This window comes from Phalacrocorax carbo, chromosome 1 (genome assembly GCF_963921805.1).
Source record: "Phalacrocorax carbo chromosome 1, bPhaCar2.1, whole genome shotgun sequence".
NCBI lineage: Eukaryota > Metazoa > Chordata > Aves > Suliformes > Phalacrocoracidae > Phalacrocorax > Phalacrocorax carbo.
Window position 1 is genome coordinate 218,448,793 of NC_087513.1, and position 60,948 is coordinate 218,509,740.

The 60,948-nt window shown below is 52.5% G+C and overlaps 2 protein-coding genes and 1 pseudogene across 2 annotated transcripts; all 3 read right to left on the minus strand.

Moving 5' to 3' along the window:
* Nucleotides 1-28,185: 28,185 nt before the first annotated feature.
* Nucleotides 28,186-30,960, minus strand: LOC104045125 (ubiquilin-1-like). Its single transcript, XM_064452036.1, has 3 exons — nt 30,657-30,960; nt 29,240-30,509; nt 28,186-28,240 (listed from the first exon to the last, which is right to left on the minus strand). The coding sequence occupies exons 1-3, from the start codon at nt 30,958-30,960 to the stop codon at nt 28,186-28,188; spliced, it is 1,629 nt and encodes a 542-aa protein (XP_064308106.1).
* A 3,438-nt stretch (nt 30,961-34,398) lies between these two features.
* Nucleotides 34,399-36,024, minus strand: LOC104052227 (olfactory receptor 52B2-like; annotated as a pseudogene).
* A 17,612-nt stretch (nt 36,025-53,636) lies between these two features.
* On the minus strand, nt 53,637-56,640 carry LOC104053755 (olfactory receptor 52B2-like). The gene is made up of 2 exons (XM_009515228.2): nt 56,542-56,640; nt 53,637-54,728 (listed from the first exon to the last, which is right to left on the minus strand). The coding sequence occupies exon 2, from the start codon at nt 54,691-54,693 to the stop codon at nt 53,719-53,721; it is 975 nt and encodes a 324-aa protein (XP_009513523.2). The 5' UTR covers nt 54,694-54,728; nt 56,542-56,640; the 3' UTR covers nt 53,637-53,718.
* Nucleotides 56,641-60,948: the final 4,308 nt, after the last annotated feature.

Consider the following 60,948-nt stretch of genomic DNA (forward strand, 5'->3'; position numbering starts at 1 on the left):
TGGAAAACGTTTTTGATATCACTATTTTTTCCCACATTTCACTGTGCTACATACCAGTCACTATACAAGTAATGTTAATCAATACAGAGCAATCAATGCAAGGACCTTTTAAAAAGCTGGCATAATGAACAAGGACTAGCCAAATCTGGTCTGAAAAGTCAGAGTGCCACTTTGATCTTAAACTTCAGCAAACTGCTGCTGGGGGCTCCAGATCCAGAGGTCTTTTGGGGCACTGATGATTAGGCTTGTCACGGTCCTAATGACCACTAATGTGTGATGATGGAAGTGACACTCTTGGCCATGGTGGAGTTAATTGTTTCCATAACAGCACTGTGCCATAGTGGTCAGGTTGTAGACCCTTGTTAAAATCCTGCCATTGAATTGGTAGAAAGTTTGGGGTTATTTCCAGCATTGTGTGGAGTTCACTGGTATTCTGGATACAGAATCACAGGAAGACTGAGGTTGGAAAGGGCCTCTGGAGGTCTTCTGGTCCAAATCCTCTGCTCAAGCATGGCCACCTACAGGTGGTTTCCCAGGAATGTGTCCAGACAGCCTTTGAGTATCTCCAAGGAGGGAGATTCCACAAACCCCTGAGCAACCTGTGCCAGTCCTTAGCCACCCCCACAATAAAAAAGTGTTTCCTGATGTTCTGACAGAGCCTCGTGCGTTTCGGTGTGCCAAGGACAAGTTTCACACACTGCTTAGTTACATCTGTCAAACCCCTCAATATTTAAGTTACCCGCAAGTGTATGCAGCCCAGGGACATTACCACTGTAGGTGGTAAACCTCAAATAGAGACCCTTTTACTAATTGCACTAGATCACCACCTCGCAGGTAGGCCAGTGAATCAGGACATTTCATGGCCCCTGCCATGACAAAACTCAAGGGCCTGGCCTATTTCTATCCCAGACCTTGTGTCTGCATGCACTTTAGATAAATCAAGGGGGGGGTCCCACACTCAGGTTTCATGCTTTAGCATGTCTCTCTACTTTAAAATTTGTGGCATGATCATAAGGCTTCCAGTGTTTCTTATCTATAGCCTTTAGGAAGATGAGCAGTATGGAGGGTCTGTATGTGCTGTGACGTTTTCTGGAAGTGATCCACCTCTGACACCTATTTGAACAATTAAAAGATTTACGTAATCTGCCTAGATAAGTTTTGAGAAACCATCTATGGATACTTATGGAACATTATTTTCTAGACAGACATTCTAGCATTTGTGGTCAAATGCAGATCCAGAATTAGGCAAGGGAGGGTGCCTGCAGTTGCTGGGCCAGGCACCACAGTGGTCAAGGCTCAGGGACCGTGAGGGTATGGGTATGAAATGCTGGGGCTAGCACTGGGGCTGGGGGAACTCCTTCCCCACAGAGCCCAAATTGCCAGCAAAAAGTACAGCACCCACTCCAGTGCTTAACCAGGGTGGAGAGGAGGTGGGGCCTGGAGGCAGGGCCACAGACCATCTCTCAGCAGGAATCATTTGTATCAGCAGTAGTGTGGCCAGCAGGAGCCACTAAAACTAACCCAGACCCCTAAGGACAAGCTGGAACATCCAAAAGCACACCAAAACCCCATGAGAAACAGGGGCCAACTGCAACCAGTCCACCCTCTGCTGACATTTCACGCGTGACAGGCTCGAGCTGTCGGTCGGGGTATTGTCACTCCACGTTTCCAGCCAAGGACGATGGCCCACAGCGCGCCCCCCCCGTCCCTCCCCAAGGGGAGCTCTCTCCCTCTCCCGGGGACCCCGAAGGTCCAGGCGCTCGCGGGGGTCCGAGGGCTCCCTCGAGGGTGTTTCCAGGAGGAATCGCTCACCCAAAGGAAGGCGAGGGCTCTCAGTCCCGGGGAGGTTCCTCAGGCGCCGGCCCAGCCCCGGGCAGAGGCTGCCCGCGCAGCCCCCGCTCCGAGGGGGGCTCTGGCGGCGCCCGCCCCCCCGTTGCTCCCCCGGGCCGGACCTGGGCTGCGCCATCCCTGGCCATGATCCAGAAGCCCCTCTGAGCCCCGGTGCCGCCCTGGCTGCGGAGCCTGCGTGGGCCGAGCGGGGCCGCCTCTCCCCGCCCTCCCAGGGCTGGACGTGCCCGGGGCCCGGCGGAGCTCGGAGGGCGCGCAGGCGGGGCGCCGAAAGCCGGCCGAAAGCCCGACTATGCGGGGGGTGCGGGGGGCGCGGGGGGCGTCCCTGCCCCAGCCGCAGCCCGGGCTGCAGCCGGCCTGCACCAGAGCCGGGCCCGGCCCTCCCGCAGCACCGTCCGGCCCGGCCCGGCCCGGGGAGCCGGTACCGTGCGGCCTCGGGGGCTGCTCCCGCCCGGCTCCGTGGGGCTGCTGAGAGAGCCCAGAGAGCTGTGGTGAGCGGAGCTAGATCCAGTTGGCCGCCGGTCACGAGCGGGGCTCCCCAGGGCTCAGAGTTGGGGCCAGTCTTGTTTAATACCTTTATCAATGATCTGGATGAGGGGATCGAGGGCACCCTCAGTGACTTTGCAGATGACACCAAGCTGGGCGGGAGTGTTGATCTGCTCGAGGGCAGGAAGGCTCTGCAGAGGGACCTGGGCAGGCTGGATCGATGGGCCGAGGCCAACTGTATGAGGTTTAACAAGGCCAAGTGCCGGGTCCTGCCCTTGGCTCACCCCAACCCCAGGCAGCGCCCCAGGCCCGGGGCAGAGGGGCTGGGAAGTGCCCGGCGGAGAAGGCCCTGGGGGTGCTGGCTGACAGCCGGCTGGGCATGAGCCAGCAGTGCCCGGGTGGCCAAGGAGGCCACCAGCCCCCGGGCTTGTGTCAGCACTGGTGTGGCCAGCAGGAGCCGGGCAGGGATGGGGCCCCTGTGCTCGGCCCTGGGGAGGCCCCACCTCGAGTGCTGGGCTCAGGTTTGGGCCCCTCGGGACAAGAAGGGCCTGGAGGGGCTGGAGCGTGTCCAGAGAAGGGCAGTGGGGCTGGGGCAGGGTCTGGAGCACAAGTGTGCTGGGGGGCGGCTGGGGGAGCTGGGGGGGGTTTAGCCTGGAGAAGAGGGGGCTGAGGGGAGCCCTTCTCGCTCTCTGCAGCTGCCTGAGAGGGGCTGGAGTGAGAGGGGGGTTGGTCTCTGCTCCCAAGTAACAAGTGATAAAAGTGTAAAATGTGTTCATCTGAATCGTGTCAATATGGAACAATGCTAGAGTCACATGGTGAAGTGTGACCTTCTATCATTTGACCGTTCTGTTTGTGCTTGTGTAACCAAGGGCCGTTCAATTGACTTGTTAACTGTCTTAATGGTTGGAATGTTGATTGGCGATTTGGGTTGATGGTGAAGACAAAAGTGTGACCCAAAATTGATCAGATAACTGGGGGGGCTGGCGCCTGAGAATTTTAACAAGATAATGGATGGTGCTTGGGCCAGTCGGGAGGGCGTCCTCCTAAAAAGATACAATTCAGTTGACCTTCAGGGACTAACAGTGGAGGCACCGTGCTGCAAAGGGGAGTGACCAAAAAGACTTGCCCCCCACACCCGTAAAGAGCATGCGGGCTAATCTACATGGCAAGCGTGACTAATTTAACTACGGCTGACCAATGGCAAGTGGGATGCTTATCACTGACCAATGAGTGTAAACTTAGCCGTCTTTTTACTAATTGTTATTAATTAAGTAACTGAATATAAACCCTGTAATTTTGTATGACGGTATGCACGTTAGGCGGAAGGATCCCCCGTGCATCCAGCGCTGCTTGCTTGTCTCTATTCAATAAATTGTCAACTTTGATTGAAATTCCGTTGAAGGCTAAATTAATTATAACAAAAGTCTATCTGGTTTTGCTGGAAACAGCTTTAGAAAAACAGTTGGAAAACTTCAGATCCACTAAGCTGTGTCTCCTATCATTTCTATCAGCATAATCCCTTAATGGAGAAAAAACATTTTGTAATGCCACTTCTGGGTTACCATGGGGGCTTCACATACCCTTGCAGTGGACATTATTTACACCTGGTTGTAACTATAGGTGTGTATGATATAAATCAGAATTACAGCCTGACTCTGGATCTCATACTGATACTGAGTGTTTTCTACTTCCTTTCCGTATTAGTCTGCGCTAAATTCAGCTAACACAACCATGATAAAATATTCCTATGGTGAAACTTAGAGAAATAACAGGAATGCAGTAGAATTTACTTTAGGAGTATTAACAAGGAAAATCCGTGTTATGCCTATGGCTGCTGGCTGCGGTGCTGGTGGCCATTAACTTAGCAATGGGGACGTTTTCAAGGAGCAGCCCTGTGCTTTTCTGAAGGCTCTGAGAGCTGGGGGCAGCGCAGTGCTCGGGGCTCAGATCTTGATGTGGCCCGGGCAGCCGCTCCGAGGGAGAGTGCCGTCCCCGCCAGCGCCTCTGCTCTCTCGCCCGCCATCCCCGCTGGGCTCTCGTGTCCCGGTCGCAAAGGGGTGGTGTTTCCCTTTTGGCTGCGGTGCGTTCTTCACGGAGGAGAGCGGAAGGAAGAGGCAAGTGTAGGCCTGTACACCTTGGGCACCTTCCCGAGGGGCTTCTGCTGGGCCATAGCGCCGGGCGGCCATGTGTGCGTGGCCCAGCATGGGCAGGGGCTGGCACCTGCTGCTGCTCCCCGCCGAGAGGGAGAGCTCTGCCCCTGTGCGGGTGTCACGCGGTGAGGTGGCTGCTTGTCCCTTGCTGCAGGGCCACAAGCGGTGGGTCTCCCCGCCCCGTGGAAAGGGCATGCGTCTCAGCATTGCTGAAGAGAGAGACAAGAGACTGGCGGCCAAGCAGAGCAGCGGGTGAACTCCAGCTGGATCCAGCAGCGGTCCTTTCAGCGTATTAATTAAACTGTTTACCAAACGACTGTGCGACTGGCTGGGGAGCCTGGCGGGGCTGGGGGCAGCCGCGGCGTGCCAGCGCAAAGCCCCGCTCTGCTCCGCGGCAGGGCGTGCTGATCTGGGGAGACTCCTGGTGATTGGAGCAACTGTGGCAGAGCCATCTTCCAGAAGGGCGAGGAGGAGCGGTGGGGGAACGTCCAGGCTGCCCTGTCGCTGGGAAGGTGTTGTCACAAACGCTGCTGGACGTGGTTCCCATGGCCCTGCCGGAGGAGCAGGGGAGTGGGAAGAGCCAGCTGGGCTCTCCCCGGGCCCAACGGTGCCAGGCAGGCTGGAGGTCCTCTGGGGTTGCCCCCGGCCGTGGGACTGAGCAAAGAGGGGAGGCTCTGTGACCAGCGCCAGGGGTGGGTGGCGCATTGTGCGGTCGGCTGGGCTCTGGGGACGGCGGCGCTCGGCATCCCGAGCCTGGCTGGTGGCTGCTTACTGGGGAGGTCCCTCCCGGGCTGCCCTTCTTCAGCACCTCTCCTGCAGAGGTGGAGCGTGGGAGAGATGACACCGACAGCCAGGACAGGGCAGGCGCCCATGCTGGGGGTGGCAGTGGGCGGTGCTGGGTGGGTACCAGGCAGTTCTTTGGAGGGACTTGGCCGTGGCAGAGGAATGGGCTGCCGGGGACCCCAGGGAATGCAGCAAAGGCAAGCGCCAAGCACCATCCCAAGGATGGGCTGGCTGCCCACGGGAGGTGGGGCTGGGGCTGGGGCTGGGTGGCTGCTGAGCAGCAGCGGCTGTGGGAAAGGCCCTGGAGGCCAAGGTGGGCAGGGGTGGGCAGCGAGCCTGTGGAGCGAGGCCAGCGGAGGCCCCAGCTGGTGTGCCGGAGCTGGAGTGCCAGGGGCACGTGCAGGGGCCGAGGGCATGGGCTGTGCTCGGCCTGGAGAAGAGGCAGCCGAGGGGCTGTCCAGCTCTGCCTGCCGGAATGGTTCTTGCCTCCACCCGTCTTTCTCCCGAGGTGCAGCAGGCACAGTCAAGCACTGCGGGAAAACGCTCATCATTTATTGGCCTCGGAAAGCATCCACATCCGAGCAGAGGCGGGCAGCACGATGTCCTCAGAGCAGCTGAATGCCTGAGGTGCCGTCCATGCAGCCATCGCTCACGTGCCTCTGCGTGCCGCTCCCTGTGGGCGCTGCGCAGGCTCAGGGCCAGACGCCGTGCCCGGGGACCCGCCGGGCGCTGGCAGCGGGGCGCTGCTTCTCTTGCTGTCCCGCGATGCAGCTGAAGCGGAAAGCCCTGCGCAGAGCCCTGAGCGCCCTCCTGAAGAGCGAGGGCCGTTGCTGTTGATGCAGGGGGTGCGGGAGAGCCGCGGTGCCTGCAGGGGAAGGAGAGCTGTAGGTGAGCGTGTGGGTGGGCAGCGGGCAAGCTCCTGCTTTCCCCAGGGCGGGGTGGCAGGGGCATGGCCAGCCCCCGTGCACACAGTGCTGCCGGCCTGACCTGGGTAGGCCTTGCCAGAATGGCTGGGCCAGGCCTGCCCTACTTGTGGCGCTGCTTGACTCGGGGACGTACCTGGGTCATCCTCGGGCATGTCCCTGCAGCCGCAGGAGGGCTGTGCGTCACCCCTGTGCTCTGAGGACACCTGCATGGGGAGAGCAAGAGCACAGGTAGCGGAGGGCGGGGATGTCAGCAGGCTGACAGGGGGACCACCAGGCACCTCCCTGACACACACACAACCGGTGCTGGCCATGGGTGCCTGGCTCACCTGGAGCCGAGGGTCCCAAGGCAAGGGAGAAGATGCTGCGTCTCCATCGTTGTCTGGTCCTGATGAACCGTGGCATGTGTCAGCACCTGCCACAGGGCTCTGGGGCAATGCAGAAGCCACTTCATCCTCATTCGCTGCCGGGGACACAGGGGCTGTGCTGGCCTCTCCTTGATGGTCCCCAGGCATGGGAGAGGCAACATTATCTCCTTCCTCGCATGCCGCACCCATGCTTTGGGCCAGGGCCTGCTGTTCCACTGGCTGCTGGCTGAGCCCCAGGATCACAGCCACAGCCTTGCCCACGGCATCCTTCACGATGCGCTGGGCCGTGTCCAGCAGAGCCGCCTCGTAGTCTGTGTTGGTGAGTGGAGCAGGTGCCTGGCTCTCCACCTGGGCAGGCTCTGGTGCCTTTGCTTCGTCTTGTGCCATGGGAGCGAGGGGCGTGTGGTGCCCCTCTTGCTCAGCATCTCCGGCCAGAGCAGAAGGTGCTGGCTCAGCAGCCATGGCAGCCGCCGGGGCAGGAGTTGCGCTCTGCTGGTCACCGGCTGCCTCTCCTGCCGCCTCTGTGCCGACACTGCTGGGGCAGCCAGGCCGCTCCTGGGGACCAGAGTGGGTGTCCTCGAAGAGCTCTGGGAACAAGGGGTTGACCCAGATGTTGGAGGTGGTGATGTCCTCTCCTTGCAACAGCTCGTTGTCGCTGTCGTCTTCCCACGCCTCCTTCTCGGCCAAGGCCACTGGCTCCTCCTTTAAACACAGTAACAAGAAGAGGAGTGCTAAGGAGGATCTCCGTTCTGTATTCGATGTGGGGGGAAACGTAGTGGCAGAGGATGAGGGAACAGCTGAGGTACTTAATGCCTTCTTTGCCTCTGCCTTTAAGTGTAAGCCAATTGTTCCCAAGGTACCCAACCTGGTGAGCTGGAAGGCAGGGACGGGCAGCAGGACAGAGCCCCCAGAATCCAAGGGGAAATGGTTAGCGACCTGCTCCACCACTTTGACTCACACACAAGTCTACGGGGCCAGGCGGGATCCACCCAAGGGTGCTGCAGGAGCCAGCAGAAGGGCTCTTCAAAGCCACTTGCCATCACTTATCCGCAGCCCTGGCTAACCGGGGAGGGACATGCCAGTTGTCTGGAGGTGAGCAAGAACGGTTTGGGCTGCCCCTCCTGCCGTTGTCTCTCTGAGCCCCTGTGTGGGGCTGCAGAGGAGCTTTAGCACATCACCCAACGGTTCCCAAAGAGGGGCTCTTCAGGGAGAAGCTCTGCTTGGGGCAGTACCAGCAGAGCGTCCAAGAGTGCTGGTAACGCTGCTCTGAGCCAGGGGACTGGAAGAGGCTTCTTGTCCTGGGAAGCCCAACAAAATCCCTGGGAGCCATTCCCGTGGAAACCCCACGCGCAGCAGCACCATCAAGAACTAACAGCTGTCTCCAGCTCTGTCTGTCTCTGTCGGTGCTGGGCGTTAGTTGTCTGGGTCGCATGGTGTGGGGTGGCTTCTCCTTGTGGCTCTGTGACCAGTGCCAGGGATGGCTGGTGCTTTGGCCAGGCTGGGCCCAGAGCGGTGGCGCTCGGCGTCCCGAGCCCAGCTGTCAGCTGCCTACTGGGGAGGTCCCTCAGAGGCTGCGCTTCTTCAGTGCCTTTCCTCCCGAGGGGAGAGCAAGAGCACAGGTAGCGGAGGGCGGGGATGTCAGTGGGCTGACACGGGGACCACCAGGCACCTCCCTGACACACACACAACCGGTGCTGGCCATGTGCGCGTGGCTTACCTGGTGCCAAGTTTCCCAAGGCAAGGGAGAAGATGCTGCGTCTCCTTCGTCTTCTGCAGCTCTTGAAAGGTTGGGTGTGCCAGCATCTGCCACAGGGCTCTGAGGCAATGCAGAAGCCACTTCATGCTCGTACGCTGCCGGGGACACAGGGGCTGTGCTGGCCTCTCCTTGATGGTCCCCAGGCATGGGAGAGGCAACATTATCTCCTTCCTCGCATGCCGCACCCATGCTTTGGGCCAGGGCCTGCTGTTCCACTGGCTGCTGGCTGAGCCCCAGGATCACAGCCACAGCCTTGCCCACGGCATCCTTCACAATGCGCTGGGCCGTGTCCAGCAGAGCCGCCTCGTAGTCTGTGTTGGTGAGTGGGGCAGGTGCTTGGCTCTCCTCCTGTGCTGCTGTGGCCTGCTCATCAAAGACAGGGGCAGGCTCTGGTGCCTTTGCCTCCTCTTGTGCCATGGGAGCAAGGGGAGTGTGGTGACCCTCTTGCTCAGGGTCTCCGTCCAGAGCAGAAGGTGCTGGCTCAGCAGCCATGGCAGCCGCCGGGGCAGGAGTTGGTGCCTTTGCCTCCTCTTGTGCCGTGGGAGCGAGAGGTGTGTGGTGCCCCTCTTGCTCAGGGTCTCCAGCCAGAGCAGAAGGTGCCGGCTCAGCAGCCATGGCAGCCGCCGGGGCAGGCTCTGGTGCCTTTGCCTCCTCTTGTGCCGTGGGAGCGAGAGGTGTGTGGGTCCCCTCTTGCTCAGCATCTCCGGCCAGAGCAAAAGGTGCTGGCTCAGCAGCCATGGCAGCCGCCGGGGCAGGAGTTGGTGCCTTTGCCTCCTCTTGTGCCGTGGGAGCGAGGGGCGTGTGGTGCCCCTCTTGCTCAGCATCTCCGGCCAGAGCAAAAGGTGCTGGCTCAGCAGCCATGGCAGCCGCCGGGGCAGGAGTTGGTGCCTTTGCCTCCTCTTGTGCCGTGGGAGCGAGAGGTGTGTGGTGCCCCTCTTGCTCAGGGTCTCCGGCCAGAGCAGAAGGTGCCGGCTCAGCAGCCATGGCAGCCGCCGGGGCAGGAGTTGGTGCCTTTGCCTCCTCTTGTGCCGTGGGAGCGAGAGGTCTGTGGTGCCCCTCTTGCTCAGCATCTCCGGCCAGAGCAGAAGGTGCCGGCTCAGCAGCCATGGCAGCCGCCGGGGCAGGAGTTGCTCTCTGCTGGTCACCGGCTGCCTCTCCTGCTGCCTCTGTGCCGACACTGCTGGGGCAGCCAGGCCGCTCCTGGGGACCAGAGTGGGTGTCCTCGAAGAGCTCTGGGAACAAGGGGTTGACCCAAATGTTGGAGGTGGTGATGTCATTTTCCCACCCCAGCTTCCTGACCGCGAAGCTCCTTGGCCTGTTCTCTGGCACAGGCAGGACTGCCTTCCTTGCTGCCTTCAGCCGCTCCTTGCGGCGGGCATGGGCCTCCAATAGCTCTTTCTTTCTCGCAGCTTCCTTATCCAGCTCCACACAGGTCAGCTCTGGCTGTTGCCGTTTCAAGAATTTGTGCACCTTACAGATATGAAAGGAGAGAGGGGGATTTGTAAAGGTAGGCAGGTGCGTACCAGCACATGGCTGCTGGCGACTCCCCAGCAGCAGCTGCTGGCATATGATGGGGCCGCAGCTGTGCGGTGCAGCAGCTGGCCCCAGGCAGAGGGAGGCTTGTCCCCCTGTTCTGTCCCATGATATGCCGTCACATCCCTTCCTTGGCACTCACCTGCATGGGTGGGACATTGAGCCGCCCCGACCGCGTCAGGGGGAAATGCTGCCTCTCGCCCTCCTGCTGCTGGAACTCGCTTTCCTCCAGGCCATCCTGCTGCCGCTGCATGATAGTTTGGCTGAGCTGGGCCTGACCGTTCCTGCTGCGGCCCAGGCAGCACCCTTCCAGCTCAACAGACATGGTGGCCAGATACTCCGCAGCAGCCTCACGGTGCATCCGCGAGGCCCTGCTGTTGAGGTAGGATTTGATGTATGCTGCCGACGTTGATAGGTCATGCTCTGCCTCTCGTTGCCAGTGGCCTGTCCCTGTGCCACTGCCTGGCCATGCTGGCGCCGCGGCCCTGCCCGCAGCACTGGTGCTGCCATGTGCATGGCGATGAGGCGCGGGCTGATCTGCGCGGGCCTTGCTCCCGCTGCTCGGCCCGACCTTGTCTGTTCTCGCCGTCATCGCCGCGGCTCTGCTGTGTGCCCGGTCGCGCTGGGCTGCCGGCTGCTGGCTGGGTCCCTGGCTCACAGGCAAATCCTTGCTCTGGACCCTACCCAGCAGGCACTGCGCTGTGCCCTTCACAGCTGCGGCATCGGCTGCAGGGCTGTGCGGGGCAGGCCTCCAGCACTCCACCCTCGTGGCTGAGCGCTGGGCAGGGTAGGTGCCCCGAGCAGAGGCGACAAGCTGCTGGTGGCCGCCGGCTGTGGTGCTGACGGCCATTTCCCTGCCCCTGGCAGCAGATGCAGAGGGTGCTGCTGGCAAAGTGGGCAGCTTGCAGCAGGTGCTCGCAACTGCTGCTGGCCGAGCTGCGGGTGCGTGCCCGGGTGCCGCTGCCTGCCGGCGGAGAGGCAGCAAGGCTGGCAGAGGGGCTGTCTCCTTCCGCCTCACCGTGTTGCAGAGCGCCAGGCTGTCCATCTACAAGAGAAGGCAAGCAGAGAGGCCGTGTCACTGTGGCCCGTGCCCCCACGCCCTGGCTGGAAGAGCTGCTGCAGCTGGGCTCCCCTGCCAGCCCCCAGGGCAACGCTCTGCCCCGCAGGCGGCTGCTACCCTGCTCCAGAGTCGGCCGGGATGAGGGCTGGTCCCCCTGCGGATCACGGCAGTTCCCAGGAGCACCCCCGGCATGGCCGGGCACCCAGCCGGGAAGGGCTCTGCTCGCTACGGGCCCGCCTGTCCCATCCTGCCCCTCCCGTCCGCCCGTCGGCAGCTCCTGGGGTCGGGAAGACGTTCGGCCCCGTCTCCGTCGGGCTCCCTACCTGTGCGTGGCAGCTCCCAGTGGCCTGCAAGCTCTCTGAGCAGGGGAGGCGTGGCAGCCTGGCCCCATGGAGGGACGAGGCCTGGCTCTGTCTGCTCTGTGGTGCTGCCTGCGGCAGCCTGCGGCCCACCTGTGGGCAGGAGGAGGAGGAGGCGTGGGATGGAGGCGGCTGCCTTGGCACAACGGCCCCCACGGCGCCGGCAAGCCTGGCACCAGGGCAGCTCTGTGCGGCCGCGTCCCACCAGCGGCCTCTCCCTCCTGCCCCATCCCTCACCTGGCTGCTCTTCCGCAGGCTCAGCAGCCCGTTGTTGGGCTGGGAGTGGGCGTTCGCCTCCTTATCCATGGGCGTCTTGGGCATCGTCGCCGCCGACCTGCCACGGGCAGGCACCCAGGGAAGATGCTGCCTCCTGAGGGAGGTGCTCTCCTGGGAGTGGGTGTCCCCGGGCTCTCGCTCCTTATATGCCCCCACGGTCACCGTGGGGACCCCTGTCACAATGGCCGGTGGGCACCACGAGGCCCCCGCATCATAAAGCCCTGGGGCTCGCTATGGAGGCGCCCACGCCCGTGGCTGGCTGGAACTGGCTGGGACCGGCTGGGACCGGCTGGGACTGGCCCAGCCCCTGCTCTGCCCTGCGCGAGGCCCCGGCCCGGCCCAAGACAACACCTCCCCCATACGCGCTGTGCCAGCGGCCGCTGCAGAGCTCCGTCCTGCGTGCATTCAGCCGCTCCGGGTGCCACCGCCGCGGCCTTGTCCCCAGGCATTGCGGCCACACAGGGCCCCCAGGCCTGGGGGTGCTGCGGCGCCCGCGCGCGCAGAGGAACGCAGGGGAGCCCCGCAGGCCCCATCACGCAGGGAAGCTCCAGTGCTGGCCTCAGTGCCGGCTCCGCTCCCTGTGCTCCTGCCTGCTCCGGGCTGGCCGCTCGCGGAAGGGGAAGCCTCCGTGAAGTTGGCAACGGGGACGTTTTCGAGGAGCAGCCCTGTGCTTTTCTGAAGGCTCTGAGAGCTGGGGGCAGCGCAGTGCTCGGAGCTCAGATCTTGATGTGGCCCGGGCAGCCACTTCTGCCTGCTCTTGACTTACCCATAGGGTTCAGGTGGCGATGCTCTATGCTTCGGATAGCTCTTTCTCGCTGCCATCTTCCCACCCACCGCCTTAGCCAAGGACCCTAGCTCCTCCTCTAAGTACCTTTACAACAAAAGGAAGGCTAAATAGAATCTCTATCCGTTATTGGATGTGAGGGGAAATGTAGTGACAAAGGATGGGGAAAAGGCCAAGCTGCACTGTCCCTACCAATCTATTTGGTGCGTATCTCCTTTGCGAAGAAGCCCTTGGACCTGAGCTCACAGCCTGAAGAAGTGGCCAGAGACTGATCCATCCCATTTGAATTTATTCCGCAGCAGCATTTGCCCTTTTTGCTCTGTGCTTTTCTGACTGTGATTCTTTGATTTGACACACCTTCCCCCTTATCTAATTACAGGTTTACCTGTGTATATGTTTTGTTTTCACAAAGCAGTTTATGCAACCACTGTTCATTGTGACAGCCCTTAGCATCACCATCTTCCAGACTGCCAAGGTGCACCTCTGAGGGATTAGAATAATTAGACTGTTCATAATCAAATTGTTCTTAAAATTGCCAGTGGTTTCCACAGTCTCTTGATAACCTGTTAAAGTTCTTAAATGTCTTTATAAAGGTAAATATATCTATAACTGAAGATATCTTTACTTGGTATCTAACCAACAGAGGAGAGAGATATTGTAGTTCTCATTTATAACAGTCTGTTCAGGCAATAGTTTTGTACTGCTTGTGTCTGGGTGGGTAAGTGGAGAGCAGGTAAGGTCTATCCATCTTCATGCAGAGTTCATCTTACAAAGAAATAAAACCCACTGTGCAGTCCTGAATTGGGTTGGCCAGCCATGGAAGGGGCAGGAGGCATGTGGCCAAGCAGTGCAGGTCATCAGCCACAGACCAGTGTAAATCCAGCTCAGGAGCAGCCACCCAACTCATTGCATAGTGTAAGCAGCTGAATTAGAGGAGCTGGTCAAACATCCACAGGTGTCACCTGCCATAGAGACACTGCTGACCCGCGCACCCACCATGTGCTGCACCCAGCTGTAGCTGTGGGCACACAAGGTGTGCAAGGAGGGGCTGCACGATCCAGGGGCCGCAGGCACGCATCCTGCCGGGGGGTGGCAGCAACTGGAGGGGAGGCTGGACTCTCACCCTCTCTTCATCCTGCAGGGAGGAGTTTGCACCCCTAAGAGCAGACATGCTGCACCCACGACACTTGGATGACTTTACTGTGTTGCAGTTTGGAATCATCCCTCTAATTGGGCTTTTATTAAACCCATCAACCCACCTGCAAACTTCTCTTGGTCTTTAGACTCGGCCATCAGACAGTAGCATTACTTGTATTTCTTTCTGTGTTGCAGAGATTATTTTATTTTAATGTGGATTTTATCAATACTTTATATTCTTGAATACTGGGAGATGTGAAATGCTACAGCTGCCTTGTACATCAAATCAATGTCAACACAATGAGAATATGACAATAGAATATGACTTTTAGTAAGTTATTAAACAATATTTCTTGTATCATTTCTAGAGCCAGAACCTTTTTGTTTATTTATTTTTATTACATTACCTGAAAGGTTGCATTTAAAAAATCAGAGTGGTATGATACCTAGGAAATTGATATGTTGCACATCATTTTCTCCTTCTCAGTGGAAGAAATAGCATATTTTGTTGCCAAAGATGTTTACTCACATGGTTCTGTGATGCCAGCTTTTATGTCTTCCATTTACTCAGTGTAAATAAAATGTGTTAAATATTTAACATATAAAATGTGTTAAAAAAGAGAAAAGAAATAAAAATTAAATATATTGTTACATTGCCTGTTAAGTTGCAGCTCTGAAAGAAAAATTTTCTTTTCACAGAGCAGAATTTTGTAATTTGACAAAATGGAAATTGAAAGAGTTTTAACACAAAGCTTGTTTGGACTTCATTTTCTGAGAACAAGAACTCTGGAAGCATTTAAAGTGGCCCAAAATATTTTATTTCACTTGCAATGGTATAAATGGCACCATCACAAATAACGTAGACAGGAGAACTTCTTAAGAAAGTCTGTAGTAGGTGATTCCAGCCTTCTTTCCTTGATCATTTAATGTACTTTGAAGGATTCTTTGATTAACTTCCTATGATTCTGAGAGAATGTAGAGAAGTAAACTGATGCACAGTGTGCAGAACCATGCTCTTTATCAGAACCCTTTGCAAATTCTTTGGGACTTAAGTCCATGACTGATGGCCTCTAATCCAGTCTTCACAATGAGCAAGGCAGTTGTTGCTTTTACATGCTGCATACACAATATCCCACCTTCCAGAAACAGCAGGAAACCCTGTCCCTGCCCACCTCAGGCACTTACATCCTGGCATCAGCTTATACTAACACATGGTCTGTAGAAAGAAAACCAGCCCTTTACATTTGTGAGGAAATGTTCAAAATGTGCAGGACACCTTTGTGAGAAAATAGTCGAAACGCTGATGCTGCTCAGCCAGACTCCCTGCTGGAGGTCACCTGTCCCTCCAAAAGCACAGGACCAGAGGTAGCTGTTGTAAGTTATAAAAAGTCTTTACAATAAACAGTTTGCTTTACTTCTGCCTTAGACTCTGTCTCTTTTGTAGGCATCCAGGGTCTGACAGCTTGGGACAGTAAAGACCTAAATCACTCAAATCTTTTGTGCAACTGAAGCACTCCAGGAGCCACAAGTACCAAGGAAGGTGGCTCCAAGGACAGCCAGCACAGCCTGGACCACCTACCTACACTGCAAGGCCCACTGGATAGCATGTGCACTAACAAAAGCATTATTTCCCTGAAGTTTGAGTCACCAAACCTTTCTCCTCAGTTGGTTCAGTCCAGCTGCAAACAGCTTTCTGCAGTAGGTATTCATATTTGCAGCGATGACTGCATCAGATTCACACAAGGACACTGTGTTTAAAGAACATTCCTTGGGTGTACTCTGCCTCCCCATCGTTGCCCCACCAGAGCCTCATGTCTAGATAATCAGCTGCCAAGTTTTGCAGTGTGGTGTGTCACCATTCCATCTGCAGTCAAGCACAGATCACCAAGTACATTGCACTTTCCCTGCCAACTCTTGGAATTAAACAGTATAAAACTGTCTTATTTGCAATTAATTTCTCCAACTTTCTTTAGGTCAAGGGCTGGGAAACCTAAGGACTAAATGTCCCTGTGCCTAGTACAAAGTTCTGAAAAGTGCGATATCTTTTCCAATAAACTGCATGCAGGAAATTCCTCTTCCCTACAGCATTGCAAAAGACAGTCTGACCTTTTCTGTGTCCTTTAGCAGATAGTAAACTGGACCACCTCAAGATTATATGTTTGTGCAGCTGAGGTTGTGAGCACAGAGGTAAAGATGCAGACCCAGAAACATAGATGTGAGTCAAATTACTCACTTGCATACAAAGCAGCAGGCAACTCACTGAAAAGCAGACATTTCCAACTATGGCAAATTAAGTCCTATTGAGGCAGGCTTCACAGAATTACACTGTGCATTCAGCCTTCCTATAATCAGGAAAGCTTCTTTTGCAATGGGTTAATTCATTCACGTACCAGGCAACCTCTCCCAGGCAGGTTTGTGCACATGGGCAAAAGGGATGAGTTTTCAGGCACACACTTTCATCTCCAGACCTGAAGACAGGCAGTTAAGTTGGTATGTCTCTTACAAGCACATATTTTTTGTTGGTTTTCTAATCATGTTTCAATCTCAGTCTTGCAGCCCGTTGCACCTGAAGCTCTGAACTTCATGTCTTGCATTTGCCCTGTGCCCCTTTCATGCCCAACAATAATTGCTAACTCTGCATTCACAGTCACATTATCTTTTTGTCCCTCCGTTGCTAAACCCCATCACTTACATCAATGAAACAATGGAAATTTGTAAGGAAATCATCAGAATAATATCCCAAACCAACATCTGGGCTTGCCCCTGCCCAACCTGGGTCAGCTGCCACCCACTCATGGGGGCTGCAGGCCCCAGGACCTGTACATGGACAGCCGCTTGACAGTGAAGCTGCTCTCTTCTGGGTGCTCTGGAGATGTCAACAGTAGTTCACAGACCCACATGATCCCACTCAGTCCTTCACTCTTCTGACTTTCTCACTTTCTGATTTCAGTGGACATCTCTGCCCGTATTCCCTGTGCCAGAGACCCCATCCCTCCCTTCCCAACCAGAGGCTTTGTGCTTCTCTTTCCTCCAAGGGCTCAGTGATAGTCTGAAGTCTCCCATATTACCTGGGTCCGGACACCTAATGTTGGTGTAACACAAGATCTTGCCCTTTTGTCTCTGGGATCCCACTGCATTTAGGGTCTTGTTTGCAGTGAAGCACGGTGTTCCTTCCTCCTCCTTGAGTATTGGCACTAACACAATCTTCAGGGTTTGCAACGCTTGCATGTCCTTCCCTAAGTGTCAGCACACACGACCTGCTGGCTGGCACTGCCCTGTATGGCCCTTTGACAAAAGTACTCTCATCTTTGTGGTATAGGTCTGTTATCCCCAGTTCCACCATCATCAGCCAAGAGGAATTTGCACCCAGCAGAGCGACAACTAAAGACTGATTCCTGCTAAGAGGATTTGGATGAGAGAGGGGAGCTTTCTCAGGAGAAGGTTTGCCCAAGGGTCAGAGCTGCTAGCGCTGCCCAGTGCAATGTGTCCTCCAAGGTGCGGAACAAGTGCCACACGCTGCTTCTTGCAGGGACATCCACTGCCCTTGGGCAGCAGTCCCTGGGTTTGCTCTGCTGGCCCCCAGGCTTTCTGACCTCTTTCCATGCCTCTCAGATTTTCCTCGAGGGTTTTAAGTTTGCCCCATGGTGGTAGGGCCATTTCTGTCTGCAGTGTGCAGATGACATGCAGTGCAAAGTCACTGTTCTGTCCCTCTGGACCAAATGTCCACAGAAAGTTTTGTGGTGACCTGTGGTAGGCGAGTGGGATGGGATGGCAGCTGGGTGTGGTGAGCCAAGTGGTCCTTCCTGAGCTGTTTCCCAGAGAAGAGACTTGTTGGCTTCCCAGTGGGATACTGAATAGTTCAAAGCTGTGCCAGGGAAGTTTAGACTGGACATTAGGAAGCATTTCTTTAACAAGACGGTGGTCAAACACTGGAACAGGCTTCCTAGAGAGGTGGTCAATGTCCCAAGCCTGCAATGTTTAAGAGACATTTGGACAATGCCCTAAATAACATGCTTTAACTTTTGGTGAGCCCTGGATTGGTCAGGCTGTTGGACTAGACAGTTGTTGTAGGTCCCTTCCAACTGAAATACTCCATTCTATTCTATTCTAGTAGAACCCAGGAGACAGCAGAGTGGTCTAGTGGGACTATGACGATGAGAGCTCCACAGCTAAGCCAAGTACCAGCAGTCTTTAGAATCATAGAATAGTTTGGGTTGGAAGGGACCTTTAAAGGCCATCTAGTCCAACTCCCCTGCCCTGAGCAGCGACGTCTTCATCTAGGTCAGGTTTCTCAGAGCCCAATCCAACCTGACCTTGGATGTTTCCAGGCATGGGGCATCTACCACTTCTCAGGGCAACCCATGCCAGTGTATTACCACCTTTAGTGTAAAACATTTCTTCCTTATATCTAGTCTGAATCTACTCTCCTTTAGTTTAAAACCATTACCCCTTGGCCTAGCGCTACAGGTCCTGCTAAAAAGCCTGTCCCCAAAATAGGCCTCTGGCAATGAGCCTCTGTGATTGATGTATCCTGAGTCTTCCAAGTCCAAGACAAAACTAATGGAGATAACAAAACAAAATCATATGCTTCACCTTATAAGAACTTCCATTTGCAGCATCACTTTCTGAACTGCCTGTTCCAATGTTGCTTGCCCTCTGTGTGCCCTGGAAGATGAACTGAACCAGAGGCAGTCACTCCCAGGGCTAAAACGTCTGATTTCCACAGCCAAGCAAGCCTGATATAAACCCGGTTTTGGATAGACATGTCCCAGAGCTGTTCGCAGAAGTATGCTGCATGACACGTGTAAACTAAAAGGTATCTACAGCCTGGTAACTACTACAGAAGGTAATTATGGACTAAGTAAAATAGGATATCATTTGTTTTAGGGTTGGCTCAGGACCTATTCCAATTTATCAGGCATCTGGGTGAGCAAGACTGCTTTCCCACACACAGAGCTACACACCTCCCTGAGGGACCCAGGACTGGCATTTTCTGAGGTATCAATAGCATTGAAAATTAAGGCCTAGGATTTGATTTCACCTGAGTTCTGACCTCTATTGATTCAAACCACTAGCAGAGTTGAGATGGAAGTGGATTTGCATTCATTCCCTGAAGCAGTGATGGTGACCCAGGGATCCCAGTGACGTTTCATACAGTTGCTCTTTAGGTCCAGCCTTAGCGGGCTTCTGCTGGTGAGACCACCCCAGGTCATCCACTTCCCTTACTCAGAAAACAGAGGGAATCATTCCCCCTGAATATCTTTGCAGAGGCTGTTTGGTCAGTGACACGGCTGTATCTGCTGGCAATTAGACTGCTGCAGGTTCACCAGCTGAATTTAAAGGGTTTTATTGATCAGCAAAGTGGTGTTTATTCAGTTCTCCAGCCATCCAGGAAAACTGCTCCTTTATTATTCTCTAAAGGAGCAATGTTCAGGACATGACAAACATTCCTAAAACAGACCTACTGCAAAATACCAGCCCAAATTTGACACATACATGTGAAGAGCTTATTGTGTTTCATATGAAGATCACAGACATGCAGAATTTTCAGTATAAATTAAACCCAAATTAGTAGTTTGACCTAATGCAACTCAAACACTGGAAACCAAAGCCAAACTTAGATTCACTTTTTACCTCAAAACTTTTTCGAATCTGTGATGCCTGGCAAAAGAAGAAATGCATCATCTCTGTTTTGCGAGGGAACCAGTGACAATGCTGTAAATATGCCATTTGCTGAGTGTTGTGGCAGTAGTTTCCTTCTCTCTGGCAGCTTTTGTGACTGTGCTGGATCATCTGAATAGCAATTTTGAAAGGTTAGGAACCAAGCAAGACTGACTGGTTTTGGAACTGAGATAATTTCTTTTTAATTATTTGTTGAAATGTGGGATATGTAGCAAGACAAGGAATGTCAAGATCTGCACCAACAGAAAAGAAAGATATTAAGGGCTAAAACAAGAGTTTGAGGGCATTTTTCATTACGAGAGATCAGTCTTAAGGCAGAGAAGCGACTGGATTTACATGGTTTCTCAACTGCTTGTTTAGCACCGACTATTCCTTGTGCTGTAGAAAATTTTCAGAAAAAAAGCATTTCTGTGTAGTGAAGCAAGACCTAGGCAGCAGAACAGGGGCTGTTTAAAGACTCTCAGATATCTTTCTTCAACAGCCAAGATCTGAGGTGTCTTCAGAGACTTTTGAGGATCTAAGTCAGTCTACATTACCTGTGGTTTTGGTCTTTTCTATTTTGTATATGGCCACTGACAGCCAGTTGTCTGATCCACTCTGTGGGTGTCAGATGCAAATGCATCGCAGCTTCAGACTGGTTGAGGCTGGCAGGGACCTCTGGAGGTCATCAGAGCCAACCCCCTGCTCAAGCAGGACCACCCAAAGCAGTTGCCCAGGACCATGTCCAGACAACTTTTGAATATGTCCAAGGATGGAGACTCCACAAGCTGCCTGGGCAACCTGTCCTTGACAACCCCCACAGTAAAAAGGAGTTTATTTGTGTTTAAAAGGAATTTCCTGTATTTCAGTTTGTGCCCATTACCTCCCATTGTACCATTGGACACCACTGGAAAGAGTCCGGTGCCCTCATCTTCATTCCCTCCTATAATGTATTTATACACATTGATAAGATTGCCCCAGGCCTTTTCCTCTCCAGGCTGAACAGTCCCAGCTCTCTCAGCCTCTCCTCATAGAAGAGATGCTCATGTCCCTTCATCGTCTTGGTGGCCCTTTGCCAGGCTCGGTCCAGTATGTCCATATCTCTCTTGTACTGGGAAGCCCAGAACTGGACACAGTATTCCAGGTGTGGCCTCACCAGTGCTGAGCAGAGGGGAAGGATCCTCTCCACCACTGGTCTTCCTGGTCCCAACCCCAGCAACAGGGAAGAGCTGGCTGAAAGTGTTAACATTACAGCAAACTGCTCATTAATAATTTTGTACAAACAATATATACAGGTACCAATGTGAATAACAGGCGTAAAATTAAGATAAAGTGTGCAGCTAGGTCCCATCAAGGTTGAAGTAACATTTGCTTACCCAAAACTCAAGAAGCAGGCACAAAAGGGCTTATATGGAAAGAAGAACCATGTAAAGAACTTAAGCCCAATGGAAGAAGTAACTGCCAAGTATTACTGAGAAAAGACAGCCAAGACATGAGTTAAACTGAAGGAGTTGATGGAAGGAAAACGCTGGGAGGTACCATAACAGTGAAGCAAAGCTAAATCATCCACTGTTGTCTTTGTACTTTAACAATAGTTTATGCACCACAGGTGGTAGCAAAAAATTAACATCGTTATTCTCAAATAGAGGATAAAACTTTGGCTTATCCTGCAATAGAAATAAATATCATGCCTTTATGGATAGGAAGCCAGTATTAGCAGAAACTGACCATAAAAAATATCATTGGCGAGAGCAATGGAAGGAAACACTTCAAGCGTGTGATCTGCAAATCAAATAACTACTCAGGATGGAGTTGGTGTTTGCAGACATTCTGTCTAGACCTTCTGCAACAATGCAACGCCTCTACAGCCAGGATAAGGTCTGGTACCTGTCAAGCTGCTTGCTAATGGAGGACTCAGGAGATATTGTCCAGCACTTTCTCGTTCCAGGACCAGCATTCCTCCTGTGTCATCACTAACACTGTTGACGTGAGCATGACCCTTTAGGTTGTGACAGCTGCTCAGGCACCATTGGTCATGGTTTTCTATCCACACCTGAGCTGTGCCCCATCCTGGCCATGCCAGAGAGAACCAAAATGAGATTATCCATTCTGAGTGTTTCTGCTCCTGACCTGAAGCCAGAGTGGATGCTGTCCTGTGTGATCCACCACTCGTAAGGCAGCCTTGCAGATATCACCATGCTGGCCTGCACAAACACCTTCAAAGGATCTAAGAACCGTTTCTGAAGACAGGGCTCTCACTGTCCTGTGTTCCCATCCTCAGCCTCCTGCCCATGCCCTTCTACTTCAAGGCCATGTCTGAATCTTACTGGTATTTCATATTTTGCCTCCTTTTTCCTTTTCTGCAATTCCTTGAGCTACTTCATCCTTTAGGTCAGCCTGGGAGGGTTGCATTACACCAGGATACATATGCTAAAGATATCCAGAAGGGCAGCATTGCCCCATCTGTCAAAACTGAAGCCTGGCGTGTTTGTAACCAAGCTTTCCTTGGCAGTTTTGCTAGTGGCAGTCACAAACAGCTCTGGGTAGCTGCTCTCCACCCAAACCCCACTGAGGAGATGGGGATGCTCAGGGAGCAACACATCATCGTTCTCCTCCCCATTTCAGGTGAACCAGTGGCAGTAAAGGCTGAAAGATGGCCTGAAATGCCCAGCACCGAGCTCCCCAAGGTGCTGGTGGGGTTTGGGCATCAGCAAAAACATCTGGTTAGCAACAAACATCTGGAAAGGATCCTCTATTGGGACAAAGTTTTCACATTGCACATTTTTAGCCGCAGGGAGGGTTGATTGATTGTTAACTGCATTGAACCTCAGTGGCCTAACCTCCAACCATGCACACACCAGGGAGAGGAGGAAAGGAGGAGCCATTCCCCCCTGCCCTGGCTGCATTTCCTTCTTCCAACCCCACAGGAGGTGCTGCCACCCTCCTGCAGGTTCAGCTCCAGGGCCAAGGACCATCACAGTCCTGCACTTTCCCAGTGCAAGAAAGCAGCTTATCTTTCTTTGCAGCTGTGATCCCACCTCATCCTCTTTTTCTGTCTTGCTCTGACCCATCACTGAGCTCTCAGCTCCTCTTTAGGAAGGGCAGAGGTTGCAGCTTTCTCACAGGGGCAGCTTTTTGGGATCCATGAGGACAGGACACCCAGAGCACTGGGAGAGTTTGTCCAAGAGGAGACTGACACTTATCGAGCCAAAGGTACAGCTGGGATGCCTGATCTGATGCCTCTGAAGCACATTCTGTCCTTATGGCAAACTACCTGACACCATTTCCTAGCACGGCAGCCAGATACATGGAACAGAATGGGATCCAGATGTGCAACTTTATCCACGCCTGGGATGCCAGCCAGGATAAATGTTGCTGGCATCAAGATGGTCAGGTTGAATGGTAGCATTTTTCACCTGAAAGCAAAGGCAGAAGACACTGCAGAACGTTATTTTAGGTGCTTAAGCTCTTCCATCACTACCAAATGCCTTGTATCACCTTCTCTGATCTGCTAATAGCCACAACTGGAGGTATGAACCCAAATTATGAAGACCTGTGGTCTGCAGTCTATTGCAGCATGTACTCATACTCCTGTATGTGTAAACAGCAATGTCCAAATTCCCTCCTTGCTTGATTTTAACACGATGTAAGTGTATTTTTCTTCTAGGTACTTCCACTTAGACCAGAGTGAATGGAGACAGAATCAACCCTTATTGCACAAATACTTTACATTGGTGTTGTGTAAGTCCAGAGTAGAAGGAAGAAGTCAGGTAACAAGAGAGAAAAGGTCAAGTGTTTGCAGGGATGCCCAAGATATTCTCAGACATCAGGAACTGCAGAGGGGATAACTGGGAGTTTTAAGGTACCTGGACTCATACTAGGTTAGAGAACAAAATTAGCTCTAGGTTTGAAGTTGGCTGCCCATGTTCCTTCCTTATCTCCAAATTTCTCTTTCCCTTTCCTTTTGATTCTGCAACCCAGTTCAGCTTATTTTTCAACTTCTTTTTCAGTGCAAATCAAGCAGAAATAAAATTTAACCAGGCACTTGGAAAGACCTTTGTGTCAGGGGAAAACCTGTGTGAGATGGGGTTCCCCCACCAGCCAAAGAAAGGGGTGTACTTCTGCCCTGGAGAGATCTAAAGAGCACTGGAGGCTCAATCAGGCCCAGACTCACACAAGTTAAAATGGGGTGAGACTTTTTCAGCAGCTTCTGCAATAACAGTCAGCTCTTAAATATCAAAACTCAAAACAGGAGTTACCCGTAAGGCAGCTGAGATGAGAGAGTGAGGCAAGTACCTGAAAACAAAACTGTGAGGTTGATGCATACCAAAATATTGACTCCATGTATGAGAAAGCTTTTTTTTAAAAAACATTTAAACATTAAACATAAATATTTTAAACAACAGATCTGATTCCCTGTTCACACTCAGTGAGAGAGAGACGCATTTCACATCTAAAATATCCTGGACCAAGAAAGTCCAAGGAGCCTGCTCCATAGAAAAAAAAACATGACAGTAAACTGCCTTTAATAATAACTATCTAGTTCTGTAAATTAGTTTTTAAAAGTCAGTATAAATATTGCATGAAATTAAAGTATATGTGATGTATTAGCAGACAAACGATAATTAATGCAGATAGCATATATACTCTGTGCTGCCATACCAAAAGCTAATTGTCTCTTGCAAAATGCAAATGTTAAACTGCAAATAAAAAAGGATCCGCTGCACCTGAAAGTGGGAACTTCAGTGCAGCCAGGAGCTCTGCACCAGAGGAGACTCTCAGCATTAAACCCCTTCCTCCACAATCTAATGGCCACTGTAAAACTGTATTAGTGCAGATACAGCTCTAAAGATGCATCTCCTGCAGCTGCCCCTGAGCAGTCCCTTGGATTCTTCTTTCATAAAATCTTTAAATCCTAATTTAAACTAAAAGCTATAACCTAGAAAAAAATCCCATTCCTACAGAGCTGCCTAAGGATTACAAAAAGGTCTGCAGAAGTCTGTTGTCATCACTGCAGAAGGCTTTAGCTGCAAGCACCACTCGTTTGCCCTGCACGTCCCCAGCACCCCACACAATTGCTCTGGCTCAGGATGTGGCTTCCCGGTGCTGCGGAGGGAGAGGGGAGGGAGAGGGGAGGGAGAGGGGAGGGAGCCCCCCCTCACTGCCATCCATGGGGGCAGCCTCCCCAGAAATAATCAGCCTTCAGGAGGCAAGTTAGGGAAACAAAAAGGGGGTGGGAGAGAAAGGTTTCATTGGTGATTTATTGTCTCCTAACGAGAGAATGAAAATAAGAAAACTATTTCTCTTGCATGGTCTGGGCACATCGGCAGCTCTCCCATGGGAGCAAGGTGTGGGATGCTGCATCTGACCCAAGCGAGCTGCAGGCATCGGCTGGGGCAGCCCATGCTGGCATTGCTTTCATGTACATCACCCCGTTGGTGGGTTACTCCTGCCTGCTCGTGCTGCCCTGTCATCTTTAACTCAGCAACCCCAGATCTCGAAAACGCATAATCTCAGTTAGAGAGTGGCTGATCTCACAGGTGGGCAAGGGAAGGCTTTTCACATGTTTATTGTCCATCAGGAATTTGGCATCTCTGCACCAGGCTCTCGGCATCCTAGACTCTTCTGGCCCCAAATCCACTACCCAAACGGCTCACCAGGTCCCTGAGCTCAAGAGGAAACCAGGTGTGTTCTGGACAGGGGCTGCAGTGCTGGAGCCAGGGCGGCGGGGACACCTGTACCTCTCTGCAGGATCCCAGGGGACGGGGGAAGCACTGTGCCATGCTCTGGAGCTCCAAAAGTGCCCTCCAGCTGAGGAGACGAGCCCTGGGATGTTGTTCCCCCCACTCCTCCAGCCCCACTGCTGCACCACACCCATTATAACCGTGATGCTCTCTGCAGACACACTCGCAGGTCCCTAACGCATGGCTCTGTGTCTGCCCTGCCTCGCTTCTCACCAAGCACACGATTATACCGGCGCTGCTTTGCATCTCCTGTCCGCGGGGCCCTGGTGGGAGTGATGTGACGTAGCTGCAGGTTGCGGCAAGGCACAGTCAAGCATTGGAAAAACAGGCATGATGAGTCCTAAAAAAGTGGTCTGACTTACCAAAAGTGCCGAGCATCCAGACGTACAAACTCGATGGAATTACTTTTGCAAATATCTTAGCACATATAAATAGTAATCCGTGTTTGCAATAGATTATTGAGTGTGATACATAACACTTGGTGATTAATGCAGTAAAAGGCATTTGGAAGTTTCCCCATAGCACTGAGAGAGGCAAACTGTGGGCTGTGCTCGTCTTAGGGATGGGAGGAAGAGTTTGGGGCTTAGGGCCCCTCCTTGGATGAATGACTGGACACTGCCCCCAGTTCCCTGGGCAGTCGGTGACCGCCCCTCCCTTCAGCCCCTCCGGAGTCTCACCATACATAGGGTTAGAAACACATTAGTCTGCAGGAATGATTTTCTGCAGGCTGAATCATTTCAGTATAAATTAGCCTCCAAGCAGAGGCAGCTGTGGATGTCACAGGCTCAGCAGCACACCCACACCTGAAGAAACACACAAAGATTCTGACCATAAAATAAAATAATTCCACAAGAGCAATTGTGAAGCACAGCATTCAACACAGATAAAACCCCCAAGGCAGAAGTCCCGCCGTGCTGAGCCTTGTTGAGGATTGCAGGCATTGCAGGTATTTGGGATTGCTACACAAAATAAGATGTGATGCCTGGCTGTGTCAGAGGCCAGAGCCAGTACAGGTGGCTGAGAGAGCTGCAGGATGGCTGGAGCAACGCTGCAGTGGCATCACTGCTTCAGGGACCTAGAAAAGCATGGTTAGTGCTATCAAGGGTGACGCTGGGCAGATGATATTCATCGTCCTGGCCACACTGGAGATGTGTGCCTGCAATTGCCTGCCACTGCTGCCTGTGCCAGGGAAGGAGCCCGTGCCAGGAACGCGGGCGGGCACTGAAGCTCAGCCATCTGTACAAATAGGTGGTACAGCATTTCCCAGGCACAGGAGCTGGCAGTGCCCAGGGCTGAATCCGCCCCCTGATTCGGAAGGTGGTGAGCACCCCGGATGCAGGCCATTCTGTGCCTGCCAGGATCCCAGTGGTGCACCCATGTCTTCAGGCACCCTTTAAAAAAGGCCGTCTCCCAGGGATGAAGACCAGCTTGCTAATGAGATGATAGATAGGTAGGTAGGTAGATAGATAGATAGATAGATAGATAGATAGATAGATAGATAGATAGATAGATAGATAGATAGATAGATAGATAGATAGATAGATAGATAGATAGATAGATAGATGGACGGATGGATGGATTGATGGATGGATGGATGGATGGATGGATGGATGGATGGATGGATGGATGGATGGATGGATGGATGGATGGATGGATGGATGGATGGATGGATGGATGGATGGACGGACGGATGAAGTTTATCAGCCCAACTGCCTCCATGGGCAAGGAGAAGAGAGAAGGATGTGAAAGCAGTGGCAGAGCTCATGCTGTCCTGCAAGCACAAATGGTCCTTACGCTCCCCACTACACAGACTGCAAAGGACCACAGTCCTCCAGCAACTGCCAAATCATACCAAAAATACCATACAGAAGCTGAGCAAAGTCAGGATGTCATTTTTGTGGGAAAAAAATTCTATATTCGGTGATTTCTTCATGTGTCATGAGTTCCTCACAGTTTTACCAAAATATTTGTAAGAAAAAAAAGTAAAAAGGTGTTTAAAGTGGCAAATTATTATAGCACTTTTTTCATAACTGAAACCTTAAAACTGCTTGAATTTGAAACAGAAGCATTTTAAAGAGATACTTTGTTCCACCGACCTTTTGTGTGTAAATGCTCCATTGATTTTTAAAGCACTTTCTGAGATGCCCTATTCTATTCCTCCTCATCTCCAGCCACTGATCTAGAGGGACACAGGTGTCTTGTAGGTCCTGTGTCACATCTACCAGTCCCAGGTGGACATCTCAGATGTCCAAAGGCATCTCTGGTGGTGCAAAGATGCAAAGATGTCCACTGACTGCATCAGGAGGCTGGATGCACAACTCGCATCTAGATCCCTACGTTCTGGTGTCTACCAGCTACACCTACCTCACTCCAGCATCAGCCTTGGACAAACGGCCCAGCACAGGTCACATAGGCTCTGCACACATGTTCAACCTCTCATAATTTCAGGGGCAGCCGTTATCATCTGAGTTTTCAAGCATGGCCCCAAGCAGAGACACTTCACAGCAGCACGATCCTGAAGCATCAGTGGCAGTTTTAACCACTGGGGAAGTCTGCAAAGTCTTGACTTGGTGCAGCTAACACACTCCTCAGGTCATGGCTGCTGCGTGGAGATGCCAACAAACCTGTGGTCACCACCCCCACAATAAACTACACCCCTGTGGCCAAGGGGAGAGGGCAGGGCTGAAGATTTTGTCCATCAGTAAACAGGCCATGGCCAAGATCAGCTTGTTAATTGCTGCCACAGGCTAATGTCGTAGGGAATTAGCTTCATCCCAGCAGGTCTGACGAAGCACAGCTGCTGGCACATGCGTAGTCACACATGGGGTCTGCCATGAGAGAGGGGCATTTTCCAGCCACAGTTTATTGAGCACCAAGCCCATCTCCCCAGGTCCAATCTTCCAAACACCTCCAGAAAGGTGAAAAAAGAGGGTGTGGGGAGAAAGAAAGAACAAGACACAAAATGGCAAGGAGAGATAGGACACAAAAAGTCTTGAGTTTGGCATAAGAATGGCTGACGAACCATAAAAGGGGCACGTGGAGGAGGAGGTGAAAGAAACAGGTAGAAAAGCCTCTCACTGGACATACTGTAAGGAAAGGATGCTGGGACAGAAAATGCTTGCAGAAGAAATGGGTAGCAAACCCAGAGCAGGAAGAAGGACGCTCAGAGCTCAGGTGGCAGGGCAGAGGAGTGAGGAGCAGCAAAGGAGGGAGGTGATGGGGCTGGTGGAAAACTGGACAGAGGGGCCAAAGGGAAGGGGTCTGGGCTGATCCTCACCTTGTTCACATGAGGCAGGGCTGGAAGAAGGGAGGAAGGTTCAGAGGATCATGCCCAGCCCCAGCTGCTCCATGTCCTCTGCAGCAGCAGCAGGACTGGCCAGGACATTATGGGCAGGTCTGCAGCACCTAAAGCTCCTTGAACACCTAAAGCTCCCAATCAGTTATCTCAGCTTGTGTTACTGACAAGGCTTTGAAGACCATTATGGCTGCACATGACACAACCCGGTTCACAGCCTCAGACACACACAGAGCAAATGGGACAAGGCTTGCAAAGACACTCAGTTCTGGTCCTGAGGAAGGCCCTGGAGAAGATGCCTTAATCCCTGGTCCCCTGTGTGAGATTGAGCAAAGCACAAAGACTTTAGGGTTTCCTAGTGGGAGAAGCTCTGAACTGGTGCATGAAACTAAAACCTTCTGTGCAACCGCAGGTGGGTAAAAAACAATAGTGAACATATTTGGGATGAAAATCTGACTTACAGCCATCAGTGATGGCTACCATAACCCTCATGGACTTCAGTCCTGGAGGAGAAGCAGAGACAGAAATGACAGATTGACTTCCAAAACAGTGTTTGCTCAGTTGAGGAAAGGCTGATGACCGCAGTGACAGGAATGAGATGGCTCAGATACTCCCTGCCTCTCTTCTGTAGGGCCAGATTTAAAAAAAAAGCAGCTGTGCCACTGTTTGTTTTGGAGTCCAAATGGGAGCCAAGCTCATTTATCATCTGGCCTCAGCACCTCTGGATCTCAGTTCCTAACCTGTAAAAGAGCATATTTTCCCTGTCTGGTATCTTTTCTTGGCATGTCTTTTTCCCTGCATGCACACCTGGATCACAGACTCTATCAGCAAAGGGGTAGCACCTCATTCAGGTAGGGCCTGCCCTCCCACTTTCACAACACAGAAAGGTCCTTACGTCTATTGCTTTTGAATACAAGAAATCCTTGCAGCCAAGAGGTTAATTCTCATAGATGGAAGAATGCTACAGCACACAACCCCTGATTATGCACCCTGCTGCTTTTAGTGTGTGATGAGACTGAAACACAACCATCAACAAATAAGGTACTGCAAGTGGGTCGTTTGGACAAACCACTTACGGTATCTTCTTTGATGATGGTGCTTTTGTCATTTTCTCCACTGCTGCGCTGACGTCTCCTTCTGCATCAATCAGTGCCTGCAAGTTTGCACTTTGGTCCTGGAAGCCCATGGCGCTGAGCTCTTCCATTTGTCTCTTAAATCTGGTCTGTGGTGCTTCCTCATCCATCTCTGTCTGGTCATCTGCTTCATCCTCATCTGACTCCAGAACTGCATCATCCTCAGACGTACCGCTTTCTGCTGGGTCATCCCTGCTTTCCAGATCCATACGTGAATCCTCCAAACTAAGTAAAAAATCTGGTGCTTCTCTTGAGAGGGTCTGTAATCCCAGGTGGATCTGTAGCAACGCCTGCTGTGCTCTGGGGTTTCTCAGCAAGTAGGAAATTTCGGCGTTCTCCATCTCCGGTGGCAGCTGCTGGGCCTGTTGGTCTTGAGGTGGAGAATTTCCATCGCTTGATATATGAGCACTATTCAGCAGCATTTGTGCTGGGCTGCTGGGGTTTGTTAATGCACTCTCCAGGTTGTGCATGACTTCTGGGTTTCCTATTAGTTGCTGAACCATGTTCTGAGCCTCCCCCGAGTTGGGTACCACTGCACCTGCTGCAGGACCCAAACTCAGCAAGGCAAAGCTGTCACCGGTGCTGCTGTTGGCAAATTGGCCATCGTAGTCATCTGCATTATCACTGACTCCGTTGGACTGCGGAGCCCAAGGGTTGGGTAATGGCCTCCGGTTTTCGGTGTGGGCTGGTAGCCTGGCTCCACTCAGGGGTGGGTTACTGTCCAAGGAAGCAAAGGGGTTGTTGCCCAGCTGTGCCTGCACAGCATCCAAGATGGGCTCCTCAATTTCCCTGTACAGCCGCTCCAGAGCTCTGTACCCACCGGGGATGCTTTCAAGGTTGTTCATGGCCACGTCATGGTTCCTCATCATCTCTTGCATAACGGCAGAACTGCTGGAAGCCTCTAAGATTTCTCTGATAGTATGTGGGTTAGTGAGAGTCTGACCAATCTCAGGATTTTCTTCAGCCAGCCGCTGCATCTGAGGGTCCGACATGATGAGATCCCTGACAAGATCGGCGTTGCTAAAGGTGTTCTGCCCAAAGGTGCCCTGCATCATCTCACTTATCAGGCTGTGCATGGGCACATTTTGTTCTTGAATGCTATTCACCAAGTCCAGCATGTCTGCTGAGTGCAGGCCTAGGAGATATGCACCTGTCACCCCAAGGAGGAACCCAAGCAAAAAGGCATTGTTGTTGATGGTGTTCAGATCCAGGTCTGAACTTAAGATGCTAGACAAGAGGTCCTCCATGGTCTGGGCCACTATTTGTTGGCTGGAGGTCAACAGCTCAGGCAAGCTATGATGGTTCAAGCATGGGGGTTGCAGATTAGCTGTGTTTCCCAAGTAGGATAAATTGGAATTACTGTGGCTGGGAGGTTGCGTCAGGGTGGCTGCTCTTCCTTGACCTGTCAGGCCGTACTGTGGTCTCTTTTGGGACCTGATGACCACATGGATGCTGACTCCACTGTGAACGTTGTGCTGGCTCAAAGTGTCTTGATCCTTGAGGACTTTCCCAGCAAATATCAGGACCAGCAGATCAGGGCATGTTTTGAAACGTTTGGCAACTTCTTCCTTAAACTCCTGGATGGTGCTGCTCTGGGCAACCTCAAACTGCTCCTTCTGCTTGAGGGTCTTCACGGTCACTTTGATGATATTTGAGGAATCCATGGTGACAACCGGTTGACTAGTCTCTGCTGCCCCTTTGCCTTCGGGCACGGTGACTCTGAGACCAGGACTGCGCTTTGGTCTGTTGAGAAGCAGAAATGCTGGCAGAAGGTGGGGAGAAACAGGGCGCAGTGGCTGCCAGCTGAAACAGCAGGGTGGCTGTTGCCCCTGCTACGGTGACAGCTGCTGGGAGAGAGCAGTGACACAGGGACAAGGACCACCTCTCCCTGCAGTGCAGATTGAATGCACATACCAGCCAGATGTTGCACAGCTGCTCTGCTTGCTCACCAGCCACGCAGAGCACCCCCCATGTTCCTTGTCCCACTGCAGCCTCCTGCCTACATGGAACTGCCATGCAGCTGTCCCTGTGCTATGACATCACCGCTGATGTCAGAGTGAGAAGCAACGGCCTGGAGGGGGGCCGTTTCCCTTGGAGCTGAGCTCAGGCTTCCTCGCCTCTGAGGTTCCCAGCCAACCTACTCCCTGGGGCACAGGGAGGACCATGACATGGGAAAGTCCTGTCTCAGGGCACTCCAGAACCATTTCCATTCGAGACAACCACTGCACCCAGCTGCTCGCAGGCAGGAAACCCCATTGCAAAGCTCCCAGGCACCCACCCTCTCCACTCTGGACCTTGCTCCCCTGTTTCAGTGAATACCCCGTTCCTGCCAGGTTTGCTTCAAAGCACCCTGAAGCTTTGCATCCCATCCCCGTCAGCCTTTGGGTCACTTTGTGGTTTTGCTGCCAGCCCTGCACACCCACACCGAGGGTCAGCACTCTCCTCTAGCAGGCTCCTAGCAGCGCAGCCCCCACGCCTGCCGCCTCCCTCACAGCCCTGATCTCAGCTGTCTGAGAAGGAAATATCCACCTTCTTCAGCCTGATCCCAGGAGCACCCTCACTTTTTCAACCAGGAAACACCAGCACCAGGAGCTTTCATCCCTGACACTGCCCCGGCACAGATGTGCCCGGGTAAGGGTTATACAGGCTGTGCAATTTCAATACACTTCATACCATCTTTGTGGATGCTGCTTTAACAGCGTCCACATTTAATTCCGTGTTCACAAAGCAAACACACTCCAGTGCCATTAGTGGAAAAGAATTTCTCCTTCACCCAGCTGAGAAAGGGGATGTTTGTTCCAAAACAAAGCCAAAAGGAGGTACATTTTTCTTAGCAATCCACATTTTATTTCTTGTTTGTACAATGCTTGGAAAAAGTTTTGACAGTCCCCAGGTTGGTGCTCAATTCCTTCACCTGCAAAATTCAAAGACTAACTTTCACGAGCCAATATAAAAATCCAGGTGCATACCAGAACAACAGCTTCATTTGTTTGGCCTTCTTTCATAGCTTTCAGGTTATTTGATGTTAATACTAATTTTCTAAATTACAAAAGTTTTCATTTAATAAAAAGATCTTCTGATCCATTTGCAGAGTGCTTATTCCATTCTGCTAACCATGCCACATGGCAGCTCCCTGAAGGACATGGTACGGTTTCTGTTTCCAGACAGCATGCCAAGAGAAGAGCGCTTCCAAAGACCTAGCACTCTTGTTTGCAATAACAAAGAGCTCCTCTGCAATTATTTGTTTGGACAAAAGACACTGGCACGCACACCTCTGCCAGCACACCAGTGCCTGTTTGCTCCCTCCCACCGTGATTCGTCCCTCCACCGCTGCCACCAGCCACCCCTTTCCCGGCTGGGTGCAGCAGCGGTAGCACAGGGCACCGTCCCTCTGCGTGGTGACCCCACAGCCCTCATCATCGCTGGCTGCAGCTCTGGCTCCAGTTCACTGACAAATGATGGGACAATAGTGCTAAATACAGCAATGGTGGGTCTGATCTCTATTTTCTCTGACGGTTCAGTCTCAAAGCATGGACACGCGAAACACAACTGGTCCCCTTGCTCCACTGTGGACATCAGTGGGATCTGGGGAAAACTGACACCTTGGAGTCAGCCCTGTCCTGTGAGCTCTCACAGACAGCTTCCTGGCACAGGTCATGAAGGACCCAACAATAAAGGGGCTCTGCTGGGCACACATATAGGAACCCACCACACAAATGCAAGCATCAAAACTTCTTGTTTGCAAAGCATCAAACCTTTGATGTTTGCAGACCACTTCAGCTTGTGGTGCTGTGCCACACTGCAGCTCTGGAGCAGACTGATGTAGGGCATGGGCAAAGGCCAATACGTCTGCCCCTGCCCCTCCCTGCTGGCCCCAGAGCCCTCCCCTGCTCCGACGGAAAACCTCTGGGAGGGGGACGATTCCCTCTGCTCCCACCCTCCCCCACCATGCCCATACCCCGCAAATAGCGGCTGCACCACAAGGCTACATTTTGTCCCTCTTCTGAGCATCAGCACAGACGTCTGGGTGGGAACACACTGTGACAGCCCACAGAAGGCAGCGTTTTCTTCACCTGCTGCATACAACTTGTAAGAAAAGCCTGTCTGGCCTCTGGGGCTGGTCAGCACAGCTGGGGGGGGCACCCCACTGGTTCCCCGAGAAAGGCATGTCTGAGAGGAGCCATCCAGGTCAGCTATGAGGAAAGCAAAGCATCTCCACGGGGTGGGTCAAGGCCCCACACATGGAGCAGGGTGGTGCTGGGGTGGAAATCACCTACCACGGGCTTTTGCTGTGTGGGTGGCTCCTCTGAGCTGGCTGTTGGGCATCTGCAGCCCACCAAGTGTGGGCAAGGTGCCCACAGCTACAGCAGCGCACAGGTGATGGAGGAGGAGATGCTTCACTTCTGGGCTCTGTGGGGGGGGACAAGGGTCTCTGCATGTAGCTTGTTTGCGTTTGTGCCTCCAGATGAAAGCTGTTCCCTCTGCCTGTGCAGGAAGCCTATCCTACCTAGAGAGGAACTAAAAACACCCCTGCCTGCAACCCCTCCTGCCAGCCTACGTGCTGGACAGCTGAAGGTTTCAAGCAGGAGCTGCTTCGTCCCGGTTAGCAAACCCGAGGGCTGTGCTTGTGGGCTGATGCTGCTCACAGATGAAGCTCCCCATGACGCAAACCTTGCCGCTGCAGGGCAGATGCTGGTGCCTGCTGGTCTTCCCTGCACCTCTGCATGACTAACTCTGCACAGCTCTGCTGCAGGCCCGGGGGTCTGCACAAGCTAGGGCAGAGTGCCAGGGTCTCACACAAGCCCTGAGGAAGTGGAGCAAGGGAGCAGTCGACCAGCAAGCCAATGACAGACTGACAGCCCCCAGTCCAGCCCAGTGCACGGACTCTGGGCTTTGGCCATGGCCATTGGGTGCCCAGCTCAGACGACCAGCTGGGCACTGGGCAATGACTCTTGCTTGTGGTCCTTCCTGCTGCACTGTCTCACCTCAGCCCAGCAGAAGCTGTCACGTCTAGAATAACGTCTCATGTTATCCATGTGTTCAAAAAGAAAAATATAACTTTGGTATCGAAGTCCTGAGAAGTGTTTTCCTGCCTGCTGGGCTCAGCAGGACTCCTGCACAGCCACGACTGCGCTGCCATCCAGCGAGTCCTGGCCAGGCCGGAGAGCTGGGCCCAGGGGAACCTCGGGGAATTCAGCAAGAGCCAGTGCAAGGTCCTGCCCCTGGGGAGGAACAGCCCCCCGCACCAGCACAGGCTGGGGGGGACCTGCTGGAGAGCGGCTCTGCTGAGAGGCCCTGGGGGTGCTGGGGGGCAGCGAGGTGACCCTGAGCCAGCACCGGGCCCTCGGGGCCAAGGGGGCCAGCGGTGTCCTGGGGGGCATGAAAAGGAGCGTGGCCAGCAGGGCGAGGGAGGTTCTCCTCCCCCTCTGCTCTGCCCCAGTGAGGCCACATCTGGGGGGCTGCGGCCAGTTCTGGGCCCCCCAGTTCAAGAAGGGCAGGGAACTGCTGGAGCAAGGCCAGCGCAGAGCTGCCAAGGGGATCAGGGGCTGGAGCATCTCCCTGGGGAGGAAAGGCTGAGAGACCTGGGCTTGTCCAGCCTGGAGAAGAGAAGGCTGAGGGGGAATCTCATCAATGCCTATAAATATCTGAAGGGTTGGTGTCAGGGGGATGGGGCCGGGCTCTTTCCAGTGGTGCCCAACGCCAGGCCAAGGGGCCACGGGCACAAGCTGGGACACGGGAAGTTCCCCCTGAACATGAGGCCAAACCCCTTCCCTGTGCGGGTGCCAGAGCAGGGGCACAGGCTGCCCAGAGAGGCTGTGGGGTCCCTTCCCTGGGGACATTCACCCCCCGCCTGGACGCGGCCCTGTGCCCCTGCTCTGGGGGTGCCTGCTCCAGCAGGGGTGGGACGGGATGAGCTCCAGAGGGCCCTTCCAGCCCCCACCAGCCTGGGAGTCTGGGATTCTGTGACTATGGCACTAGTAAAGCACCTGGACTGCACTCTGAATTTGTTTTTCACTCCATAAATGATGGGGTTTAACATTGTGGGGGGAAGCACACAGAAATTGGCCACAACAATAAAGGTAGACCTGGGAATGCAGTGCCAAAAACTGTGTGCAGAAAGGAGGAAAAAGCTAGCCTGAAGCACAGTAACATGATCAAGACCCCAGAGCCGTGGGTGCTCAGAGGCTTAAGCCAGGCGTCTTTGGACAGGACCTGGAAGACAGACTGGAGGAACAGCAGGTAAGCTGTAGCAATGAGTGTGACATCCATGCCTACCACATAAACAGCAATCGTGACACCACACCAGACCTTCGTGGTGATGTCCACACACGCCAGCCTGGCTATGCCCATGTGCTTGCAGTAGGTGTGAGGGACAAGTTTGTTTCTGCAGAAGGTCAAGGAGACGACAAGGATGAAGAATACCTGGGTAATGCAGGCTTCCAAAGAAACGTCCCCAGCCCTAACCCAGAAGATGGCCAGTGTCTTGGGCACAGTGGTAGTGGGTAGCAGCAAGTCAGCAACTGCCAGCATGGGCAGGAAGAGGTACCTGGGCTCATGGAGGCTCTTCTACGTGTCGTTGACGAAGGACAGTGTGAAATTCCCAAGCACAGCAACCATGTACATGAGTGTATGGGGGTGGAGATCCAGAGGTGAGAGTCCCCTGTGCCAGAGGTGTCCATCAGGACACAGGTGATGGGAGCAAAGGCAGTGCAATTGCCAGCTAACATGACAGCCTATTCCTTGAACTTTCTACAAGGCTCCCAGTGACTAAAAAGAAAGTACAAAGCAAAGTTTAATGCTACAGTTGTTCATGAGTACATATTCTCACAAGCTTACTGACACTGCCAGAAGACCTAATCCATAACAACCACTCACAGAGGCACAGAACTATGGAGCAATCCAGGATGGACAAGACCTTGGGAGGTCTCTGGTCCAACCACCTGCACAAAGCAGTCAGCTAAGGGCTTTATACAGCTGAGTCTCAAAAACCTCCAGGGATGGAGATTGCACAAGCTTTCTGGGCAACCCGTTCCAGTTCGCGCACTGGGGCTGTAATACATCCCTGTGCAACCATAGACCAGCCTTTCCTGCAGACGGATGGGAGGTGGGTGCATTCAGGGTGGTACCAGGGCATCCTTCTCTGAGCCTGAAGAGGGAGAGGCTGTTTCCCCGTTCTCCTTTACCCATCTGATCCTGGCGTAACCCAGCTCTCACCTTATAGGCACTGGGAGGGTGCAAAGGTCTGGCCAAGCACCGGCGCCTGCTCAGTGAGCTGAGTCGCTCCGCAGGGAGGAAACAGGCTCAAACGCTGTTTCATCAGGCAGCAGCTTCCTGACACAAAGTCAGGCAGCGCATTGCTGAGGCTTTGGCAGTGGCACAGGCTTCCTGCCTCCCCCAGCAGGCGTGTTCTTAATTTCAACCCTTCCACAGATACAGCACCTTCCTAAAAGACCAGGAACTCGCTCACTCAGCACAAGCAGCTCACCAGTTTCCTGCCCCAGCCACGAGCGAGGGTTTTCTGCCCACAGCCCTCAGGCAGGGACGTGCAGGTGCTGGGGAATTTGCTCTTGCAGCAAGGATGGGGTGTAGCTGTACGCTTCTACGGGAGAACTTATCTTGGGCCGCATATCTCCGGGACACAGGGCTCTACCCACCCTGGGGACAGTGATGCACAGACACCAATATGATGGATACAAAATGTCCGTCTATTTGGCTGCGTCACACGCTTATATAGCTCTTGCGCTTCCTGTTCCTGCCACTCCTATGGGGAGGAGTCTGTCTTTCCATCACATCCCGTGATCTTCCGGTCGCCGATCCCTGTCTATTCCCCTACATCTCCCCCTCCCCACGCTACTAAAATTCTGCAAAGCTACTTGCATAAGCGGATACATATTGCGGTCAGATCTATATTCATGTAACTCTCGCAGGCGCTCTTTGATTTGTCTTATAACACAGCATAACAATGGAAGCCCACAAGTAACCATGGTTACTACACACAACAAGATCCCCCCAATTATTACTATCCAGTTCCAGTTTATATCTCTCTTTTGCCGCCCTTTCCAGTGTCGCTCTCGTTGCAATATTGCTTGCGATCTTGTCAAGGAGCTCATTTCTTTTCCCAATGGTACGGCTAGCATGAGGATCCGTGTCAGCAGACCCTGCAAAGAGACAACTCAGAGAGGGATTATTCATTGTACATCCTTGCACAGTTCTGCTTTCACACACTTTGCAGGCACCCATTCTATGCGCCCTTCATTCTCAACCGCGGTGTAGCCCCTCCCCAGGCATCCCAGTTTCCATCCTCTCTCCCATTGCTCACTGCCTGGGAACCTTACTCGTACCTGTGGATAGCGCTCGCCTGCTTGAGCTTTGCCAAAGTGCTTCTCCACTGCTGTAACTTGCTCCTGCCCGCGTATAAAATGATTAAGCGAATATAATGCACGCATTAAAATAGTTTGCTGAGCTGCTACGGGTATAGTTCCCTTATACCCCTCCCCCTCCCCAAGCTGTATTATTTTCGCCTTCAAGGTGCGATGAGCGCGTTCTACTACTGCCTGCCCTGTGCTATTGTAAGCAATGCCGTGTTTTAATACAATATTCCAAGCTTTACACCATTCTTGGGTATTTTGAGCGCGAAAGCATGGTCCATTATCTGTTTTTATCTCGGTAGGCTTTCCAAGCCACGCCATCACCGTGGTCCAATGCGCAGTCAAGTGCGTTGCGGTCTGCTTCCGATGTTGAGTAGCCGTGATGACTCCACTATAAGTATCAATTGTAACTGCCAGGTGCTTTCCGGGGGCCAACTGTGGACATTCAGTAAAGTCAGTCTGCCAGATGGAATTTGCTTCCAGTCCTCGAGGGTTGACTCCTGCCTCCCACAATGGCGAGTGCTGACAGTAAGGACAGGTGGCTACTACTTCTCTTGCTGCTCTTATTGAGATGCCACACTCCTTTGCCAAGGCTTTAGCACCCAGGTGCAGTTGTTCATGTAGTTTCTTAGCCTCCGCCAAGGTCCAGACTCCCGCGGCTGCCTCATCAGCCATGCGATTCCCCTCAATCAGTGGTCCAGGCCCTGTCTGATGACTGCGAATGTGAATTACTGTCACAGTTGCTCCTCGCTGTGATAAAGCAATCTCTAGCATCAAGGCAATTTCCGTGTGTGGTACACCCTCTCGTTTCATGGACATGACTAATTTATACACATATAAGGAGTCTGTGCACACATTTATATGCCGATCTATATCCTTTCGCAGGGCCATCTCTAGCGCTTTCGCCTCCAGCCACTGCACACTTTTACCCTGCTCCTCATACGTCTGGCGCATCCCACTATTCTCTTCTTTCCACACTACCGCCGCTCTGTTCGTCTTTGAGGAAGCGTCTGTGAAATATGTTGGTCCTGGGTGAGGGGTATCCAAAACCCTACTATCCACACTCAAATCCACCACTTTGGCTGTTTCGGCCCACCTCTGTACCGTGCCTGTGACTATTTTCCCTGGGTATGAGTATACTGCCAATTGGATATCTTCTTCACTCTCTACCACCTTCTGCCACTTCTCCCCATTCCACGGCACTGTCAGCTTATCTGGCTCTTTCCCAAAAATTACCTTGCTTTCCCGTCGCAGCCGCCAAATCATTCCCCCGGCTACCTTAACTTTTGTGGAGAATGCATCCTTGGGAACCTTCTGATATACCCATCGCAGTGGTTTTTCTTCCCCTGCTCGTATTTGATATAGCAATCCTAACCCGCCACAGGCGGTCAGAACCCAACCCGCAATTAATTCCTCCTGGGGGTCCCACCGCCATACTCCTTCCTTTTGCATTCGACGTTCTATCATCTGCAACTGCTGGACTGCCTCAGGGTCTAAACTCCTGGGCTCCCATGGGTCGGTCCCTTTCAGCAACGCATAGAAAGGTTGCATCTCCTCACCGGTGACGCGCACGAATGTCCGCAACCACTGCAGTGCTCCTACCAGCTTCTGGACATCGTGTAAATTTTTAACCTTAGGTGTAAGTTTAATAGGCTGAGCTTGTATGCAGTCCCCTTCTATTCTAGCACCCAGAAATCCACACACTGGTCCTCGCTGTACTTTTGCCTCAGCTATCTTGAGGCCCTGTCCCGCAAGGCCCCTTTGGGTGTCTGAAAAGACTTGTTCACACAACGCCTCGGTGGGCGCAGCTATGAGGACGTCATCCATGTAGTGGATCATGTAGATTTGCTCCTGATACTGCTGCCTTACTTGCTGCAATGCAGAAGCCACATACCTCTGGCAGATCGCTGGAGAATTTTTCATCCCCTGCGGAAGTACTGTCCACTGCCATCTACTACCTGGTTCTGTGCGGTTCACTGCAGGCAGAGTAAAGGCAAATCTCTTTCTATCATCTGGATGTAGCGGAATGCTGAAGAAGCAGTCTTTGATATCTAAAATAATGACTTGCCATCCTCTTGGGACAGCACTCAGATCTGGTAGGCCAGGTTGGAGAGGCCCCATGTCCTCCATTTGCTGATTTACTGCTCTAAGGTCATGCAGCATCCTCCATTGGTTTTTATCTTTCTTTCTTATAGCAAATATAGGGGTGTTCCACGGGCTCATCGAGGGCTCTAGGTGCCCTGCTTCGTGCTCTCGTTTTACTATAGCTCTTACACCCTCTGTTTTCTCTGTTGTCAGGGGCCACTGCTCCACCCAGACGGGCTGTTCGGTTTTCCACACTAACTTGTGCTGATGAAGCCTCTCTGAGGCAGTGGCCCTTATGATAAATTTTTCAACCCGATCCCCATCTGGGCAAGGGCGTCTCGCCCTAACAAGGGGCTTGCTACCCCATCTGCTACTAATATGGTCACTACGGCCGTGAGGAGCTTCCCTGCGTCCTCGTCCATGACTTCGAGTTTCACAGGGCAAATACTTGTTCTCGTCTGTTGTTCTCCTCCTACCCCTATTATACGTTTTCCCATGGCGAGGGGCCAAGTTGATGGCCACCGTTTGAGTGACATTATGGTGACATCTGCCCCGGTATCCACTAACATTCCCAGGCATATTCGTGCCGGGTAACTCGGTTCTTGCGGGGTAATCATCACTGCTGCCATGGGTCTCTCATCACAGCCTATGACCAAGGCCACGCGGGGGCTGTAACCTGCAAATCTTGCCCCCCTGCGTGACGGTTCACTCCCCCTTGGCTCGCTATGGTGGGCCAAGCTCCTGGCGTTGGCACCGTGATGGGGGTCATTTGACTCATAGGAGGCGCGAATCCCCCTCGCTTCGCCCTCCCTTGGCCGTTTCCCGGCCTCGTAGTTGGACAATCTCTTGCCAGGTGTCCTGGCTTCCCACACACCCAGCACCTCCCTACTGGGCGTGCTCCTCCTCCATTACGTCCTCCCCTTTCCGCTAGCGGGCACCCAGCTCTAAAGTGCCCTCGCCGGCCACACAAGTGACATATCGGCCCCACCCCGGCTGCTTGCACCATCGCCCTTTCTTCACTTCCACAGTCAGGGTTCTGGCAGACGTGCGCTCCCGCACCGCCATGCTGGTTCAACGCCTCCTGGCGCAAGACATGCCTGATGGTTTCACCCAATGGCGCCCCTACCGCCAGGGTGCGGAGGATATCTTGTGTTTGCGGATTTGCCTGACTTCGGAGGCAATCCATAAGGACTGCCTCCCTGGCTGCTGATGGCAAGTCTGATTCCATAATAGCTTTTTGCAACCTATCACAAAACGTTGTAAATGGCTCTGCTAGACCTTGCTGTATCTTTTGCCAAGGTTCTGCTTTTTTCTCATACCTGCCCACTTCACTATACGCTTTGCGGGAACTCTCCGTTACCGCTTGTAGCTCCCTGCCCCTTAATTCTGCTGCTTGCAACTGCGGGGTTTCCAGTCCTTGACTTCTGCCAGTGAGCCGGTCAAGGGTGGTCCCCCTCAGCGGGTGGCCCGGAACTGCCGCCGCTTGCTGTACAAGGGCATGGCAAGCACTGTGCATTGCCTCCTTCCAAAGTATGTACATTGTGGGAGCCAATATTGCTTTCGCCAACTGCTTAGCATCAGAGGGGGTCAATGGCGCTGCATGCGTAGTGTCCAGCAGCAATCCTACTCCTTCGTCTTTCAGCCCCTTTTCTTTAATTTCTCGCCATAAACTTTGCACTAGCTTGGCATCTATCGGCGTCCACTCCACTCCTCCTCCTGGAGCTAATCGGACAGGGATGATCCCGGGCATCTCTATCCTTACTCCATCGAGGCTACAATCTCTGGCTATCAGCCGCCAGTTAGGTAACTCGACTGACTGTCGCTGGGGTGCACCCTTCGTTAAGAGTCCTGTCTGCCGCCGAGTTACTTCCCCTAGTGCGCGCATAGCCTGCTGCAGCTGCCGCAGCACGTCCTCCGGAGACCCCTCCGGAGCTGCAGCGCCCCGGACCTCCCCTTTTGGCGGTCCCTCTCCTCCCTCCTGCTGACTGGTCCTCCGAGTCCCTGCTGTTTTGTGCCTCTTCTTTGCGCGCCGCAGGCAAGCTGCCCCATCTTCCCACATACGGGCATCGGTTTCTCCCCCAACTTCTGGTTCGCTGCTACTCGAGGTTGTTCTATACTCCCCCTGCCCTCCCCTCCGGGCACCCCAATCCCCCTCCTCGTCCGACTCCCATCTCAAGGGTTGCCCCGGGAGCCAGTCTCGAGGGTCGGGCAGAGGGCGGTGCCGCTGCCGGCGCTGCTTCCGGCGCCGGTCATCTTCCTCCTTCCGCTCCGTCACTCCCGCTGCGTCTACTGCCACGTCACTCTCCGCGCGCGCGGGCTCCCGCGCCCGTGCCAAATCATCCCAGGGGTATGCGGGGGGGGGGCACTCTAAAGGCCCCGCTGGCTCAACAGGGAACACCGCCGCTTCCCGATCCACCTCCTTGGGAGCCTCAGACTGAGTCGCTGGCCAGGCTACTCCGTCCGAACTCTCCGTTTCTTCCCCATCCCCCGCGATGCTTGCCCCGTCTGCGTCCCCACCGCCCCTCCTGGGTCTCTTTCCGGGCTACTGTCGCCTGTAGCACCGTGCAGGCACCGCCGCGCCTGCCGCCACGTCTCCTGATCATCCCGAGCTTTCAATAGTAATCGGTGTATCTTTCCCCAGAGCTGTATGTAGTGGGGTTTCCCCATCATAGCCCTTTCGGCTAACTCCTCTTTAATCCTCACCCACTTATCCGTATCAAATATGTCTGCGGGACCTCGTATGAGCCCCTGCGTAATCATCCATTGGATGGCCTTTGAGGTAGGCGTCTTCGATATCGAAGTACCATATTCCTTCCCCAATCCCTTCAGTACCTTCACGACTGAATCCATGGCGCGCCCGCCGACCTGCGGCTCCCCGTCCCGCCCCTGCCTGCCCCAAGCTCTCTTTTCCCCCCGGCGAACCTGCCAAGCCTCCCCGCTAATCACGTCGGGGTCACCACTTGTAGCTGTACGCTTCTACGGGAGAACTTATCTTGGGCCGCATACCTCCGGGACACAGGGCTCTACCCACCCTGGGGACAGTGATGCACAGACATCAATATGACAGATGCAAAACGTCCGTCTATTTGGCTGCGTCACACGCTTATATAGCTCTCGCGGTTCCTGCTCCTGCCACTCCTATGGGGAGGGGTCTATCTTTCCGTCACATCCCGTAATCTTCCGGTCGCCGATCCCTGTCTATTCCCCTGCAATGGGGTTATTTATAGACCCTCTCTGTGAACCCCGGGGGACCCACACCCAGAAGACAGCTCACTTTGCTTCCATCCATCCCCCCCCACCTCAAAATGTAAGTCTTGATGTAAAGAAATGGAAAATTACCTCTTTTTTCCTCCATTTCAGCTGATTATTTTCACCCTTTTACATTGTTCAATGAAAGCTGTGAAACTGGGCAGATGTTTTAGACTCCTCTGTTGCACTTGTGTAGAGGAAATTCTCCAGATGGTGCTCATGATCCAAAGATGTCCACGACTCAAAACACAGCCTTTTGTTCTTGTTGCGCCATCAGACAAGGAGAAGCATATTTTATGACAGAAGTGCTAAAATAGGTAAAGGAAAAACGCCTTTTCATACCCCACCATCGGGGCAGACTGTGCTTCTTAGTTTCAAGCTAGCACCCCACATCTCACCTGAAGTCACCAGATGTCTCTCACCTGCTCAGCAGACACTCAGAGGAGCTTGTCTTGACCTCCAGCAGCTCCTAGGACCAAAGGCTTATTTTTCATGGCCTTTAACACCACAGAGGACTGCTGTGATGACCCTTCACAACACCATTAGGCATCTGCAAGATGCTTTGCTTTCACTTTCTTCGAAAGGGGACTGTGACCCAACACCCAGCCATTTTTTTGGCTGAGCAGTTGGATCAAGGTGCTGGTTTCTCCTGGCTTTCTCACCCTCATCTTATCCCCCTCATCATTGCAGCCGCGGGAGAGGTGTTTCACAGGGACTGGGTAATGCTGGTGTGTGCTGGGGGAAGGAGTAGGATTTCTTCTGGAAGCCAGCACGACCCCGGCCTCCCCTGGTCCCTCCCCATCCCACCGAGAGCAGAGCAGCATGGACTGAGGGACCCTCCCAGCTCGCCCAGCTCACCACAGGTTTTCAGAAATGTGGACCTGGGTGAAGTATTTGAGAAAAAGACAGGGTTGTCCGGAACCTGCGTTACCCACCATCACCCCCGCACAGCTACAGGAAGGCACCGGGACCCTCACATTGGCCCGTTGGCCGAGCATCACCCGAAGTGTCCCCACGAAAATGCTCCTTCCCTCAGACACCTGAGCTTCTCTGGAGCCTCCTCCGCTGGGACTGTAGCCCCCTTCTGGGGTACAGCCTGTACCCCTCCTCCTTAGGAGTATGACTTTGCATTCACCTCTATTAAATTAGCTGTCTTTGCATCATCTGAAAACCTTATTAGCAATGATTTTATACTTTCTTCTACACAATTGATAACAATCATATATCAGAGCCAGCATCCAATCAATCCCTGTTGAATGTCCCCAGAAATATATGGAAAACTAGCTCTCAGCGGGGAGCTATCGCTGAAGTCAGACTTTGCAGTTAGCCAAACTCCATTAACATCTGCTTTACTTATTATCTATTTATTTATTCTTTTTTTAATAATGAAGTATATATCCCAATGTTGTGAAAATAAAAAAATACTCACAGTTGTATTCAGCCTTCAGGTAACTTTATCGCCCAAATGTGGAAGTCATCAGAAAAATGAAATGACATGATTCTACGGAAGCTAAACACCCAAAGTAAGTACTGATTGCCATTACTTACATTCTTACCCTTTTTATAGTTTATTGATCAAGTCTCATATTCACTTTTCCATTATTTTGTTTGGAACTAATGTTAAACTAAGCATTCTCAAATTTCTCCAGTAATCCCATTTCTCTTTTTTAATATTAGAACATCAGGAAGGTTTAAAGGGTTCCTTTTTTTTTCCTTTTTTTTTTTTTTCCACTGGTTTTGCTATACTTGAGGAAGGCTTGCAGGCCTGGTAGCTCCTCCACCAGCTCTTCTGGACCCCCCAGGCACATATTATCCAAACCTGCTGATTTCCACTTGTCTGAGTCCAGTTCCCAAAGATGATGGATGGGATGAATCTGCAGTTAAAAATGTAAATGGAAATACTCACAGGCAAAATCTGAATTGAAATGTGTGCCACAATATAAAGAAGTTGAAGGTGCACTGGAGACTTTGGGGTTGCTGGAGGTGTTGGTAAAATTCAGCAAAATTTAGTCAGCAGGGATGCACCAGAAATGCTGCCTCAGGTGACTGTGTCGAGGCAGAAGACAAGTCCCGAGGACAGGGACGATCTCCATCCCCACCCTGCAGGCACCGTCATGCTCTGGGAGGTCACCTCTGCCCTCCCCTCCATTCGCAGACCTAAAACAGGACCCTTTTCCCTGAAAACAGGGCAGAGAGGAGGCACCCTCTAGTAAAACTGCCTGTTCTTTGGGGTGTGACATCAGGACTGGGGGGGCACAGACCGTGGTCCGTCCGCATGGGCCAGCAGCTCAGTCCCAGTGCCTCCAAGACTGGCCCAGCCTATGGACCACCCCGCATTATACCCCTGCTCTGGCCACCAGGTACCACCACGCTGGCTGGTTGCTTTGTCCACACCCGAGGCCCACATTCAGGCGGCCGGCAGCAGGCACATCTGGGTGGACATCCCTCCTAGCTTCCAGAGGGCATGTTAGGGGCTTCTCTGAGGCAGAGCCACACCCAAATCTAGGGATAGCCCGTTCTGGGTGCAGAAAGGGATGGAGAGGGGGCCTAGAAATTCAAGCCAAGAGGTAGAGAGAGAAAAAGGATGGTTCTTGTATTTGCTCGCACCAGTACACAGGCTTCAGAACTGTTATCTCAGCTTTCACCACCTTGTGTTATGTCACCGCCCATGCCTGTATTTCTCTAGTAACCCATGCCGTCTTCCCCATCCATAGGCAACGGGCTGCTCACACCTCCCTTTTCCAGTACATGTGGTCCTACTACAGAACATATACTAACAACTGGCTTAGTTTTTATTAGTGAGAGTATGAATATTTGCAAAACACTTTGAGATACCTGACAGAGGGTTACTGATGACAGGTAAAGTCACATTTTTGTTGCCACAGCTGATGTTATATCAAGATTTGCTCCCGGTTTCCTTCATAGTTGGCTGCCCCAAGACAGACCTTTGCGGAAACGGTGGGAGAGGAATTTTGGGGAGCTGGAGGCTCCCGTCCTGCTGGACTTGGCTCAGTTATGCCCAGTGTGGGACTGAGGCCACTTCTCTGTGCAAACGTGTTGTACTTCAGTTGCATCCGACATTAGCTGGCAGGGATTTCTTCATGCTTGGAGGCCAGGCTGGCTCTGCGCATCCCCTGGGGGTCCGGAGGCAGGGATGCTAAGAGAGGACCTGGATGTCTCCTGTTACTGCTGACTTCTCCTTCGCGCCAAAGTGCCCATCTCAGCCAGAAGACATCAGATCTTCCCATCTCTGCCCACAGCACAGCTGAGTGCACAGCTCTGAGGGGCCACAGTGAAGCAAACCCGCACTGTTGGCAGCAAAGCCTGCAGCCTTACCGCAGCTTGTAGCCGGGGAGGGACGCTGGACCTGATCATCAGGGGGCTCTGGTGCAAATAGCCAAGCGGGGCAGAGGAGCAGTGCTCCCACCACCTCTGTGTCCTTGCAGCCTTCTGAGAGGGCATCAGGAAAGAGGAGACCCGATGGGTGCCCCCAGGCCTGAGTGCCTTCGGGGAGCATCGCTGCCCCAGCACGCCTGCTCCCATCCCACGGAGACGACACGCAATGCATGAGACATTTCTATACTGACATAACAGGCACACGTTTTATATGTACTTCTTTAATGGTTTCTGTTTCATAAGATCCGCAATAGCACCTTAAGAAGTCAGAAACTGTAGTTTGCTTGCAAAGGCCTTGATTGTACAAATACCCAACAGTGGTGGGTTTAGGACAACACAGGGGATCCCAGCAATATGGGAACGGTGGCGGTCCCTGGTGTCTGGCTCCTACTGTCCCAACGATTTTTTTTCCCCTCCACTATTCAGATCCCTTCATCTCAGCTAGGTACTGTCATTTCTGCTGTTTGAGTCTGAAATAAGGACAGTCTTCTGCCTGCAACTGCCTGCAGCTGCTGGGAGCTAGAGCAAAATATACAGGAGATTCATTCCTGAAACAGAGATTGCATAAAGGCTTCTCTGGTTGACATACTTAGATGTGAACACCTTTATGCTGCAATTAAGAAATCCCCAGGGTTGGAAATATATTAAGGAAAATTCTGTACTATCCCACGACTGTCACAAAGAAGGCTTGTGCATTGCCCATCCTGCTCTGGGTCACCCAGCTTTAGCCACTCAGACCTGTTTAAAATCCACCTGTGAAATCAAGACACAAGGGTTTGGTTCAGTCCTGGCCTTCTTGGGACTTTTTACCTTCCCATATCCACCCCTATGAAAGGTCTGTTTCTGTAACCGTGTGCCAGCTCACTCCACCAAAGCAAGGCACGTGAAAGGCAGGGGAGACCCCCCTTTCACCCCCAAGGCTCTGTTTCATAAGAGCCCCAGACAGCAGTATCCCATCACCCCGTTATCTGAAGAAATTCTCCTGTCAGATATGCAAAGAGACAAAATCAGAAGCAAGGCACTATCAAAACGTCCAGGTTCTAAAGAGGGATTTACTGTGCCATGAGGAGTAACCAGCTGTGTGTCAGGAGCTGCCACCTTACGCATTGTGTCCATGGAGCATGACCAGGGCTCTGAGCTGCTGCTGGACTGCCAGGTGCTATGGAGCCAGTGCAAAATAAATAACAAAACCCTCTGAACTCCCTGTCACTGGAGGCTACTGTTTTAGAGAATACGGAAAATTTACAGGCAAACTTCTGTCCTGGCTCCCACCCAGTGCACTTGAAGTATTAGAAGAACACAAGTCTGCTCTCGCTCCAAGTGAAATCCCTTTACATCCACTATGTCTGGAAGAACTGAGCAGGAGGAACATGCTACTTCCATCCCCTTGACAAACAGATTGCCCAGTGCCCTCCCTGCCATGCTCATGCAGGGAATTTGGGATAATGCAGACAGAAACGCCACCAGGAAATGTTTACATATCTCTGGCAGTGGTATCTCACAATAAATCCTGCGTGGACCCTACCATCTCCCCACCTCTCTAATCCATCTCTACCTCACCAAACCCAGTTGAAACAATAGAACCGTGACCCAGCCAACTCACCCACCTCCTGTGCCAGCAATGGGATCCATCTCAGACGGAACCTGAGCCTGGAGCATTTATACCGCATCCGGAGAGTGCCCTGGGGCACCGCAGGGCATGGATGGTGGGGCTTGTCCCCCGACGCAGGCGGTGAAGAGCATCGGGGACACCACCAGTCCAATTTCCCTGGGTAGTTCCTATGACTGTGTTAACCGGGTGGGGATTGCACAAGCCCTGCAGACTTTCAGGTTGTCCCTGAAGCAAGCTCAGTGAATCCCCTCCACCCCATCACTCATCTCCACCCTCACCACAGTAACGTCTGCAAAATTCGTTGCCTGGTCCTGGATCCCAAAGGATTTCCAGGGCTATGCATGAGCCAGCCTGGGGCAAGCAGGGACCTGTCGATCAGGCGTGAGTTTTAGCCTTGTCCTTGCCCTAGACTGAAAGTGCTTTGGGACCAGGTCCTGGTTTAGCTTTTTGTGAAACACAATGGAGAGGAGTTCAGAAGCTCTGAGACAGAGATCAGCAGATATTCCTGCTGTAAACCTTTTATCTGATTTTGTACTCATTTCTGATTTTAGAAGAGAGCAATGGATTTATCAGACTACTGTTCCTCCTCTAGAAACCTGCAGCGGCCCTGAGCAGACTGTGTAGTGGGGACAGGGGAATGGCAATCAGCAACTTCCCAACTGCCACAACCCTTCGGGGGAGCTGTCAGGGGCCTTTGGGGACCAGCAGGGACCTCTAATACATGAGGGAAAACCAGCCAACCAGTAACTGCACCCTGGCTGCCAAGTTACCACCTCATTTTAGGCAGGTCAGCTTACAAGGCTGTGCTATTTATTATCTGCCTGTCTGTGCAGTGGGGATTTTTATTAATTAACTAACATTTGCTAAGACATTATGACGACGGAGGTGAGATGAAGTAAAATCATTAAGATTGCTACTCTATTACCCACAGAGCTCTGCAGATGCAGAACAATTAATAAAGCATCGCTGTTCATAAGCAGCAATAACAATGAATGGAAATGTGGCACTTTAACTCGGAACACTCGAGGCTTTGTTCGTGATGAAAGCCGTGCTTGTCTCCGTCTATTCAGCAAAGCATTCAAATACAGCTGAAGAGCATTTTCCTTTAAAGCATATGCTTAGAGCTTGACTCAGCACAAAGCTGAAGCATGATCTCCACTTCAGGCGCAGGCTTGACTCCTTCTCAGTGCATGTTAGCACTGAAACCCTGCCCACGCATTCACTGAGGACAGAGGAGTGTTTCTTATAGTGACCCCATTGACTTCCACTTCTCTCCCAAAGTTTTAGAGATTTCATTTACTTTTTGCACGTGCTACGTGGATGCTGTGAAAACACTTCCGTCAAAATCCCTTCCTCCTCCCCAGGAAAGGAATCTTGCAATCTAAACGTGCTTACAAATAGCCTACCACATCAACTGAGCTAAAAAATATAGGTCTTCCAAGAGTAGGAAATTAAATACAAAGTGCAGAAGTTCTGGTTTCACATCTCGTGTGAGTTATTAAGCTAACATTTTAACCACATTAGAAATATAAATCTTCCTGATCAGCTGGCTAATGTCCCATTATGCATGCCCCTTTGGACATTAATTGCTAAGCTAGTGATTCATTGACTCAAGGACATTTGCCTGTGCAGTTTGCTCCCTGACCCAGCTGCCACAGCTATCCAAGGAGCAGAGCAGGGCAAGGGCTCTGAGTTTAAAACTGCCTCCTCAGATGTACAAAACTGTTCTTGGAAACCCGGAGAAGCAGAAGGATCCATGAAACGCACTCATCTGGTACAGTGACACACAGCCCATACCAACCACACTGGCTGCTAAAATGCAGGTGAAAATGTGGGTGCCTGCAGGAACGCATCGCCCCTGCGAGAGGATCCCCTGAGCCCCACTCACTGGGGCACCATCACCCCAGGCAAAGCACCAGTGGGGAGTGCAGTAACGTAGCATGCAGGCCAGCACTGTCCTGGTATTGCCATTTACCCACCCTTTTTCCGTTATTTATACTGGAGGCAGGCCTTCTGTTTTGCATTTGCGCAGCACCTACCTCCCCCTAGCTCCACGATGAGGACGATGATGACACGAGACTCCTGGGCATTTATAAAAGGGTCCCTTCTCAGGACCGTGCTCAGACTGCTGTCACCTCTCAGCACACACGCTCATTTCAGCTGCACTGCTGCTGTGCTCAGAGTCAAGCGTGTGCCTAAGTTCATCGCTGGGCAGAGGCCAAAGAGGAGGAGCAGTGAAGAAAGTGGCAGAATCAACCATGTTGAGTTAAAGTGTGTAACAGACACCAATAAGCAATATTGTTCTTTAATATTGACAAATTTAGATGGCAGCTGAATTGTTATTAGAATCAGCTTTCAGGAGAAAACACTTCAGCAGAGGGTTGCTTTGGCAGCAAGTTCTTGTTTTCAGGTAGGAAGGCAGGGCTGGAGGAGACCTGAACCAGCCAACAAGTCTCTCTCAGTCAGTCACAAGCTGTCTGGCAACTCACCCCTGCCTCCAAATCTACTGTAACCCCTGTGACAGCTGCTGTGCAGCAACTCCAGGTCCTCCGGGCCCTAAGGACCTTAGAGCATCTATTTGAGTCTAAATGTATTCGTGTGCTGCCTGTAACAACTTGCTCTCCTGACATGTTTTATTTCTCACAGCTCTGTCTCCTATCAGAAATCACGCGGACTGCTCTGTGTAAATACTCTTTCTTTTGTTAAAAAAGCCAACACAAACACAAATGTTTTGAGGACATGAAAAAACCCCAACGATATGAGCAGCTTTTGTAACCAGCTCTGTTATCTTCACTGTTAAGCAAACAGCTTTTAATGAACAGACTTTCATTTCCCCTGTGCCTATCGCAGGGTTCCCACCTCAGATGAAATCAGGAAGAGAAAAGAAAAAGAAAAAAAGAAATGTGTTGAAAGAGTTAAGATCTTTTGGGGTTTTTTTGATCTGAAATCGTGAATCTCTTTCTTTCCCTTTTCTTTTGAAGTTGTAGCAGCGTTACTGGGATGACTAGAGCAGAGCAGGGTTTTGGTTGCTGTACCGGTGTCATCTCCTGCGTCATTCTGCTGTGAACCAGCCTGGTCCCAGAGAGCGCTCGTTGCTCCTGCTCTCAGTCAGGAACACTGGGCTTGATCAGCCCCAACCAGAGCCCTCAGCGACCTGCCGGCTCCCAGCCCTGATGCAGGACACTTTGTGGAGCCCGGAGCTAGGGAGAGCCGTTCTCCAGCACCTCCAGGGTCACCAGCCCCTCTGAAGGAGGCACCTCCGAGGTCCAGGCGTGCGGCAGTGGCTGCCTTCGAGGCGGCTTCCCCACCACGGGCAGGTCTGAAACGGCTCTGCAGCACAGGCAGGCTGAGGTCTTGGCAAGTGCCCTCCACCCTCTCGGTCAGGGAAAAAAGGGTGCTCTGCAGAAATGGCTGGACAACCTGCTCCGCCGTATGACTATCGACACGAACACACCAGACCTTTCGTCAGGTCTCACAGTCGACACAGGGTCAGAGCACCCTGGCTCCTGACATTGCTGCGAGAGCTGGGCTGCAGAGCATGAGCCTTCGGAAAGGGCTCCCTAATTGCCGCAGCCAGAAGACCCTGGCTGCTGCCTGGATGAGGAAGTGTTATACTGGCCAGACCAGAGGAAGCTCCTGAGCTTGGGGGGGACCAAAAAGTGCCCAGAACCCCGTGCCTCAGAGTGGCGTGTAAGAGAGAAGAGCGGCCGACAGAAGGTACGATGCAGAGAGGAGAAGCATGCTTTTGTCTCAGCATCCCACCCAGTGGAACAAAGAAAGGTCTCTGGGCTCCAGTGCATTCCCTCCTCTTCCTCATCCCAGGGTTCCTTCCCATGGTGGAAAGGAAACTGTGGCTGCAGCGTTGAAGGATACTGGCGGTTCAGTGCTTAACATCCCCTGGGAGCCACCAGAGCCGGAGGAGCTCGTGGAGGGGCAGCAGTGGGGCCTCTTCAACCCTGCGTGTTGGCCAAGCCAGGGCTGTGCTGGGAGCAGGCTCAGCCGCTCCCGGGACCACACTGCCCGACCTCCCTGGAGGACCTCCTGAGACCTGCTGCAAGCACTGCTGCTCTCTGGGGCCCTGAGCAAGCACCAGCAGCATCGCCTACTCAGAGTCAACAGCAACTCACACTGCAATTTTTGCAATGGGCATTTAGCTGCTGAGCCAGAGTGGCCACCAGGACTGGGCTGTCAGGACAAGAAGACAGAGCAGTCCCATCTGTGCACGCGCTGCCCACCAAGTCGATGTGATGCAAAGCACTGGACAAAAGGACATTTGTGCTTTGGTGATGACAGCTGGACAGATGGCTGTGACTTTTCCATGGGACTGAGAAGCTTCAGCCATGTGGGAACAGCCCATTCCTGCTGTAGTCCAGGCTGCAGGAACCAGAAGACTCCCGACAGGACTGTGGCTGCTGGTGTCAGTGTTTCCACAGTCCTCCATATTATAACGATGCAACAAAAACCCACCTTGAAAGCAGAGCACGCTGACCTTCCAGCAGAGACCTGAAATTCTGGCAAGCTTCCCCCTGAGGTCTCCAGTGCTGCCTCCGCTCCCTTCTCCCCATGGGGGGTCTTTATGTGCGCCTGGGTGAGAGTCTCCCCTCTTTCTGACCTCGCCACTCCTGAGACGCACCGAAGCAGAGACAGCAGGTGAGTTTACTCTGACAGCCTGCATCAGTGTCTGCTGAGGAAGGGAGAGGTAGGAAAAGGGGTCTCCTTGCTGGTCAGATTTATGATCAAGTTAAACTCAGAACTGTCCTTGCTGCTCCTCCAGAAGTATCTAATGCTCAGCCTTCATGTTTGCACTGCTTTTCACAATTGTCTGAGGCAGATGGCCACTGACTTCAGGTGGAATAAGGTATTACCGATGCAACTGGCACATATACCAAGGAGAGGAGCAAGAAAAAGTTCAACAAAGCTATTTTGGTGTTGAAGGATATATCAAATGTACAGCAGCAAAGTAGTGCGTAATCAGCTACCGTATGGGCAGAAAAGGATCTTGAGGTGCAATGTACCTCATGCTGAGCACGGCTCAGCAGTGCAGTGCTCTGGCAAAGACAGAAGATGCTTCTGTGGGATGTGTCAGGTGCAGCAGACCGTTGTCCCTTTGCGCTCCACTCTAGAGGCTTGAATTCAGTTTTGGACATCATGGTTTAAGGCTATGTCTCCCTTAAACATGGGACAATAAAGCCTTTCCCGACCTCACAGGGCTCTTCAGCATGTAAACGCCTTCAGCAGCAAGAGGTGCCGGGGTGCCTTAGCAATGGAACCTCCATGAAAACAGGACAGAGCACCATCTGTGCCATGGTAAACAGCACTTTGCCCATCCAGCTATGGTTCACGTACCAGGCTCCAGTGAGATGACCAACACCGTGTTCATGGTCTAGGCCCTGAGATAACAGGTGAAGGGACAAACTGAAACAAAGCTGTAGCACAGCAAACAAAATCGGCAGCAGTAGGTGATGGTAAAACAGCAGATGTAAGAGTCTTGATGCCCAGTCTCTCCTAGGTGGACCATTCAGGGGAAGCATCTCTAGGAGAAACCTGTAGGACTGAAGGGGCTGATGACCCAAGTCCATGTTTCCAGAAATCCCACCACCCTCAACTTCCCTTGAACCTCTTGGGCAAACCTGTTCCTCCAGGCGAGAAGTGCTGCAGCTCTTGGTGCTGCTTTCCAGATCCTGTCCCATCCCCCTTCCCTCTGGCAGCACTCAGCACCTGCTCCCCCAGCGGGGGCAGGAGCACTCCCCTGTGGGGCAGAAGAGGCGGACGACACGCTCCCGGATCTGCCTTGTCCTCACCCCGTACACGATGGGGTTGAGCATTGGCGGGACAACGACGTAGAGGTTGGCCAGGAGGATATGAACATGACTTGGGATCTGGTGGCCAAACCGATGCGTGAGAAAGGAGAAAAAGGCGGGCACGTAGAACATGAGGATCACACACAGGTGGGAGCCACAGGTGCTCAGGGTTTTGAGACGGGCCTCCGGGGATGGGAGCCGAAAGACCGCCCTGAGGATCAGAGCGTAAGAGACAGCAATGAGCACGACGTCCAGGCCGGAGGAGAGAAGAGCCGTTGTCAGCCCATACCAGATGTTGGCTTTTATGTCGGCGCAGGCCAGGCGGGCGATGCCCATGTGCTCACAGTAGGTGTGGGGCATGACGTTGTGCCCGCAGTACGGCAGCCGCTTCAGGAGGAAGATGGGTGGGAACATGATGCAGAACCCCCGGACGACAGCAGTCACAGCTATTTTCCCAATCACTGACGGGGTTAAGGTTGACGAGTACCGCAGTGGGTCGCAGATGGCCACATACCGGTCAAATGCCATCGCCAGCAGAACGGACGATTCCACAATGAAGCTGAAATGGGTGAAGAACATCTGTGTAATGCAGGCATCGAAGGAAATTTCCCTAGCACTAAACCAGAAGATCGCCAGCATTTTGGGCACAGTCGTGGTCGAAAGCATGAGGTCAGCAACAGCCAGCATAGCGAGGAAGAGGTACATGGGCTCGTGGAGGCTCCTTTCTATGACGATGACAAAGAGGAGGACAGAGTTGCTGAACACCGCAGTGATGTACATCAAACAGAAGGGGACGGAGATCCAGATGTGGGACTCCTCCATGCCCGGGATGCCCGTCAGGACAAAGGTGATAGGATCGAAGCTGCTTTCATTGAGCTCGTACATGATGCTCCAGTGCTCCGTGTCAGCCTGACTATGCTCTGTGCAAGAAAGGGAAGGGATAAATAGCACCTGGTGAGCCTGGTGTAAGCCCATGACCGCCTACAAATGTGTACAAATCAGTGCATACAGCACCCTATTTGCAACCGCCTTCCAACCTGAGCTGTTTCTGAAGGCTGAGGGCTTGACTCGGTGTGTTTGGCTGTACAAAGGAATCCATTCATTCTTTCTTATCAACCCTACAAACTGTGTCTGTAAGAAAAACACTTTCTCTGTCCCTCCTTTTGCACTGCAAAACAGGCCAGGTCCTTTTCTCTCTCTGCTTTATCCACTGTCACAAAAGTATTACAAAAGTCATAATTGCTTGCTTTGTAGGCTCTATATCTGTGTGCACCTAGAAAGCCGTGTGTCTTAGTTAGGACTGCGTGTTTCTTCAGGGAGATTAAATAATACAATATCTTGCTCTGCTCACATCAGTGACCAGTTCATTTCTGAGAGCTCCTTGTACAAACCATTAAGATAGGAATAAAAACTGTAACAGTACCAACACTGATAAGTGTCTTGGATGTGGCTGACATTCAGCTACTACCTCTGAAGGTTGTGACCACCTCTTAAATTTCTGCTGGACATGCTACTCCCTGTATTTCCACCTATATAAAGATGTTGACCCATTTGAAAACACTGCAAAGTGCTTTTTGTGCCTCTTTCCCATCCCACAGGGATTTCAGAGACCCAAACACTGGCAAACACCGGCAAACACCAAGAGGGAAAGGGAAGAGCTAGGCTGGACTTTCAGCCCATGCCCAGACTTTCTTAACACCCGGGAGCAACCCTTACCTGACAGATTTCCTGCATGCCCAGGGAGTTCATGCCTTCCTCTCTCCTTTGTAAAGAGGGGCAAAAACACGGTGGGCTGCACAGCATGGTCTTTGGACAAAGAAATGCTGGCCCAAAAGGCAAGGCAACAAGTGCTATCAGGGCAGCCAAGTCATGGCAATGCTCTGGAGAGATACCCCGAGTACAGACGGCTGCGCTGATGCTCAGCCAACACGGGAGCCTCCCAGCCTCTGAGCTCAACCTCCTGCAGTTTCCCCCGTTCCCGAAGTGCCCTAACACGGAGCAGCCCCAGGAAGGGCTGATCGGCCTGAGGGTATTTCTGGAGATTTGAATAATGCAAACAAGCCAAGCCTGCAGAGTTCTCTGTGGCCCCTTGGCCATAACAAGGGCTTCAAGGTGAAGGAACGATGCAGGACTGCTGGTTTTATGCGCTTCCCCCATTTCACCCCTATTTGTAGCCCCATCCCCGTGTATCATACACTAGGAAAAGCCGAGGGCAGGGTTGGGATACAGGAAAATCAGTTTGATTTGTACCAAAGCCAAACTTTTGTCTTCAGACCTGCTTGCAGCCAGTTTTATTTGTATTGCAAACTGCAGGTATCTGAGTGGAAGGCGTGTTTGCATTTCTAAGCATTTCCATTAAGAAGGATTATTGTCCTCTGTGAACCAGAAGTCTACTGAAAACGTCAGTCAGTATAGAAAAGATCTTCAGCTCCTCACAAATATTTATCCAATTGCCTCTTCCACATTTAAAACCACATAATTCAACAGAAGTGAATAAAGACAGGCTAGGTCTATAATTGTAAATTAAATCAGCCTGGAAACATTCCCAGGCAGCAATGCCAGCCACTGCCTGCCTGCATATGGTTTACAAAGCAGCTCAGCCAGACTTTACACCTCCACTTCTCAGTGATATGGAAATATATTTCTCTCGACTGCACCATTACTTCCTTTCATTATTTTCAAACAAGAAAGCAGTGCCCCAAACACTGGCGTTTAATATAAAATATGACTCACCAAGGGCCAGCCCCAAGGAGGAACGAGGAACCTCAGCCCTGATCGGTGCAGAACTGCGGGGAAGTGCAAATCCCTATCTGTGCTGCCCAGGGCTGGTGATATTAGTCCTTCCCCCTCCTGAATCTCAGAAGGAACATCAGCCCTTCGACTTGTGGAGGTTTAAATTGCTAACGCATTAAAGATTAACAGCAGTTAACACTCCCAGGTGACTCAAGATATTTCCTGCTTTTCCGTCATTTGCATTGCAAGTGTTTTTACTCTGTCCCTGCCTGGGCACCAGCTACGCCCCCTGACCACAGCAGGGACTTGAGAGGGAGTGCGGCACGGCACGCTGCCCGAGCGGGGCTCCCAGGCTCCAGAGGAGCATCTCTGTTGACCGGGAGTGTTTTATCCCCCACAGGGTGAAAATTGCCTTGTTGTACGAGTGAAATGTCCCAAAACAGCTTCCGAGCTCTGCTCATGCTGCCATGTGCCTCTGCAGGAGGGGATCCTCTGCCTGACTCCAGCTCATGGTCAATGATCTACAAATAACGAAGCCTGTGAGTGGCTGCGAGCAAAAGGCTGCCTTGACGGCACTGCAAAACAGAGAAGGCTGTAGAGATTTCTACCCAGATTGAACTGCTAGTCTGAACTGGCATCAGCTGGAAAAACAGAAACACCACAATTGCATAATTTCGAATAAACTGTTATTGCAAAATAATTTTTAAAGTACATCATGGTAGCAAAAAAAAAAGAACCACCCTGAAACAATCACTCTGTCTGTTTAAAGGATGCAAAAAATGAATTAAAACATGATCTGAAAATACTTTGCCTGCAACCAACACATTGAAGATCCATCAATGCAGCAGAAAAAAAGGTCTGGATACGTAGAACTGTGTGAATTAATGATTTTTTTCATCCCAGGGTGAAATCAAAATGATTGAAAGTAATTGCTTTTTGATGAAACAAAGAAGTATGAATTCTGTATAACTTGGCATGGAGTGAGATGTTCATCATTCAATGATTTCTTGTGTGGTTTCGGTGCTGTAGTGCCTCAGGTTCAGAGATAATATGTAACTGACACAGGCAGACAGAAAAGAGATGCCCCTCTGGTTTTTTATCAGTCATAAATAAGTACGGATCGTCTCCCTCTGACAAACTGCCCTGCCCTGCCCATCACGCACCGAGCCCTTGCTGCAGACTTTACCCACCTGGAGAACACCCAGCCAGTCTGTGGATCCTCCTTGTGCCATTAGTAACAGCAGTCGTGCTCAGTCCTGCCCAGGCCCCTGTCAATACGTTCGCTCCAGAAGGCGGATTTGCTTCTGAAATATTGCAGTAATTCCCAATTTAACATCTGCTGCCAGAGGGAGACCAGATCCCTGCAGCACCCACTGGGACGGGCAGGGAGGACACATGAATACCCCCGGGTGTGGGGGCTGCCCGTGCCCCCAGGGTGTCGATGCCAGCCCAGGGGGGACAGACCCTGCAGGGCCATCCTTGCTGCTGCCACGGGGTCAGGCGGGGGGAGAGCTGCGCTGTGAAGGGCAGGGAGCCTGCAAGCCAGGGCACGATACCCCCGGGAGTTCGGCGGGGGGCCATGGCCGGGGGATAAGCCTTGCCCAGGCTTGTGCTTCTGCCCCGCTGGGGCAGCGCCATGGCAGCTCGAGCCCTCGGCTGGGGATGCTGGGGAGGAGGACGGTCGTGCCTGCCCATCCCGGAGCGGGGAGCACCGTCCCTTGCAGAGGCTGGCCTGGGGCTTTCCTGCACCTTAACGCTGTCGTTCTGCCGTGAGACGGACCGCAGCACGAGGTGTTTGAGGGCGTCACGAGGAAACTCGGTTTATGTGGGAATGGTCCAACTCTCCTGAATACCTCGGTGTTTGCAGCACCCGGAACAAATCTTGAGGAGGGCTTGTGTGCCAGAAAACCCACCTGTTTTCTGTCAGACGGTCTGATAATCATTCTCCCATCAGACAGTGCCTTGTGTCCTGGCGCCTGCAGGTGCTGGAGATCTTTCCAACCCACGTGGAAAGTTCATCTTATCAGTGAATGGTTTTTAATTTCCTTTTCATTTCTCTCCCTGTGGTTTCTGCAGAACAGAGCTGGCCCAAAGCCTTTCAGGCCAAGGAAGAGCTGTTCTATTTCTCAGCTGTCAGAAATAGGGGGGAATTTGAATTTCATAGCTTTTACATCAGAGGGTATTTTTAGGGAAAGGTGGGGTGCTCTTTAGCCACACACTAATTAAAGAGGAAGCTGAAAATACAGGTGTCTTCCCAAAAAAAAAAGTCTCTCTCCCTACCGTGAGTGAGGGATAACATGTCTCAGGAGGACACTACAAAAAGATTAAAATTACAGGGTAAAGATGTTTTCTTCATGCCAAAACCCATACACATAAGGGCAGACACCAGAAAAGAGAGAGCCTGGCTTGTCCTCTGCATCCCAGGGACCCAGCGAGGAGGGGGAACAAGCGAGCCGGGCTCTGCCTTGGCGGCGGATCCAGCTCACCAAGCGCAACGCCAGCAAGGAGCCCCAGCCCGGGCAGGGGCTGAGGCACCACCAGCCCTCCCGGCAGCGCAGCCCAGGCTGCCAGCGCAGCCGCGGCCGAGCAGTTGCCCCAAAGCTGTCACGCACCAAGCAATAAGCACCAAACAGCTGCCAGTGCTGCACGGGTAGGATTCCCAGTACCTGAAAACCCTTTATACTGCAATTATTTGTTGTCTAGGAAGGAGGAGATGTGATAACAACCTGCAAACGTGTGACAGATCACTGTGAACAGGCAGGGCTGCTGCCCTTCCTGGGGGAGGCCAGAAACAAAGAACATATATCTATTGCTGGGATCAGACACTAGGAGAACATTAGGAAGTCAAATTTAGAGGTGAACAGCTTCCAGAAGGACTGGAGTCTGCCTCTCTGGGGATTTAAAATTAGGTTAGGCAAACGTTGATCGGTAATGTTGTAAAATTGAAAGCAGAGACAAACACAAGTCAGAGGTCTCCACCCTGGAAACCTGTATCTTGGCTGCCAAGCAAGCATGGGAAGGCCAGAGAGGCAGGTTCTCGGTGCCAGCCCCTCACCGTACCTGTCCATCAACGTTACCCAACTCTGTCACGGCACTTGCCAGATGCTGCCTGATGAACCCACTCACCAAAAGCACACGGGTGGCTTTCGAGGCAGAGTCTGGCAGCACGGTGACAGCACGGCTGCAGAGTCCGAGGACCAGAGAGCATCACCTCTTGGAGATGCGCACACCTTGGACAACGGAGCCGTCCCCCCCGCGGTGATGAGAGCAACAGTGCAAACATCTGGAGAACAGCTGCAGAAACCATCGGCACAACCCCACAACTGGACATAGTCCAATGTGATCCCTAGGAACTGCCTTGGCTTCCAACAGTGCATGTGGTGGACACGGGGGCTGCCACCCAAAGTGGGGCATCAGCTCAGTCCCTTGGAAGCCACGGGCTACGCGTGGCTGGGCTCCGGTCTGACACAGCCGCTGCCCCCGCGCTCCTGGCTGGAGGGGGTCCAGCCACGCCAGGCGCTGCGGCAGGGCAGCTCCACCAGCACCCGCGCCTCCCGCGTGAGCGGTGGCACAGGGGTGCAAGCGTGGGATTTTCTGGCTCTTCCACTCTAGCGACAGGGCTGCAGGCAAGTGAACAGACATCGCTGAGCCTGTCAAGCTGTAAATGCAGCAGATTCACCCACCTGGCTGCGGACAGCATCGTCTGAACCACCTCATCCCCCAACAGCTGGCAGAGAAATAGGGCACAGTCAGGGAAGGAGCCGCTGTCTGCAGGAGGAGAAGATGAACGGTTCCTGAAAGTGCTCATTTTCCTTCACTGGTGCCTGAAATGACTAGGTCAGGAAAAGATATTTTAAGTTAAGCGAGTTTAATCTATCTCAAACATTCATGTACATATATGGAAGACGGTTGTGTTCACTTTCCAAGCTTTTCCCTGGAAAAATAACACCCCAAATTATATCCTCTGTCACGTATTTAAACAAAGCACAGTTTTAAAGACCAAAGGGTAACCTTGCCAGCAGCAAATGGGAATTACATTTATTCCAGAATCACTGGGGGTTTTAGTGTTCCCATTATGTCTCTGAAATCTGGTATGGCAAACGATGGAATGAGGGAGGACACAACCTCTTCTTGCTCCCTTACACTCGCTTTGTTTTCCTTTTCCTACAACCGCGTGCCAGTCCGATGCTGAGGGGCTGCACTGCGCATCCAGCAGCAGCGATAAGGTCTCCTCCCAGCCTTAGCTGACCTGCTCCCTCAGCTGCGATGCTTCGCTGCAGCTGGCCTCAGCCTCAGTAGCACCAAATTAATGGTTTTTTTTCACTCAACTCTTAATATAATTGTTACATTTCTTGCCTAGTAGGAACTGCAGAGTCTACGACAGGGAAATCCCAAAAGAGGCTACAA

Bases quoted from the DNA above. Each gene is read 5' to 3' on its own strand.
- LOC104045125 (XM_064452036.1), bottom strand. From the start codon at position 30,960: ATGGATTCCTCAAATATCATCAAAGTGACCGTGAAGACCCTCAAGCAG. The intron at 30,510-30,656 runs GTAATTCCAATT...TCTTAAGTTCAG, and splicing joins GACGCAACCTCCCAGCCACA to ACCTGGATCTGAACACCATC. The intron at 28,241-29,239 runs GTAAGTGGTTTG...TGTCCTGGCCAG, and splicing joins CCATCATCAAAGAAGATACC to TCCTGCTGCTGCTGCAGAGG.
- LOC104053755 (XM_009515228.2), bottom strand. From the start codon at position 54,693: ATGTACGAGCTCAATGAAAGCAGCTTCGATCCTATCACCTTTGTCCTG.